Here is a 55,000-nt window from a genome sequence, read left to right on the forward strand (position 1 = left end):
CGGCTCTCCTCTCGCTGGTGCCCGGTTCGAATCAGCTTGAAGACCACACGAGGTGGACAGGTCCGAGGCAGGCTCTGGTCTTCAGCTCGCCTTTCTCTCCGAGCTGGAGGCCTCAATAAAGGCTGTGGCCACCGTTGTGTGTGTGTGTGTGTGTGTGTGTGTGTGTGTGTGTGTGTGTGTGTGTGTGTGTGTGTGTGTGTGTGTGTGTGTGTGTGTGTGTGTGTGTGTGTGTGTGCGTCCTTTTCTTTTTCTCTGCAATTTGATACTCCTTGGCCAATCTCCACAATTTTGCATACGTGCTTGGGATACCCGGATTCAGATCATCGGTACCGCTACCCTCTCCCGCCCTCCCAATCTCCACAAGGCAATTCTCTGTATGTATGCAAATGTGTGTATGTCTGAAAAATCACAAAATAAAAACGATAACATGAGACTGAGGAAAAACTGACCTCAAACAAGGATATGAGGCCATTTGGCCCAAAAAGTATAGTTCCACAACAGAGGCTTTTGATGGAAGGTTTTCTCATCTGGTGTGGATAAGATTCCTCCATTCATCAGGATGATATTCTGCAAATCATTGGTGCTGTCGAAACAGTCTCCTTGGCTATTGGGCACAATCCTGGACATGTCACCACTTGAACACAGGATACCAGCAAAGATGGCACTCATTTTGCCGACCTCAAAAGGATGACAGGCAGAATCAACCCCACCTGGTATTAATTCAACAGCTGAATGGGATTTCAAACTCAGGATCCTTGGATCCCAAGCCCACCACCCTAACCATTAAGCCAACACCAGGCATATTCATCCATGATAATTCTGATATACTGTTATTTCAAATTTAAATATACAAAATAAAGTTTATAAATTATAACAATATAATTTATAAGCTACATTGTAAGTTTATAACTTTTAAGATTTACAAAAAGAGAAGAGACTAGTGAAGAGGAAGAACAGGAGGCTCAGGAGTGTCCAGAACGAAAAAATAGCGGTTTGCGAGTGTCTCCTCTGGAGTGATCACTTACAGAGGAGTAATATGCATACAAAGCTGAGAGGCACATTAAAAATTGGAGTGGCAATTGGGAAAGCAGATGAGCATGCTCGAAGCTGACAAAAAAAAAAAATCATGAGTACCAAACCATTTCAGCTGGTACTCATTGGAGAACCTAATTAAAAAAAAACAGTGAACCCCTGGCTATATTCCTGCTTTTGACTTGTGTGTTTTACCCTGAGCAATCATAATTAATGTGACATCATGTATAATATGGTTGTTTGATTTGTTTAAAAAGTGAAGTTTCTAATCCTTTTTATCAAATTTTCTCTTCCATATGAAAAAAAAAAAATAATAATAATAATAATATATCCAGATCGAAACCTACAGTTATGTCAACACTGCACTCTGTCATCTCTTCTGCTCTTGGTTTTGTTTTCATCTGCTCTACCTATATTCACATCTTGCTATCCCAATTCTAGAACCAATGCATTCCCAAATGTATTGCCTAATGGAATGTAGAAAGACCCCATGGTGGAAATATTGAGTCAACACAAGGAGATTCTAAAAGGGTTTATGAAGAGTCAATGAGAAAGAAGATTTATTTTTTTTCTTTTTCAGGAGCGATTAAGGCAGCTGTCAGCTACCTATACACCACTCAACTAAAGGTACGTGTCAGAAGAACCTGTTGTGTGCTTGGAGCAAGAATGCACATCGGGCAGGTACTCCGCCAGTTATACGTAAAAGATCATTATAAAACAACGAATGATGTGACTGAACATTGACGAAGCATTTTGGAGACCCACTTGTTATATTTATTTGTATGCAACCTGTGTCTGCTGGTTGCATTATTTTCTGGGGGCACAGCAATGTCACTGATGCAGTGCCCCTATTATCAGTAAGTTGGTACTCATTTTGCCCATCTCAGAAGGATAACAGGCTGAGTCAACCTACCTGGTATTAATTCAACACCAGAAAGGGGCTTGAATTCAAGATTTTAGGATCTTAAGCCAGCCACCTTAACTGTTAAGCCAATACTAGGCTTGATAAGAAATTGTTATTCAATATTTAGCTCCCTATGTGTTTGTTTGAGTAATACAAGTTATGTCTAAACATTTACGTGATATGACAAATTTTCTCCTGATGATGACAGTTCTCAGCACAATAACAGCTGTTCATTGAAGGCTCACCAAACAGAACTTGCACAAACCTCTGCAGCCTTTGCAACATCCACAGTGAATCAGGTCATGACATGAACTTGAAGCCTCATGTCGGGTGGACCACATTGGTGTCCATCTGTCATTTTTCCAATTCCATCCCCAGTCAGCTGGGATTGGCAGGACTGGATGAGGCAACAAGGCTTGTCCCCAGATGGAGCCTGCTTAAAAGGTGGCTCTCTTGATGTGTTCACAAAATGCAGCCTGGCTAGGAGGGATGTTTTCCATTGTCCTGGAGCTTTAGGTGAAAAGTGTTTGACCTGCTTCATTGACTCGGCTGGATGAACATGTGCGGCTGTACAAAAGTACAACAAACCATTCAATTACATCCAGATCCTTGTCTGACACTGCCTGAGAATTTGTTGATAGATTACAGAACACGTGTAACAGCTGGAAATGCCTTCCGTGTGTCATGTGCTGATTTATGTCTCATTCACAGAAGGCTAATACAGTGTCATACCCAGTGGTGGGATGAAAGAATGGCAAAGCAGTTCAAATGCTTGGGTTCGTGCTGCTGGCAATGATATGAACATATGAGGTATACTTTAAATTCTACCCCACTCCAAAGGCAATCCATAGTTCTTGAAGATTGAGCTTTGTCCTGTTGAAGACAAACAATTGCAATATCTATCAACAGTTCTTATCTATCACTCGGTTGTATCCTTTCTTAGCTGCATGAGCTGCATGAAGAAAGACTCATGTATCGCCTTCTTCATGACTGCATGTTGTATTTCCATGGCCGACAACTCGTGGATGCATCCCATATCCATGCATATCTCTCGTAGTTTGTTTCGGACATACCTGCCCCATAAAACAATGAGGTACTTAACAGTTTGTGCTTGTGATATAACATAAGGGATGAAACATTTATTACATAATCCTCAGATGTTTTGCACTTTCCAGGAGACAATATGTTAACGATAACCATTCCATCCCTTATCTGGACATCCACTTCAGGCAGCTGAACTGGTGTGTCCTCCTCTCGATACTGGAGGAGATCCAATCGTGATATACCAGAAGTTTTCCTCCTGAAGATAAATACTGTGCACATGCTTGTTTCTCGTGCTTGAAGAATTCCCTCAAGTTCCTGTCTCTGGACTTGCTTCCTTCCCAAATGGGTTCCGAAATCGAGGAAGGTCGTTTCTATGTATTGTGTCTGTATTTGGTTTTATACAATCCTTCAGAATCTGCTGCTTGTATTTATCATACTGTAACTTTCCTATCTGGTAGGTATTCTTGACAGATCCCACTACACTTTCTGGCAAGATGTCCTTATTGTCCAAAATCAGTAGATCCATACTATCATCCAATAATGGATTTCCCATTTCCTCAATCATGGCTACAAGTACATTGACATCCTTAGCCAAAGAACATTGAACACCAGGAAATTATTTGTGATGGCATATATCCTCTATTTTAGTCTTCATGAAGGTAACCTAAAACTCTGTAACCACTCGTGCAATCTCGGGCCCTGATATCATCCAGTGTCGTAGAGCTGCAGGATCTACAGTTAAGCCAACTGCACCACTCTCACCCTTGATCATTTCATTCTGCTATTCGTGGTTGTGATCCAGAGCTATCATTGAAAACAAAAGATTTGATTTTTTTGGACAAACTTGCCCTGTTGGAATTGTTCATAAACATTGGAATGTTTCAGTAGGAGAGCCAACATATATTGGATGTGCACTGGAACACATTGAGCATAGTTGCATTAATCCATGGAAAGCCTGGTGTTGGCTCAGTGGTTAGGGTGGCTGCTTGGGATCCTAGGGTCCTGAGTTCAAGCCCCATCGGCCGCTGAATTAATACACCAGGGGGGTGACTCAGCCTGTCATCCTTCCAAGGTCGGCGAAATGAGTACCAGTTCCAGTGTGTGTACTGGTAGAGGGGCACTGCATCAGCGACACAGTCGTGCTTCAAGAAATGATAGCTACCCCGGAAGCTAAGCTGCCATACGACCACCACCAATCCATGTAAAAAAAAAAAAACCATGGAACAAGTTGGCCAAGTGTTTGTACATACAGGGAAAAGTTTCTCTCACATAGGGACCGTATATATTGCATAACCATAAGCTCTAAATGTAAAGCTGTACCCCAGAAATTTAAGCTGTGGGTGTGGCGATGACTGTTTATCGCTCCATGTTTGAAAATCCTGTGGTTCATTCGAGCCATGATCAGTGCTGGTGTATGTTGCATATGCATTCATCTGTAAAATATAAAGCCCCCGCTGTCTCTTAATTCAGCATGGTGTGTTCTGGTTACATGTGATACTGTCAGCATCACATCTGCCTTTCCTGAAGTAGTTATGTTGGCTTGAACTAAGGTAGACGTCCACTACTGTCTTCCAACTACTTTCCAAGTGTTTTCAAAGCAGCCATTTCAATGTGTAATCCTCCCATCATCACAACATACTTGTAAAGCAGATTCAATGGGAAGTTCCTGGCACATATAGCAAAGACAAGAGAGAACAGCAGTTGATCCATTGCAATGATGAGAGTCTGACCAGGGTTAACGTGTTCAACAGAATTTTTGATTACCTTCATAACATGAAAAATCATCCCCGTTACATGTGCCGTGCCTGTTCATGGAATAAGGGGAATAGCGCTGTGAGCTAAAGGTCTGGTAGGTTTTGTAAATTTGCAAAAACATCAGTCATACATTTCAAAACACAATTTTATCCTATCACATACAAGATACCAAATGGGTCTTGCTTTGATTTCAATCTACATATCATAAAATACTTGCACACCAATTTTGATACTTGTATCACAATTTGAGTAATTAATCTAAAATATGACGGTTCTCCACCGACGAGAATGGACATTGTGAGAACCATTCACTACGAAGAAGGCAAGTTGTTGTGGGATTGGCAACAACAATTCTTAAGGCTAGATTTTCTTCTGCATAGCCTTGTTTAACCAACACCCTTCAAGTCACAGGATCAGCAGTAATTGTATATACTGTGATGGTAAAGACGCAGCAGAACACATGCTTTCACACAGGGTTCAATAGGCATAGCTCATTAGCCCTTGCTGTGAGAAAACTGTTCAAATAAATAATTTATATTACATTATTGCGCAGATGGCAAGGAGATTTTCACAGTATATATATTTTCATTTTAAAGTAGTATAAAAAACGTTATTTCATTTTAAAAATTATTCTTGTAACTATGAGGACAGTTCAAAGTATACCTGCACTTTGTCATCCCAATATACAAATACTTTTTCACAAACGGTGAAACTTTCACTATGTCGCAACATACTCCTCAGCAACAAGACACTTGTCTACTCTAAATCGATCCATCCATTGGGACCATACTCTGTGCAGAGCATGGGTGCTGCCTCAGCAGTCTCCTTGGCTATTGGACACAATCCGGGATGGATCTCCACTCCGACACAGCATACCAGCAAGCTGGCACTCATTTTGCCGACCTCAGAAGGATGACAGGCAGAGTCAATTTCACTTGATATTAATTCAACAGCCGAGGGGGATTTGAACTCAGGATCCTAGGATCGCAAGCGCACCACCCTAACCATTAAACCAACACCAGGCATCTACTCTAAATGGTATTGCCAAATTATCTAGACCCCTCTATGCTCACCTAAATACAGAGCATCCAATAAGCAAGGAAGATGGCAGATGGCAGCTTTTCATTGTGCATTGTACCTGACTGCGATTCAAAGTTGGAAATTGGGAATGTCGTGGTGGGACATGCTGTTACAACTTTACAACATAACTGAGCTGCAGGACGTCGTGGCAGAGGAGCAGAGGATGTTCCAGTCCAGTGCACCGACGCGTGGTTTTACACATCACAGCCTGGAGCTACCCTCTTCGTGGTCTACAGTGTGTGGCAAGAGGGCAATAGCACCTCGGGTAGGGTAGGCACCATCTTGCATCACACCGTACAAGTGCGATGGCCTTCCTGGCCTTCGAAGATGACAAAGGAGATGCTCTGGCCAAGGTATACAAATATGACTGTGACAATGATGCTGTACATCTGTTACAGGCTGCATAAATTGTGAGAAGGGACATATTCACAGAATGACAACAATTTACCGGCTCCTTTTCTGATAAATGCCAAGAAGGCAGTGTCTCAACACTCCTCTTGACATTGGTCTCAATGATTATTGAAGGACCCAGTATCAATGACTTGGCACGACGATGTTCTGCAGCATCCCTTACAATAGCACAGCTGCTCAAATTCAACAGCGTCAAGCGTGTCAGAAAATAATCACATCATGTTGCCAATGTCAGACAGTGTCAAGCAAGAAACCCCTTTACCAATTGATACATGTTGGTTTGATGATTCACACTCACACTAGAAAAAGACAGCTGGTGGACACGATGGCTGGCTTCGGGATGAGTATCACCTCTGACCGAGTTCTCAGAATCTCTGCAGAAATGGGCAATGGCATTTGTGAGTGATTTTGATAGGAGAAGGTTGTCTGCCCACCAAGCCTCTCGGAAGGAGTTTTCACACTACAGCAGCTGAAGATAACATTGATCATAATCCCAGCTCCATCACAGCACAAGATTCTTTCCATGGAACGGCGATCTCCCTTATACAACACCCGACCTATGCAGGACAGGGGAGATATAAGGGAAGTGTGATCATCGGGGGTACATCCAATGTCAGAACCATTGGCCAACTTCCACAGCAGTACACTGAGGTGCAGCCAGTCACATCTTATGCCAATAAATCTTCTGTTCCACAAGGAACTAAATGTTCACTGCAGAAAACCTTTCTTTGTGATGAGGTGGACAAAGAGAGAGTGTGGCTCAAGTCAGTGAGACAGGCGCATGTCAAGAAAGATGATGATGGAAGTCCAAAATCCATCTCATGGGCTGCACACCATGTGCTACATCAACAAACTGAGAACTTGGTAATCACTCCTATTCTATGACCAGGCTCACTCGGTGACCATGATTTGCCATTCACTGGATGTTGTCAAAGCAGCAGTCAACCACCTGAATTAAGATGAAGCTGCAGTCATCACCTTGGACCAGCCACTGTTTGCAATAGCCAAACATATCCAGTGGAAATGGCCTGAGAGATATGGTGAAGAAAACTGTCATGATCCTGGATGGTATTCTCTACTTAACTCTTCTTTCAACCAAGCAAGAGCAGTTTGTAATTCTTCTGGGGTAGCCATAATGTCAAAACAATGACAAGTATCAAATATACAGTGGTGGGAAAATCAAATCACCAGTATTACAGAACAGTTCCAAATTAAATTCAACACAAGCTGATAATGTAGATTTCTCTCACCAACTTAGCAGGAATTTTGACAAATTAGCTAAAAAGGCTGCTGCTGTGATTTTGCTTTGTTTATGGGCTTGTTGCTGTTCTAATTTAGGATATTCATGAAAGAAAGTTATTTTTTAAAGTTGCAAACGAGAGAGAAATGGTTCTAATCAGAGGCCACGGTTGCCGTCCTACGAGTTGCGAGGCAGAGTTATCTGTGGCCGGCGACTTCAGGACCGGAGGTCCGGTAAAGTGCCGAGGAGATCTCTGATGATAAATCCAGACCTGGGATCCATAACAATATATTTTAAGGTTAAAGAGCCATTAGAAAATGGGTGGCGATGTCCATTGGTCTGTTAACATTTCAGTTTTCTTGCCTCTCCCCCTTATTACGGGGACGATTATTTTGAAACTGGCCATCAGAGCTGCTCGGATCTATTATTTAATCAGCATTTTGCTGGCTTTCCTATATAGATTTAGATATAGAGATATAGAGATATAGAGATAGAGATAGACATAGAGATAGATATAGATATAGATATAGATATAGATAGAGAACATAATGAGTGCTGTGCAGCACTTTGTTATATCTGATGGGCCACAAGTGGAGTAATCATGCAGTAGTATTTCACGAACGATAGCGAGTAAATAGCAACACAAATACTCCGAGGGTTACCCATCTGATATCAAGAGTGACCGTACACAATGCCAGTTAGGACTTATATTTATGCCAGGGTCTCTAGAATGTAATTGTTTGGATGGAAAACAGCTTAGCTCTTCAATGCAAAATTTGCTCGATCGATGATGTCAAAATAGCGATTCCACACTCCAAGATGTCTGCCGTGAGTTTCACATGCCACTGGAGGAAATGACCAGCATGTCCATTCTACTGTATATTTCTATAGTCAAAACAGTCTATTAATGCACTGCGTTCAGTATTACTCTACTTTAACATTCCCCACGCAAGGCCGCCCAAATGGATCAACATCGATGTCAAAAACACTTGGAAAGCAGATGGCTGAAACATACTTTCTTACCTTTTCAAGGGTTTTGCTTGAAAATCGAAGTACAGGGAAAAGGGTTGACAAGATAATATAATAAATGGAACAAACTAAGCGAGTCAAAAGACAAAAAGGAAGAATGGTGATATGCAAATTTATATGCAAGAAGGAGAAATCAAATGCAAAACCTAACCAACTGGGCAACCCAGATCACACTTATACAACACAATAATGCAGGCAGAACTTCCCTTCGTCTCTACGATGCACAGTGTGGATGCAGGACACGATGCAGCCCACTTTAGAAACCAGGAGGGAGATGAGAGGCAGCAACGAAGGTGTCCAAAGATAAAGTAACAGCCACAGCAGGGCCAGCAATCAGTCAGCCTTCAACCAGGACATGTGGTCGTCTTCGTTCTTTTCCACAACGAGGTCTCCTGGTCGGCCCTTATTCTTCCTCTAAATACTGAGGTCTTTCTTCCCCTCTCAAAAGGCATGATGGCTCCTTCTCCTCTCCAAAGGCAGGGTGATACCAGCTTGGGTCTATCCCAAAGCCACCATAGACCACAAGAACATCTCCCTCACGAACTCCTTTGTGGACCATTTCCTCAAGCTTCTCTTGGTTCTCTTCTCTGGTGGACTGCAGTTCTCTTCTTCCTCTTGGGTGGAGTCCTCCTGCCCATGGAGCAGCCCCAATAAAAATTAATGTATTAGAAAATATTTTATTCAGGGCTTCACAGCCCACTGTGCTGCCATGACTGACACACTTGCCAGCGAGATCATAATTGGCCTCTTTGTACACGACATGTGTGCCTCTGTGATGGGAAGTCCTCAACAAGCTCTGCCTACAAACAAGAGGTATTTACGCATACATAATTAATCTGTCTACACTGTCTATGAATTATACTATGAATTATAGGCAGTATAATTATATACTGCCTCCTCAAGGTTACGTGTAACAAATTACTTATTCTGACAGATCCCTTTTGCATGGCAATCTAATTAAATCTACGTGAAACACACAGACCACACGATACTTATCACAGTCTAGCTCTTGATCCCTGCCCCCCCCCCCCTTTTCCACGTAACAGTACGTTTGTCCCTTTTTCAATTATTTATCATACAAAGGTTGAAATAATTGTACAAATACGATAATTATCGTATGTCTGACAACCCTGGGTCGGAGCATGGTGTCTTTTCCGCAAGTTGCCCAAGGGGCGAATTTGGTTTTCATCCAGGTCGGTGGATTGAAAACAAGGTTGAAGCTTTCTCTACTGATGGCTTTGAATGGCCTCCTGGGGGCTGTGGGTGCTTTCGAGGAGGAAGGCCATATGGTAGAGGGGATAGCCATGCTGATTGATGTGGCATTGATGGAGAGCTTGGTTCTGGTGGAAGTGAGAATTGTGAAAATGAGCACAATGGCTTGGGACTGAAAAAAAGGTATGGGGGGAGTATATCTCACTGGAGTCCCTATATTATATACCAGGAGTAGACATGATTCGTCCCAAAAATTCTGGTCGCCTGGTGCCACTGTTTCTGCCAATTGCTCATTGAGTGAGCACACGAGAGCTCATCATGTACAACAAATGGACAAGTTGTGCGTGTGTGTGTGTGTGTGTGTGTGTGTGTGTGTGTGTGTGTGTGTGTGTGTGTGTGTGTGTGTGTGTGTGTGTGTGTGTGTGTGTGTGTGTGTGTGTGTGTGTGTGTGTGGCAAGTTTTTTTTGTGGAGTGTTACTGGAGCTTTCTGATGTGGAGCGAATGTGATACACCTAAATGATCATCACAATCTCCTGAGTTGATTCGGCTCGTTAACTACAAATATTTCGGAAGAATTCCCATGTTTTAAATGCACACCATGTTAAGATGTATACTGCATGAAGCAGCTTAATAGGTAGTTCCATGGCATGGCATTCTAATAAAATAAAATAAAAAGCAAAACAATGATGACATTGTAACAAAACATATTAATACAAATAATATTAACAATAATTATAATAACAATAATAATACTAGACGACCCGTGAACCCGTTGGGTTCCCGTTGTGACAGCGTTTGTTTCAAAAATCATTTCAAAAAAAGAAAAGAAAAGATAGCTCCAGCGAACTATACCGCTGAGGTTGTTTGCATTGATCAAATAATCCCGAAGAGTACTTGACTGAATCTGGAATTGATTTTTTAATCATTTTTTTGTTGCTCGATTTTAACAAAATGCGATACTGCACACCGCAGGCAAATGGTGAGTAAGGTGGCCCTAAAATTTTTGTACTATTGTGTACTGTTTTGGCTGTATTTCAGGAACATACATACATAACATACAAGATGAGAGTTTTAGTAATATTTAGATAATAGTAGTATCATTTGGCAATAATAATCACAAACGTATACATGCCAGCCCTGGCACAAACTCATCTGGGCTTGGTGAAAGGCAAGCTAATGTTCAAGCAGTATGGCAGGCAGGTGTATACAAGGCCACGAAGGCCAATTAAAATTTGGTCTTATGGACCAACCGGATCACTCGTTGTTTTTACAATGACAGAATGCTTTGCCATTGGATGCACATATCGATCAGAGTGGAGTTTTAAAATGTGTAGATTCCCTGCAAATGCCAGAAGGTAATTTTTTGGGGGGAAGAATAAAGTTCGTCGTCTGAGATGGAGACAGACTTCAGAGTGGTTTATGTGCCAGGTAAGTTAGTGTCCCGTGTGTGGACAATTATGCGTGATCCTGTAATCATATTGTAGTCGGCATTCGGGTATGACTTGTAAACAGAAATAAATCATCATAGAAACATCTATAGATCATTTATGACATGTCAAGAACATCCTGGAACAGTTGCTTATAAGCAAACACATCAGTTGTTTGTCTGTAACTTGAGTTTGCTTACTTATTTATTCTAATTAGTTTAAGCATTGGAGTTAACATTGCTCAACAGTAAGTCACAGACTATGACATGGTTAATCCTTACTACAATTCACGGACCAGTGTTTGTGTGTTTTTTGTGTTTCTTATGCGACTCCTCCTACAGTTCTGGGCAGATTACATCCAGACTTGCTACATAGGATCAGCATGACCCCAATTCGTGTATCAGGGTGTTTTTATCTTTGCCAGTGGTAATGGGGGGGGGGGGGGGAGGGAGGCAAATTCTCCATGTAAATGTGTAGCATGTTCCTGTCCCCATGTTTTCCAGTGCAGGGAGGTGTTTTGAACTATAAGCAGAAGGTATGTTTTTGCTTCATGCACGTAACCCCGGTTATTTTTTTGCCTCTACAGAGCTGTCAGTTGCCTAGACACCGCCAAAATAAAGGTATGCATCAGAAGAACGTGTTGCCGGCTTGGAAGAAGATCGCCCATCGGGCTGGTACTCTGCCAGTTCCAAAATAATTAAGGATCCATTTGCCTTCAGCTTCACCTTGCAGTAAAGCCGTACACAGTATTGTATTGAAGGTTTGTTGAATCCAAACAACTTTGTAGAGAAATCGGAACAGTGGAAGGAAAATGGAGAAAACGAGAAGGGAGTAATGGAGTGTACTGTATTAGTGAGCTGTGGGAAAAGAGAAACCATGGAAGATGAGAGATTTAATGGGAATAGAAAATAATTCAGGATTACATTACATTCATTTTTTTAGTGCCACATTACTTATGTTAAATTAAATTAAGAGCTCGGAAAAAAAGAAACTTCCTCAGTTATGGCTCATCTCCATTTTAAAGCAGCCCTCTTCAATTCCTTCTTTGTTCTAAATTTCTTTTTTCCTGTTCTGTTTGATTACAATGAAAAACTTTCCCTTTCCATATCTTCTCAAGGGGCTGTCAGGATGGCATAGGCCTCAGGGTATGCACACTCGCCACAAAGCATTCTAGCATGGATTTAAATCTCTGCCCAGCTACAAACTGTCATCCCAGTGTTTCACAAGTAGGGTGATTCTTCAATGTGTGTAATGGATGGATATTATAAACGGGGTGTTCCGTCTGCCAGCATTAGTGGTTTAATTTGTTGTCTTTTACATGAGTTGGTGTCTATCTTTGAGTTGATGGAAGAAGTTAAAGCTTTGGGCCGGATGAACATGTGGGAGTATTGAAGGAGCTGGCAGAGCAGATGAGCATGATAGTAACATTCTACTTATCTGCTCTGCCAACATGAGCTCTTGTCATTGATGTATTGAAGGAATGCCTTTCCTTGTACAATGTGATAGCCATTGTTCACAAGAACAGCCACATCACTGATCCAGCCAGACTTCAACCGGTTGTCGGAATCCAAACTTTTCCATGCCTTCACATCTTCCCGGATGTAAATATAAGATAACTCGTATAAAAGCTCGTCAAAAAGACAGGTTGGAATTATTTTATTTGAAATATTCATGGAGACTGGATGATATGATGTTTTGTGGTGTTGCGGCCTGGGGTCGGGGCGAGAGGACGACGAGGGGGGTGAAAGCTATCTCGGGTTCCCACCAGACTCTCCGGAATCGCAGGCCATCGCACACAGATAACTCCGTGACGCGGCAGGTCGCTAATCGACCATAAATGCCAATAATTCAACCACGTGATCTGGAGTCTTTCGTCTGAGGTTTAAACAGTTACCTAATTACCAGGGAACACGCCCACGGTACACCTTGTCCGAACCGGATCACCTTACCGGGTCAGATGCAGCTGAGTGACACTGCCAAAGATTGCTCACTCTGCTGAGCGATCCCTCCTTGAGAGTTGGTGCATTGTATCCTGCTTGGTTACGGTGCCGAGCACAGCGCATGCACCGGTCCAGAGAATAGACGAGGCCACCAGGCGAGAGGAAGGGCGGTAGGTGGACCCAGCAGACGAGAAGGCAGGAGGTGGAGCCAGCGGTGAGAATCAGCAGGCGGGGTCAGGCGGGTGGGACAGGCGGAGCATCAGGGGAATGTAGAGATCACAGCTTTTGAAGCAAGGCGAGCGTGCCGAATGGCTTCGCGATCCGGCTTTTATAAAGGTCCATGGTGTAGGGTGGGGGCGACGACCCAAAGCGATGGTCGTCACCCGAATCGTGCACTCCCATTGGACCCAGGTCACCATGCGGCCCGGCCGCCATGGCTGGAAGCTGCCTCATTTTACATCGGGCGAGACATGGCTGAGCTGCAGAATTGTCCCGCTCCGAACCCGGTGATATGAATCGCCTTGCACCGAACTCCCGGGCCGTGCTCTGGCGACTGGCCAAGAGTTACGTTGGCCCCGCATGCCCATTCGGGCACCTCCGGTGCTCCGCAGTTGGTGACTGATCAATGCGCTTGTCCTGTCCGTACGCCATGCGGTCCAAGCAATCTGGGTCGTACAGCATGCATCTGCTTGGTGGCGGCTGCATCAAAGCGGAGGTGCGAGAAGATCTCTCCCGTTCACGGGAGATACTGGTGGCCGTGGTGGCGAGCGGAAATCAATGGTAAGATGCCGTTGTAAATCAGTGCACAGACCCGAATAAAGATGTGCGCCATGTGTGTCCCGTACAGTGCGATGGTAATTATCACGGGGCTGCGCACACGTCTTTTATTGCGCATGTCGTTATTACATAGCGGTGATCTTCACAGGCGACCGCCTGAGCGCGGAGCCAGCCCCGATCTGTGTCATGGATTAAAGGAAAGGATTGGATATAAATCAGGGCTGAAAAGAAGACATATAATTATTAGATGCAGATTCAAATGGGTAGAGGTTATAATAACTAGACGACCCGTGAACGCGTTGGGTTCCCGTTGTGACAGCGTAGAGGTAGAGGTACAGTGCGTAGAGGTTATCACTTTGCTGCACGCGTCCCGTGCAGACTGGTGGTGGAGTTTATTGTTGTGATTTTCACAGGCGGCCATCTGGGTGCGGTGCCTACTTTGATTTATTTCATGGATAAGAGGAAAGAGTTGGAAATAAGATAGAGATTGAAAGGAAAATGGAGATATAATTAGACCAAGCTTTAAGACCCACACAATGCACTTCCTCCAGTTTACCCATTATACATGAGGGAAAGGTCTAACTGCACGTATACTCATGAAATAACTGTCTGGGGATCACTGTATATTGGTGCTTTTGCTTTGGAGGTATGCGGTTTCCAGAACCGCTACAGTAGCAAGAAAAAGTGTTATTTTAAAACACTATATGTACATATGTGATGATGAATATTTGATTTTCTGGGACATTTCATTTTAAAGGTACAGCCTTTAAAATGAAACATCCCAGAACTTAAACTTTAAGGTACTTTATTTATTAGACATCCCAGGGACATAAATGAACACTTGTTTTACGCTGTGCGCGTTACACATCACATGCAGTGAATTTCACCTCCCTGCCTCTTGTCTTCTTCTTTCGGCTGCTCCCGTTAGGTGTCGCCACAGCGGATCATCCGTTATGATCCGCATACCGATTTGGCACAGGCTTTATGCCGGATGCCCTTCCTGACGCAACCCTGGTCGCCTCTTACGACACAGGGACAAGGATTGGGTTTCGCCATGATTCTGGGCTGCCCTACACCCTCTCATAGCGCGGCCCAACGCAGAGCGCCCGTCCTCAAACGATCCTCCAACCCAAGCCTCCGAGTAGCCAGATTACAGGCGCACACCACTACGCCCGGTACCTCCCTGCCTCTTGTATTTAATGTTATTTTTAAAACGTTTCTGTCCACTGCCGTTGAGTCTTGGTTTGCAAGTCACCATCTTCAATTCCAATAGAAGAGATGGAATTACTCTTTTATGAAAAATGTTTTTCAATTTTTTTTTTTTAATCCTTAAAAATAGACTGCAGTGAACACACAGTCGTGGTAAAAGATTGGCCTTGAAAGCCCTGCTCAAAATGCCCTTATGAAGGGGGACAGACAAATACACACATACACACTGTTTTATATAGGTAGATTAAATTTGAATAGAAAATGGTTGGAAAGTTCATCTTTCTTCTGGACCATGCTCTATTCAGCAATGCATGTGGGTCTGTGTTGCCTACAATCTGTAATGTTACAATATCGCTCCCTCGACAATGTGTCCAACATATTGACGTATCCAAGCTGCAGGACAGCTTCAACCGTGATTATTTGGCCATGAAAGCACACAAAGCACAATAACTCAACCAATTGTGAATGGACATTCGTCTTTTGTTTTTGGACTCCAATATGGCGGCAGTATTGCAAAGATGAATCTTGTGAATTCCTTCCCCATAATTGGTCTTCATGGGGCTCCAGACCCTGATAAATGATGAATAATGAAGATGGAGATGCATGGTGGTGACACATATTGGTGAGATCACTAAACAACCTCCATTAGTGAATTCAGAATTCATGAACTATTATTTCAATGAAAAATAAAGGGTTTCCTTCAGACCCCCTATTTCCCACATACATACAGTAAGGCACCAAATATTTGAAAAGTTGGATTTCAGAAGAGCTCGTTAAAATCAAAACATGCAAATATGATATCTGTTTATACATATTGTTGCGAATTCGCGCCCGCTGGCGTGCGAACGGCCACGTAACTCGAATCGCGGCACGTCGCCCACCGGACGGACAATTCTGTCGTGACCCTCTCGGACTAACGCCGGGAGCTAGTCACGGGTGGGCCTTTCGGCCTCACCACGATTGTGCCAATCGGCCCCCCCGTGGGATAGGGTTCGCCAAATTCGACTTACCTAAGTACCCACACGGAGGGTAGACTGGGCGATCGCACCTCGCCGCAGGTTGACTCCCGGCACGGGCCACTTAAGCGACCCGTGCCGTACTATCGGGATAACCAAGCGGTGTTATCGTCGGCCTCGACGGTTCCGATTAATTATCGGGCGTATTAAGCCCACTACCAACCCTTTACGTGAAGCAAGATGGAGATTCAATTCAAGAAAATACGAAGCGAAACGGGAAAACAGTTCAACATGATGCACATTTATTCCGCGGCACACGGAGAGCACACATATACAATTACAACAATTATGCACCAAAAGCAGATGTAACAAAAGAAACACAACAATGCAGATCTACAACCGACTATGCGTGCACACGGCAACACTTACACAGTTTTACTTTACAGACGGCGCCAACAACACATTTACTCAAAAGCAAAAGAAAAGGGTCACCTTCAAAGACAAGGGGGCAGACGGGGCCTGTGGGCCAATATTTGCGCGGGACCTGAAAGAGCGGTCAGGTCCGCAAGACCGGGTGGATCCTACCCGTGTCTTTGTGATGAGCCGCCAATGTGGTGGCGTGGCGGCGCCCCGACTCCGCGCTACTTCGCGGGTTTCGTTGGCACTGCTTGGAGTGGGGTGGGAACAGGGCCCCCCTTTTCGCACTATCTCAGCGCGGGGGGAAAAAAGGGGGGAATTGTTGATGCTCTGGGGAAAGAGGATAGCTGGCTTGCTTGGGTCCCGCGACGAGCGATTCCACTGCAAGCTCGTCGCCGACAGCTTGCTCGGCGGCTCGTCGCCGCCCTTGCCTCCCGACTCACTCCCCGCTCCTCCAAGGCCAACTCTGCGCTCAAACCGACTCGACCGCGCTCCAGGCTTCCTCTCTCTGCAGCTCCCCGACAGACTCCGAACCCCGACAGACTGCGAGCTCCACTCGGCTCTCCAACCTCTCCAGACTGACTCTTCTCAACTGACTGCCGCTGCCACACTCTGCTCTCCAAAACTGACTCTTCCCAAATTCGCCCCGCGCTTTATAGTCCGGCAGGAGAACCCATATGCAAATTTCTGGATCAGAACGAGCTCGGGGGTGGAGCCAAGCTCGCCCATTGGACGGAGAAAAAGGGGCGTGAGTCTCCCCTGATCCGAGAATTTGCATATCCCGATTCTACTCCGACGCGCCTGGAGGCGGGGCCAAACCGCCCCGCGCTTGCCGATTGGACGGATCAGAAGTGGGCGTGTATCATTGCTGATCCGAATTCTCCTCGGAAAGGCCGCACTTTGCACTCGCGGTTCGGCGCGCGTCCCGTACGAGGCCATGACAGCCTGACGCTCGGCGTTCACAAGTGGTGCGGGAATGGCCGCAGGAGAGGTGAAGGTGGTGGAGGGTTTGTTGTGGTGGTTTATGGCCATGGCGATGTTTGGAATGGCGGTGATGCGATGTTTGCGGGAGTGAGTTGTAAAGGTAAAGGTCGTGGCTGTTGGCGTTGTTTTTGTTGTGAAGCGGCGTTGTGGTTGGTGGTTGTTGTGTGATGGCGGTTGAGACGTGGTTGGTTCAAAATAAAGATAGAACAGAAAAACGGCTATCTCAAAGGGTCGCAGCCCGAATGAATCACATTTATTCCCTCTAAACAACGGGTTTGGGGCTGACTACACATGTACTTACAGAGATATCTCACCTACGGGACCTGAATGGTGGTTTGCAAATTTCCTCAACCACAACAATACACACACACACACACACACACACACACACACACACACACACACACACACACTTCTTCTTCTTTCGGCTGCTGCCGTTTGGGGTCGCCACAGCGGATCATCCGTATGATCCGCATAGTGATTTGGCACATGTTTTACGCCGGATGCCCTTCCTGACGCAACCTTGGTCACCTCTTATGACACAGGGATATGGTACACCTATTTTAACCGGGCTATACACCGGCCCAGTATACTGGTACTCATTTCGCCGACCCCGGAAGGATGACAGGCTGAGTCAACCCCCTGGTGTATTAATTCAGTGGCCCAACGGGGCTTGAACTCAGGACCTTTTGGATCCCAAGCCGCTGCCCTCACCACTGCGCCAACACCAGGTGTGTATATATATATTGTTGCGGATTCGCGCCCGCCGGCGTGCGAGCGGCCACGTAACTCGAATCGCGGCACGTCGCCCACCGGACGGACAATCCCGTCATGACCCTCTCGGACTAACGCCGGGAACTAGTCACGGGTGGGCCTTTCGGCCTCACCACGATCGTGCCAATCGGCCCCCCGCGTGGGATAGGGTTGCTCGCCAAATTCGACCTACCTAATTACCCACACGGAGGATAGACCGGGCGATCGCACCTCGCCGCAGGTCGACTTCGGACACGGGCCACTTTAAGCGACCCGTTCCGTACTATCGGGATAACCGAGCGGTGTTATCGTCAACCTCGACGGTTCGATTAATTATTGGGCGTCTTTAGCCCACGACCAACCCTTTACGTGAAGTAAGATGGAGATTCAATTAGAGAAAAGACGAAGCGAAACGGGAGAAACAGTTCAACATAAAGCACATTTATTCCGCGGCAAACGGAAAGCATACATATACAATTATACACCAAAAGCAAATGTAAAAGTGACACGGCAATTCTGCACAAAAAGCAAATGTAAAAGTGACACGACAATTCTGCACAAAAAGCAAATGTAAAAGAGAAACACAATGCAGATCTACTACCGACTACCGAGCACACGGCAACACTTATACAGTTTTACTTCACAGACGGCGCTGACAACACGTATACTCAAAGCAAAAGAAAAAGGGACCACCCTCAACGATGAGGGGGGCAGACGGGCCTGGGGCCGAGACCGCGTCGAGCCTACCCGTCTGATGATGAGCCGCAAAATGGCGGTGGCGCCCCGACTCCGCGGGCCTCGCTGGCACTGCCTGGAAATGGGGTGGGAACGGGGCCCCCTTTTCACACTATCTCAGCACGGGGGGAAACAGGAGGGGGGTTGTTGATGCTCGGGGGAATGAGGATATCTCGCTGGCTTGGGTCCCGCGACGAGCGTCTCCACCGCGACCTCGGTCGCGTTACCGGCCTCCCCTCTCCGCAGCTCCCCGACTCTGACACGAGCGCCCTCTCGACTGCCTTCGCCGCCGCCACCTCTCCAACTCTCCCACTCTCCTCAACTCCGTCCAACTGCTTTCTCTGACTCTTCTCTTCTCAACTCTCCTTGACTGACTCAACTACTGCCTTTTCGGCGAGCGAACGCGGCCCTTTATAGCCCCCGGGGCTTCGCTCCTTCACCTTCGACCCTTCACCTCTGGCTGGCTCCCCATTGGACAGAGAAAAAGTGGACGTGAATGATTTTTGATCCGCGAATCTGCATATAGCGATTATACTCCGACGCACCTGGAGGCGGGGCCAAATCGCCCCACGTTCGCTGATAGGACGGAACAGAAGTGGGCGTGAATCGTTTTTGATCCGATTTCTTGGAAAGGCCGGCGCCTTTGCTCCCGCTGCTCGGTGCGCACCCTGCACGAGTCCAGGATCGGCGCCCACAAGCGGCGCAGGAATGGCGGTGATGCGATGGTTGCGAGAGCGAGATGTGACGGTAAAGGTCGTGGCTGTTGTTGTGAAGCGGCGTTGCGGTTGGTAGTTGTTGTGTGATGGCTGTTGAGATGTGGTTGTGGTGGTAGTAATGGCGGCTGGTCCAAAATAAAGATAGTAAAAGAAAAACGGCTATCCTGAAGGGTCGCAGCCTGAATGAATGACATTTATTCCCTCTAAACAGCGGGTTTGGGCCTAACTACACATATACTTACAGAGATATCTCACCTACGAGACTTGAATGGTGGTTTGCGAATTTCGTCAACCACAACAATATAAACCGTCTCCCCCACCAGGTTTTCTGGTGAGGAGGGTGTTTGGATATGGACACCCAGCAGGATTAAAAACAAAACCTGTCAAAGGGCGGAGGAGCTCCTTGTGAGCCAACGGCCATCCATATCTAGTGCCCAACTGTGTCTGCGGACGTCCTCCTGCAGTTGGGTTACTTCTTATTAGGAGGTTGGTGGCAGGATTTGCACTCCAGCCACCGTAAAACGCTTCATTCCGCAAAACGCAAAAACGCAAAAAAATCTGAAAACCCACTCCGTGGGAGTACCTCCTGTGCAGCTTCCCTTCGCAGGGCAGCTCACCGGATGATGGGATTGGGGCAAAGCCTTCGGGACCCCCAATCTTTGATAGGAGGGAAACCACGGGGTAACATCCCTGGGTCAGATTGCGGGAGAGTGTGTCGGAGTGGTGCTGAGGTGTCGTCCACCAGACGGCGGTCTCCTTGGGTTAACCTGAGGCGGTCCCTTCGGGTGGGTGCCTGGAATGTCCTATCCCTAAGAGAGGATGATCACCTGTCTCTGTTATCATCTGAGCTCAAGCGTTTGGACATCGGGATTGCAGCTCTCTCTGAGGTTCGGAGACCGGATTGCGGCGAGATAATGGTGGGTGGTTACACCTACTATTGGTCTGGTCGCTCTGATGGTTACCATACCCAAGGAGTTGCTGTAGCTGTGGCCAATAAGCTGACCCCAATGATAATTGAGGTAACACCGGTCAACGAGCGTATTATGAGATTAAGGATTCGTCACTCCTTAGGTGTCATTTCCCTGGTCTCTATTTATGCTCCGACTGAGGCGAGTGATCTTACCGTGAAGGATGCATTCTACGCCACACTCGAGTCTGTGGTTGATCAGTGCCCCAGACGAGATACACTTCTAGTCTTGGGGGATTTCAATGCATCGACTGGAACTGATAGGGATGGTTATGAGGTGTGTGTTGGTCCCCATGGGTCAGGAACTATGAACCAGAATAGCACTAAGTTCCTTGACTTTGCAAGAAGTCATGGACTTAGGGTGGCTGGTTCATGGTTTCAGCGCCCGCAAGCTCATCGCTGGACTTGGTATTCCAACGCTGGCGGTGTGGCAAAGGAGATTGACCATGTCCTCATTGACGGTCGTTGGAGGATGATCCAGAACTGCAGGGTCTACCGGAGTGCTCAGTTCCTCAATACTGACCACAGGCTTGTTGTAGCAACTCTAAAGCTGCACCTTAAATCCTGGAGAATGGTACCATCCCAGCCTAGGCTGGATGTTGCCAAGCTCAGGGATGAGAGAGTAGCTGAGGAGTTTGCGAACAGGCTGAGTGGACACTTGGGGGTCTGGGTGCTTTGGGGGTCCTGAAGAGTTGTGGAGCACCTTCAAGACCACCGTCCTTGATGTTGCCGGTGGATGCCTTGGAGTTCACCGCAGGGCAAAGAAGAATTTTGTCTCTCAAGGGACACTGGATACCATTGACCAGAGTCGCAGGGCCAGGCTGAATGGCAGAGCTGAGCTGTTCAGGGAGCTGAGGCGTAAAACTGTACGTGCACTGAGGGTGGACAAGGAGGCCTATGTGCGAGGAATCTGTGAGGGGTAGAGCATCACCTGTGGACAGGTGATTCTCGTCCCGCTTACAGGGGAATTCGCGCATTACGTTCATCCAAGCCCATCCCTCGGAGCACTGCAGTTCGAGCAGAGAGTGGTAGGCTCTTGACAGAGGAGTCTGAAGTGAAGGCCCGCTGGGCCGGTTACTTTGAGCGGTTGTACCAGGCTGATCCCCCAGCTGTCGAGTTGGACGTCAAGGGTGTTACAATCCCTGTTGCTGACCCTCGAATCAACTGTGGTCCACCATCGCTTGTGGAAACACGGGCTGCGGTGAACCAGTTGAAACGGGGCAAAGCTCCAGGGATCTGTGGCATCCATGCTGAACTTCTCAAGGCTGGTGGAAATGCTGCACTCGTGTCGTTGCATGCAGTTTTGTGCTCTGCCTGGAACACAGGCATCATCCCAACTGACTGGAAGAGGGGCCTTGTTGTCCCTCTCTGGAAAGGGAAGGGTGATCGCCAAGACTGCAACAACTACCGAGGGGTGACGCTGCTCTCAGTGCCGGGCAAGGTCTTTGCTCGGATAATTCTTGATAGGGTTCGCCACCATCTGCTTGAGCACCAGCGTCCAGAGCAGTCAGGCTTTACACCAAAGAGGTCAACGATTGACCGTATCCTTGCTCTTCGTGTCCTCACTGAACGCAGACGAGAGTTTCGGCAGGGGCTGCTTGCAGCCTATGTTGATCTCTGTAAAGCGTTCGATTCAGTGAATCGGGATGTCCTCTGGAGGATTCTTGGTCTTCGTGGGGTGCCACCGAAACTGATCGATCTGATGTCTGAACTCTACTCTGGTACTGAGAGTGCTGTGAAGTGTGGTGGTACCGCCTCTGACTTATTTCCAGTTGTTACTGGAGTTCGTCAGGGATGTGTACTTGCCCCCACACTTTTCAGCACTTGTATGGACTGGATTTTTGGGAGGATGTCGGAGAGATCAAGTTGCGGTGCATCGTTTGGCAATGTCAAGATCTCGGACCTTGATTTTGCAGATGATGCAGTCATCTTTGCGGAGACTTTAGACATCCTCTTGGGGGCCCTCGAGGTGCTGAATGAGGAGTCGGAGCCGTTGGGATTACGGATTTCTTGGGTCAAAACAAAGATCCAGGCTTTCGGTGACATCTTGGATGCTGCTGTCCTGTCTGTGTCTGTTTGTGGTGAGGATGTTGAGGTCGTGGATAGATTCACTTACCTTGGCAGTGATATTCATGTCTCCGCAGGTTGTGAGCCGGAGGTCAATAGACGTCTGGGTCGGGCCTGGGGAGTCATGGATTCACTGGATCATGGGGTGTGGCGCTGCCGGTACCTGTGCGGGAGGACGAAAGTCCGAGTCTTCAGGTCCTTGGTACTTCCAGTCTTGCTCTATGGGTGCGAGACTTGGACTTTGACCAAGGATCTGAGACGGAGACTTAATTCCTTTGGTACCAGGTCTCTTCGGAGAATCCTTGGCTATCGCTGGTCGGATTTTGTGTCCAACGAGCGGTTGCTGAGAGAGACTCGGATGAGATTTGTTACCTGCATAGTCCGTGAGCGTCAGCTGCGGCTGTATGGACATGTGGCTCGTTTTCCTGACGCTGATCCTGCTCACCAGATTCTCTCAGCGAGGGAGTCTCATGAGTGGAGGAGGCCAGTGGGCCGACCACGTGCCTCATGGTTGCAGCAGGTTGACCATCATCTCAAGGAGATGGGGATGGGCCTGGCATCTGCCTGGGGGATGGCCAGACGGAGGCCCCTGGAGTACCGGCGGAAAGTGGACGCAGCGACGCGCTGTTCTGGCACATGCTCCCATACCTGACCTGACCTGACAACAATATATACTGTGATAAAAAAAAAAAGGTTTACGTACCAAACCACGACAAATGCTCTACTTTATTGATTAAAAATGATGTAGCAATGCCTCTGTAGATGTAGCCGGAAGACGAAACACTTCTGGTGATGCTGATCACGAAAAACGAAATGGAAATGGAGAGTAGGAAGGGTGGTGAGCGCTGAGTTAACGTGTGTGCGCCTTGGCACACACATGGCTGTAAAGTGCTTCCATCGCCTTGGAGAAAGCAAAGGAAGATGAAAGAAGGAAGTAAGGAGAGGGAATAAGGAAGAATGAGGGAAAATGAGGGTGTGATGAGAGATTGTAACTGTGACAGGGCAGGAGGAGAAGCGCTTTATCAGACCTGTCAAAACAAAGTCGTAAATCGTTCACGTGCGAACCATCCACAGCATGAGCGAATATTTGATGTTAAAATATAAATTGTTCAGAAGGAATTTGGCCTTATCGAGGCTGGCATTCGCAAGGAACAATTGAATATTTTTTTTTTAATCTTAATGGAGAAAAATGCATAATAGCATCCGAAAAGTGGGTAAATATATAATGTTTAAATTTTTTCGTTGAAAATGAATATTTGATTTTCACATGGGCCTTTTTTTTCTTTTTTCTTTTCTTTTACTGTTGTAGAGCTAATCTCTGCCTCGGATGGATTGAGGTGCCAGAGCAACACTCCGGTGCCCTCCGGCAGCACTACGCCTCAAAACTGCTATCATTCAGATGCTGATTACTTTCCTGTACTGCAAAGGATTTAATGCATATACCCACAAAGTGTTTATCCCATATGTATTGCAGGGCAACTTTGAAATGTATCAATCTATCATGCCAAGATCTTGTGTGGAATAGCAAAATAGCAGATTCCCTGAAAGGACAGACAGAGCAAAGCGAGGAAAAGGAGTGCAAAGGCATGTTGCAGTCAGGGTTGCAATCATACCAGGAATCTGGAAGGACTTCCTTCATGTAGTTAGGGAATTTTAGCAAATTGTATTGACCATCTGTGAAAAAATTGCTTACCAAAAATTTATTCACTGACGTATTCATCTAGGTGTCTACTAACACCTATCAATTAGTGCAAACCCAAATCCTTGTGGAAAATTCTGGGGAGCCAATCAAAGTTCGGGTGCTCAGAGGGCCTGCACGAAAAAAAATAATAATAAAAAAAAAAAATCGGAAAAATTAACTTTTGCCAATATTGACTTGTGGGATGTCTAACTAGGGGTTTTTTGAGGTGCTGAATTGATTCCAACCATTATATTTGAGGAAAAATGAATCCCTGGCCGTAAAATATTGATACGATATATTTTTTGATATCTCAGACTGTGTTTTGCAGTAATTTGGCTCAATTGATTCAGATTGTTCAAATTGTGCTGAAACCAGCATGCAACATTTTTGAAACCACTGCTATATTGTTGGTCATACTTGTGCTCATGCTCGTGCTCAGTAGAATTCTCCGGTAGTCTAAACAGAGGCCACTTTCGGAATGAGTCTTCTCATAAGTCTTGGGTTCAGACTCTGAACCACTTCTCGTTCATTCACCAAGAGCTAGAAAGAAACATGGTCAAATGTGGGGTACCTGTCCACACCGACGTTAAAAGAGCCCAAATGAAGAGAGATAACGATTCTGTCAACACCATAGTTGGGTGGTTGGAGGAAGTCAACCCTTTCAATGCCACACGGGACAAGAAGACTCTGGTGTCCTTCTCAACTGGGTTCAGCAGCACTCCCGAAGACCAAGTCAACGCTGATCAAGCAGAAGAAGTTGGCAGAGCCATACAGGCTAAGATGGATGGGAAAACTGTTGTGGATGCAATGGTAACCAAACACAAGGTCAAATCACTTGCAAGCCTCAGATCTGGACCCAAAGTCAATGGCGAGAAGCTGGTCATTGACTCACTAAAGCTATTCAACCGCCTCATTGTCATCAGTGAGCGTGAAGTCAAGACCAAAGAAGCTTTGCGCTTTGAGTTGACGCCAAAACCGATGTCACTGTTTGACAAAAATCAAAAGTTGCGAAAGCCAGACAAGGCTGCCCTAGCAAGGTCCCTGAAGGCATGTGTGGCACCTGTCGAACAACCCCCCTGCACAAGCCTTGTGGTTGATGGTGGATGGCTCCTGCACAATGTCAAGTGGGAGGCTAACCTTTCTTGGAAGGATGTTGCCTAGAGCTACCTCCGGTTTGTGAAATCCATGGGGAGCCATCGCCTCCGGATAACGGTGGTCTTTGACGGATATGGCAGTTCCACCAAGGACCATGACCACTTGAGACGAACAAACAATGCATGCCGTGACATTCAGATTCGTCGGGATCTCAAAATCATCATTGCAAGAGAAAAGTTCCTCGATAACAAGAAGAACAAAGCCCAGCTCGTTCTGCTCCTTGCTGAGACATTTAGTAGGAATGGAATCAGTGTACAGCAATGCTCCGATGATGCCGACACCTCCATCGTCCGCGAAGCTCGAGATGAGGCAAGAGAGTCCCCTGTCGAGGTGAGGGCTGAGGACACAGATGTCCTGGTTATGCTGATTCATCATGCTGCAGACCATCCGATCTTCCTCACGACAGCCAAAGAAACATCTTACGATGTCGGAAAGATCCGGGAGGCCCTCCCAGAGATATACCGGAGGTATCTCATCTTCTTGCACAGTTTCTCTGGCTGCGATACAGTGTCTGCAATTTTTGGGTTTAGCAAACCAACTTTGCTAAGCAAGCTCTGCAAGACTGATGAAGCAGAGAGGGCAATGGACGTGTTTATGGACATCCGAGCTGAGAAAGGTGATATCATTAAAGCAGGCTGTGATCTTTTCATGCTCATGTTCCATGGGAAATCCTCCAAAGACTTGGAAGACTTGAGATTCGACATCTTCAGCAAGCGAGCTGCTACTGGGAGCATAAAACCTGAGAATCTCCCCCCGACAACAGGAGCTGCAGCACAGCACTCTCTCCGAGCTTACCTCCAGACTAGAGACTGGCTGATGCTGCAAAGTCCATCGTTGGATACCCGGGACTATGGATGGCAACTCACTGAGCAAGGATATGCACCAGTCCCTTCTACAGACCCCATTGCACCAGACTACCTCCTGACGTGTGCCAGCTGCAACTGTGCGGGGGACTGTAGCTCACTCAGGTGCTGCTGTAAAAAGCAAGGAGTCAAGTGTATTTCTGCTTGTGGCATCTGTCATAGTAACTCTTGCCTGAACATAAACCAGCTGGATGACAAGAGGAGTGAGGAAGATACTGGGGAGTTTGATGAATAAGGTTGTAAAAGCTGATGAAGCAACATTTCCATTGAGCACAGTTCTGTTAAAATGTCAATAAAATACATTTTATATGATCAAGGAGTGTTTTTTTTTTCTCAAATCTAATGGTTGGAATCAATTCAGCACCCCCAAAAAACTCCTAGTTAGACATCCCACAAGTCAATATTGGCAAAAGTTAATTTTTCCGATTTTTTTGCGCAGGCCCTCTGAGCACCCGAACTTTGATTGGCTCCCCAGAATTTTCCACAAGGATTTGGGTTTGCACTAATTGATAGGTGTTAGTAGACAGCTAGATGAATACGTTAGTGAAGAAATTTTTTGGTAAGCAATTTTTTCACAGATGGTCAATACAATTTGCTAAAATTCCCTAACTAATGTAGACAGCACCAATAGTGAGCTATTCAGCTTCTCCCAAATTCACTCATCTAGTCATTTGATGAGGCAGACAAGAGACTTGTTGTCACAGATGGAGAGCAGGTTCTCAGTACAGCACCACAACTGTTCTTCCCAAACTTGCCCCATGCAACCACGAAGAGGCAGGCACCCATATCAGAGCAAACGGGGATGAAGGGTTAATCTTTTTAGCTCTGATGAAGGGTTAACGCCAGGAACATCTGCTTCTCCTTGCTTCCCACAGTGATTAGCATAACTCAATCAACGTTCTGTTGATTCCATCCATTGTCTGTCCACCTATGCAGACTGACACGAAGCTTCATGAGCAAGACTAGTTATTCATTCTACATCATTAATAGCCTCGTTAATCAAAAACATTTTGACCAGAAGGGTGCTCATTCATAGATATCAACTGAACAATAAATCATTAGCATCCTATGCAACAGATTGTTTGCTAATTTAAACAGGTTTGATGTTTCTGTTTACCAGATAATTTCACAATAATTTGTTATTCCACTCTCCTTGTTATCTCAAGTGCTTTCATCTTGCTCTTCAGCAATGTGTGAAAGCAAAAAAAGAGCTGATTATGGGTGTTGATTATCAACACTATCATGATAATTCCCCTTGAAAACTCATTCATCTTCATACTTTATTAACTCTTCTGATTTTTGTTTTAAGCCTGCTGAGGCAAAATAATGCCAAGGATTTTATATATATATATATATATATATATATATATATATATATATATATATATATATATATATATATATATATATATATATATATATATAAATATACATATACACACATACATACACAATACACATACATACATATATGCATGCTGGTTGTTGTCATGCAATTCCTATAGTTCACCTTCAAATAACAGAATATGACTGTCTAATCCTGTGAAGAGGACTCAAATTATAACCTGATGTTCCCACAAACATCGCAGAGTTGCCTACTTGACAAGAAGGCAATGAAATGAAAATAAGCTCTCATAAAACCGAGATTTATGTTAAACCATTAGGTGAGTCGAGCACTGGTATTAATTAAGAAACCTGTGAAGCGATTTTAGAAATGTTAAAGAAAGAAAGAAAGAGTTTAGGGGTGGGGATGGTACAAGAGACAGTGGCTCTTCATACAATGATCCCTCAGCTTTCACTCACAAAAAAAATTGTACCTTGGAAACCCTTGACCTAAAACCTAATTTGCAGCTGCACTAATGTACCGTGAATAACGAAGCTTCTGAATATCCACTTGCACCCCAAGGTCCAGCCATAGTGAATTTAAAATGCGAACAAGCGTATCTACCTCTATTACAGCACAACTTAACTATCACTTTCTCCATTTGCATTCCCCCATTCAAAAATATTCATGCTCACCTTACTCATAATATGGCATCAGTCCAATTATTTTTTTTTAAAACAAGTTCCCTTACAAGAAAATTTGATGCAGGAAGTGGCCAATAGGCCCATGAAATCCTGCACTGTTGTTGTCAACCAATGGTTGGCTTGTCCATGCTCCATCCCTTTTAAATGCTGAGCATCAAGTAAGGAAGCACCATTTTTAAGTCTTTGGTATGATTCAGCCAGGATCTGAACCACTGACCTCCTAGACTCAGGGTGGACGCTCTAACCATTATGCTACTGAGGCTGGTTTTTACAAATGCTATAAACTTCTACTTCCACTCTGTCTTTTCAACCTTTTAGCATAATGTGATTCCCCTATTTTCTACCAAATTCAATAATTATGTTGAGCTTTGTCCAACCATCCATTGAGACCATACTCTGTGCTGAGCATCGGTGCTGCCTCAGCAGACTCCTTGGCTATTGGGCACAATCCTGGACTGGTCGCCACTCCAACACAGAGCTTTATCCTTTCCCATCAACTGGCATTTTGAGATCACTTTTCAGGGATTGTTAGTCTTCTTTGTGTGAAAGGAATATCAGCTGTCTAATAGATCTAACTTTTAAATATCAACATCTTATATGAGATAAACAACTACACATTGAAAATACTATCTATCATGCTATTATAATAGTCCCAATTAATCCCACCTTATTGTAGGGTCATTCACATCAGTTCTCCACTGGATACAACAGTTGTCCACTGGATCGAACTGAAAAAGCATAGCAACAAATGATCGAGTTATGACATGGTTGATCAATCAAGACATATGCTCAGTATTCTCAGCAGGATCAGCTACCCAGTTAATTCCCCAAAAGATCACTTCTTCCAGCCAGTAATCCAGCAGACATGGAAAATGAGGCAGTAATGCAGAGGATAAAGACACTATTACAGAGAGCTTCAACAAAGCCAGGACTCTATGTACTTGCAAAACTGACTTTACAGTTGTTTACAAACTGAGAGAAGATAATTCATAATGAATGACATTCATAAATAACAAACAGCTCTTCCTCAGCTGTTCTTGAACCGCATGTGGTTGCACTCAATAAGCTTTTAATTGCCACTAATAAAACCAAACTCTTTCTTCATATTTCAGTGGGTGACAAAGATGAAAAAGTATTTTATTGACACCACATATGCTTTAGATTAAACAATAATTCTGGAAAGGGGGATGATTTCTTAATCCAGCAGAAAGGAATTCTATGGATGAAAGCAGGAGATTAAAAATGAAAGATATCCACACAGCAATGTCACAAGCTACAGGCAGTCACAAGATAGTTAGTCTGCAAAGATTGCATTAACATGAGTCTTGGATGGAAAAGTTTTGGGCTTAATGTTTTCATCAATAAAGGTGAAATAAAACAAGAAAAAGAACAATTGGAGATTGCAGACCTGATCCAGAACTTGTTTTCCCAGGACTTTGTGTCGTTTTGTGTGGTGTTTTTCAGTAATTAATAAGAGACATAACTAAAACTGCCATTTTATAACTGCTGGCAGTGATGACCGAGTACCAAGATGTCCCGCTTTGATGCAACCCCGCCATTGATCGGACACCTGACCCATGACGTTTATAGTTATTCAATTTAATTCAGAATGGGATTAAAATAAATTAAATTCAAATCAAATGGAAGACCAAAGAGGTACAGTCATGCAATGGCGTCATCAGAAGGAAGCAGAACAAGCAAAAAGAAAAGATGAAGTCATCAGGAGGAACCTGGAGAGGATACACATTTCAGCTGCTACTCCTCCACCCTCAAACCAATCCAAGCACAGCCAAGTGAGCATTCTTCAAAAAAATTAAAAAGAACCCTTATTCAAAAAATTAAATAATTCTGACTGCCAGACCATGTGTCCGATCAGGTTGAAATTTAAAACATATATCCCCCCCATCCTGACTAGATCATAATTGCGAAGTTTCACAACCAAAAATAATTTTTTAAAAGATTTTTGCTCAATCCAATATGGCTGCCAGACCTTGTGACATCAATTATTCGTGAATACCCTTGTATCCCCAAGGCTTGGTGACTATTTGTGTGAAGTTTCCCCTCAATCTGTCCAGCCATTCTGGAGAATAAGATATTTTTATAGGTTTTCAGGTAAATCCAATATGGCTACCAAACCATATGTGTGAACGTTTTGTTCATCATGAATAGGCAGTCATACATTTAAGGGTTCACCTCGATCTGTTTGGCCATTTCAGAGGAGAATTTTTTTGAAGGCTTAAAACAAACAAACAAAAAAACAATATGGTTGCGAATCACGTGACCGATGATATTTGTTGTTTTTTTTCTGTGGACCAATATATCCCCAAATGACTCAAAAATTTTCATACTGATCGGATGTAATGTTCTACATATGCAATGACGACGTTATAACGAAGACACCAATGATGTTATAAAAATAAATTACCCTTATTTCCCATGAGGAGTACTTTCCATGTGCCAAGTTTCAATATTTTCCTTGGTGCGGTTTCAGAGATACAAAGTTCCAAAGTTTTTCCATTTTTCCAACTTGGCCACCACGCCACGTGAACTATGATGTCATAATTATCAATAAAACATTCTGTACGAGTAGCCACTCTTATGGTGAAAATTTCGTCTCAATCCAATAAGTGATTGCGGAGAAAAACATTAAACTTCTGTGGAGACAAACAAATGAAAAGTCACTCAGAGAGTGGCACTCGGTAGAAAACAAACCTCCGCCAGGCTGAGCAGGTTACATTTTGTATCCCACTGAGAGGTCAGATCTCAATCCGGACCTTAACCAAACTCGAATCGGCTTGTTTTTGTTTCCTATCCCACTCATCCACCCCGTTTTGTCATAAATCGTGAACAACTTTTTGAAATATCATGACATACATAGTTTTTGGCCCCATCTCTCAATGGTGAAGAATCACTTGAAAAATTCTCAGATGCGTATCCGTATCTGGATCTTCACCAAAATTAAGCGTTGCTGTCCTTGGCTGGTCACAAACACACACACACAAAAAATTAAAAACGATTGCTTGAAAACTGTGGTCAAAATTGTGTGACAAACAGACAGACCGACCGACCGACAAACACGACAGACCAACATACTTGGCAAAAATTATTTTTGTCAAGTAACAAACAAACGGACCCAAACACAATACCCTCTCCTCTGGTGAGGGCAATAACAATTTATATAAATATAATGCAAGTCGATGAACTCAACTACTTCAGCTAAAAAAAAAAAAGCAGAGGCATTTGGAATATTAAAAAAATAAAATAAAAAAATCCCACCCATGTCCAAAGGAAGCGGTTCAGTTTGGTATTTTTAATATAAAATAGGCAAAGCTTTGAAACGAACGAAACCAATTTGAACTAGAGGGGGAGCACTCGGTAGAGAGCAAAACCTACGCCGCCAATATTCCTGGGTCACTTAAGTGAACCTGATATCCTATTCATTGTAGGTCAAAACGGATCAGACTCCACTGAACCACGATTGAATAAACTAAACTAGATGGACGCGCACGTAGAAATGCCCAAAAAAAAAAGAAAAAAAAAATCGAAATTTTTTGGAAAAAATAGGTGCAAAATTTGTTTTTTTTTTTTCTCTAACAATTTTTTTTTGGGGGGGGGGTGGAAATCGCTTAAACATGTAGAAATGCAAAAAAAATATTCAAATATTTTTCAAATAAAATAGAAATTTTTTGGAAAACAAGTTGCAAAATTTTCTGGTTTTTTTTTTCTCTGACAAATTTTTTTTTGGGGGTTGGAAATCACTTAAAACATGTAGAAATGCAAAAACAAAAATTAAAATATTTTTGCAAAATGGCCGCCATAGTGGCCATAATGGACTTTGGACCAAGTCCAAAATCTAATGGCATGATCCTTGGACCATACCTAATCCCCCCACCAAGTTTCGTCGAAATCCGTCCAGGAGTTTTTCCGTAATACTGTTCACAAACAAACAAACAAGCAGTCATAGACTGGTACTTACGAAATCGTCAACTTGACCTCTGACCTTGTCTAATAAAAGCTGTTTCTTGAGAAGGTAGCAACGCAAACCAGCAGTTTCTACGATGATTCTGTACCAAACCATCAAAAATCGTAACGTCGACCGAAGCAAAAATCTCCATTTCTCCACGCAATTATTTTATATTATTTTATCAAAGTCACAAAACCGTAATATTCGGCCATCCACCAACAATCTTTACATAATCCGACGGCTCAGCGAGTCAGGCATGCAATGATAACCTTTATTGGGATAAAAAATGACTTTTAAACACCATCTTTATCGAAAACACCGTCAGCGTGCACACGGAAAACCTTTACATGACTCAACGACGCGTCTGCTCGAGCGCACTGCATCACGTGACGACCCGTGACGCATCGAGTGAAATATTTTTTATACAATCTTAGAACGTCTCCAAAACATCCGATTTTTACCAGAATTTTGACAACCGAGTTTTAAGCGTCCTAAGCGATCGCAAAAACCGAAGACAAAATTAAAATCGAAGTTAAAACGAACTCGTAACATAGAGCGAAGCAAAAATCTCCATTTCTCCACGCAATTATTTAATATTATTTCATCAAAGTCACAAAACCGTAATATTCGGCCATCCACCAACAATCTTTACATAATCCGATGGCTCAGCGAGTAAGGCATGCGACGATAACCTTTCTTGGGATAAAAAATGACTTTAAAACACCATCTTTATCGAAAACACCGTCAGCGCGCACACGGAAAACCTTAACATGAATAAACGACGCGTCTGCTCCAGCGCACTGCATCACGTGACGACCCGTGACGCGTCGAGTGAAATATTTTTTATACAATCTTAAAACGTCTACAAAACATCCGATTTTTACCAGAATTTCGACAACCGAGTTTTAAGTGCCCTAAGCGATCGCAAAAACCGAAGACAAAATTAAAATCGAAGTTAAAACGAACTCGTAACGTCGAGCGAAGCAAAAATACTCCATTTCTCCACATGAATTTATGGAATTATGTTTGACCCCACGATGACCTTGACCTTTGACCGATTTTGACCAAAATCTAATCAGCGCTAGCCATCACCCTCCTAAATCACGTGGTGTCATTTGACATTGGTAGCTTCTTCCGTTCTCGAGTTATCGTGCCTACAAACAAACAAACAAACAAACACACAAAGAAGCAGTCATAGACTGGTACTTACGAAATCGTCAACTTGACCTCTGACCTTGTCCAATAAAAGCTCTCTCTCGAGAAGGTAGCGACGCAAACCAGAAGTTTCTACGATGATTCTGCACCAAACCATCAAAAATCGAATGTTTTGGATGTTTGACCTCACTGTGACCTTGACCTTTGACCGATTTTGACCAAAATCTAATCAGCACTAGCCATCACCCTCCTGAATCACATGGTGCAATTTGACATTGGTAGCTTCTTCCGTTCTTGAGTTATCGTGCCTACAAACAAACAAACAAACAAGCAGTCATAGACTGGTACTTACGAAATCGTCAACTTGACCTCTGACCTTGTCTAATAAAAGCTGTCTCTACAGAAGGCAGCGACGCAAACCAGAAGTTTCTACGATGATTCTGTACCAAACCATCAAAAAATCGAATGTTTGACCTCACTGTGACCTTGACCTTTGACCGATTTTGACCAAAATCTAATCAGCGCTGGCCATCACACTCCTGAATCACGTGGTGTAATTTGACATTGGTAGCTTCTTCCGTTCTCGAGTTATCATTTTTTGGATGTTTGACCTCACTATGACTTTGACCTTTGACCGATTTTGACCAAAATCTAATCAGCACAAGCCATCAGCCTCCGAATCACGTGGTATAATTTGACATTGGTAGCTTCTTCCGTTCGAGTTATCTGTACCAAACCATCAAAAATCGAATATTTGACCTCACCGTGACCTTGACCTTTGACCGATTTTGACCAAAATCTAATCAGCACTAGCAATCACCCTCCTGAATCACGTGGTGTAATTTGACATTGGTAGCTTCTTCCGTTCTCGAGTTATCGTGCCTACAAACAAACAAACAAACAAACAGAAACGGAAGGCATCAATATACTTATGAAATCTTTAGATTTCGTAAGTAACAAACAGAAAGGGGTGAAAACAGTAACCTCCATCCATCTTTGATGGCGGAGGTTAATTACCCTTTAAAATTCGCCCTTTAGAACCCATTCAAATTACACTTTAGAACCCTATAAAATTACCTTTAGAATTACCCCTTAGAATTACGAGTGGGCCCGTTAGTCCATTCAACCAAATCTTCATTGGTCTTCAAGGATACCTACCTGCTGTACTGCTTGAATATGAGCTTACTTTTCATCAAGCCCAGATGTGCTTGGGCCAGGATGGAGATTATACATTCGTTATTATTCTTGCCAAATGATGCTACTATTATTATTGTTGTTAATATTGTTACGGATCTGGAAACCATTTGCATTCAACATACAGGTCCCAAAAGTCAGTTATCCCGTTAAGTACATGTGAGACAGGTCCCTTCCTTTTGTCTAATGGGAGAATCAAAAACGTGCGTTGCGACTTCTTTTTAGTTAGGTTATTAAATCTTTACATCCAACGAACAACCAACAAACAACCAACAAACCATTCCTTTCCCCATCATGACCCACCATCAACCTGCTCCTAAATGAGCGCTTCGCTCACCAAACCCGAAAGCCTATTGAGGTAAATCCCTCTGAGGCGGAATCTCGAGGATGTTCGAGGCAGTTTCATCACCACCACCTTTCTCGAATACGTGTGGAGTGGGCGGGCTTCCCGGTATGGCCGAAAACAAGCCCAGAAAGGGTGGACCCATGGAAGCCCCGTCCAATTCAGGGTGAACAGTGACGTCAGATTCACCAAGGCCCCTCCCCGCTGAGGGAGGTCCATAAAAGTTACGACGCCATCCTCAGAGTGGAGTTCTGTAGAGAGGAGTGTCGAGAGTTCTGAGGGGGTTCGGTCGTGCTTTTTTTTTTTTTTTTTCGGTTGCGCTCGAGTTCTTGAGTGGTTACGAGCAGTCATTACGAGGGGCTGTCACGAAAGGGTTTTTTCTGTCACGAGGGTTGAGCAGAGGGTCATCGAGGTGGCGAACGCGTCTCTCCTGGGCCTCCACAAGGAAGGGCAGAGGGACCCCGACCTCCCTCAGTGGACCCCGAATATTCACCACTCGAGCTCCGCCACGAACCGCGAATCCCCCACTTGCCACTGGGACCAGGCCGACGACCATTGGCAGGTGCCGCAGCATGGAGTATCCCCTTTCTTCAACAGCCAGGTACCCATCCGGACTCTGACACCCAGCGTCTGTCTCTGTCTCTGTCTCTGTCTCTGTCTCTCATCGGCTGGAGGGTCCAATAAAGAACTCTGGTATTCTTTTCTTTTTGTGTGTGTGGCTGCGTGTGGGCCCGTCTTGTAAGTAGAACCGAGTAAGTGTTTTTGCTGATTGTAAATATTTCCCTGATTGCATATTCGCATCAAGTCTGGTCTTTGTCTTTATTTTACTGTAAATAAAACAATTGTAGAAATATTCCCAGTCCGTTTCCGTCCTCTCTTGTATTGGTCCAGCATGGTTCGGGTCTGAGTATAAGCAGGGTTTCATCCCGGTAATCGGTCCATCATAGCTGGCACGGCTTTGGCAGTTTCCGCTCAGCTACACCCGAACCGGAGTTGGTAGTTGGTAGTTGGAACTCTACCGCAGTCGGTAGAGTGACCCGGTTCAAGCAAGACGTGCCGAGGGCGTGGTTTCCCCAGTAGTCGAAATCGCGTAGTTAATGAGGTAAATTGGTTTTAGATAAACAGACCCTACGCTACGTGGTTGAGATATTGGCATCCACGGTCGGTTCAACGACCCGCCAGCTCACGGAATTATCCAGAGCGACAGCCTACAATTCCAGGGAGTCTGGTGGGAGACAGCGTAACCTCCCCCACCTTGCAGTCGTTCTCGCCACCGATCACCGGCCCACAACAATATTATTAGTATTAATGAATACATGGTTTGTTATGCATCATAAATTTTTTTTGTAAATAGAATACCATCTATACACCTTAACATGGCAGGTATTTAAAACATACATCTGGATTTTTTTGTAGCTCATAAGCCTGAGCAACTCATGATGACGATCATAACGATCATTTTGGGTGTATCACATTCCACATCAGAAAGCTCCAGTCTAACTCCGCAAAAAATTTGACACACACACACACACACACACACACACACACACACACACACACACACACACACACACACACACACACACACACACACACACCGTCCATTTATAGCAGAAACACTGTGTTTAAAATGTTGTTCGACATTTTAGACAGACGGAGGGAAGGAAATAGTCAAATATCACCCGTCGCTCCATTGACGGTAATACGAAAGGGGGAAGGGAGAAAAGAGGGTGAAGAGGGAGAGGGGTGGAGGAGAGAGAGAGTGGGCAGAGTGAAGAGGAAGAGGGGAAAGGACAGAGGAGAAAGGGTGGGGGAAGGGTGGGGTGAGGGAAGACAGTGTGAGGTGAGAGGAAGGGAAGGCAGACGTGCGGTGGAGCATGAATAACGATTCATACTGTCTCATCAAAATGATTCTGCATAAAATAACAGTGAAGATGGAAACAAAATAATGTCTGAAATCCATTTTCTACCGGTCATACTATAAACACTGTCCAGAGACAAATGCCCGTCCGGAGACAAACTCCCATCCAGACATAAATACCGCTCAGAAGCGTCCAGTAACAAGTAACAAGGAGTTAGCAGAAAGAATATGTTATGCTTCATGAACAAAACACGCACGCACACGCGCTTGGCCGATATCGGCAATTTTTCGGGAATCGGCAGGTTGGAGTCGGTGCGATTCCCAACTACAGTACTTACTGTATACAACCGAGAAACCTTGAGTAGCTTTCACCGAAAATCAACGTTGCATTTATATTGACTTAGCAGGGATATGTTCACAAACATTATTCTTTATAAACTGCTCCGTGTGACGGGTGGGAAAAAAAACATTGGCACAGTGACTTTGAAAATACGAAAATAATCAGATGTTATTTCACAACAACTCACGCAGGGTGGCGGAGCACGAACCGCTCCCTCAGGGTGATGGAGCACGAACCGCTCCCTCAGGGTGATGGAGCACGAACCGCTCCCTCAGGGTGATGGAGCACGAACCGCTCCCTCAGGGTGATGGAGCACGAACCGCTCCCTCAGGGTGATGGAGCACGAACCGCTCCCTCAGGGTGATGGAGCACGAACCGCTCCCTCAAGATCACGTGGCACAGCAAAAGTGTGTGCAGAGAGTGAACGATTCGCTCAGAATGACGGAGCTCGGTCCTGCTGTCGACAATGGGCGCTCGGCAAGTGGCTTAAGCACTCCTGTAAGCACTCAAACCCAATGGTTGATGAGGAACGGTTGGACAGGCTGTCGCTGCATTCCATAAAGTATCCCTTTAACTTTCAAGCCCATCTGCAATTAAAAGTGAATGCATTAATCATATTGCTCAATGAAGCTGAAATAAACATTGCAGAAAATCTGCCATTTTGCTTACTTGGTTCTGCACGTGTCACGTGGTACATCGGTTCGGGGTCCGCGCAAATGTTATAACTTTGTTTTTAAATTGTCCGCTCTTTCCAGATTCACTTTGATTCCCTGTAGAGTGTCGAGCACCTCGTGAAACCTCCGAAAATATAGACACGGGTCTGGCAGACGCTATGGATCGGCTGTCCCTCTGGGGGACAGGGCGTGAGGCCTTGCAGTGAACACATTAAATCGTATAGCTCAATGAAGCTGGTTAATTTTGTTACGTTCCTAATTTTTTTTGTCAACTCGATCTAATTCTCCAAACAGTAGAAAAAGAGAAGTTTAACGGTTTGGAAATTTCACATTTTCTTGTGTATGTTTGGAGAGGGAGGGAACACAGCCTTTCTTCCTTAAAGTAAATCGGTACATCGGCTTGGTTATAAGACTCGTTATTGCTTTTAAATATCAAATTTCACAACAGATTTTTTAAAACCGAAATAATATTTCGATGATATACTTGAATTAATTCATGAGAGTAGATCGTGGAAAATCGTATCGTATAATGCATGAAATTGCTCCACACTCCTAATTTGAAAACTATAGTACTTACAAAAGCGATATACACAACAATTTGTAGCCATGATGAACAGGCATTCAATACGAGTGAGAAAAGTGAAAAAAAACCTTTCTCGTTAAGAAATCGTTGCGGCCGGTTCCAGGTCAAGGCATGGTTCAGCAGGCCAAAAAACATGGCGGCATCAGACTCCAGCGAGGTTGCCAAGGAAACGCCTTAAGACCCAAAGAGTGGTGTGGCCAAGGATCGCCTGATAAAGGATAATATGGAATAGGCAAAGCCGAGAAGCGAACGTAGAATTCTTCTTCCATTCGCTTCTGACTTTACCTATAACGTGTTCACAATTGTATACTTGCCAACTATACCGTGGTACGTGTAAGCGCCGCACAGATGATGATTTTGACGCAATTTCCGGTTACTTCGGCCTGGATTCGGGATCAGCGATCAAATAATGTAAATCACGATTAAAAAATATTTTTTGATGATGCGGGAGATATGTTTATTAAAATGAACTTTGGGGAAAAAATAATTGAATAAATAAATAAACACTTCCGGTCATGATCTCCCGGCATGCATCATTCCCCATGAAAAAAATCGGAAACAAAAAAAACCTGAAACAAAACAAAAACGGAAGCAAAATGGTCATAGCTAACGACACGGATTCACAATTGCCAGGGTATTGTGTTGTTTTTGTTGTTTCCTATTCTCTCATGTGCACGCGTTAAGTAAAATTCACAAGATAGAAATAAAACCCAATCGTGTTTATACACCGCCCAGCGTTTAATATTCACTCGATAGAAATAAAACCCAATCGTGTTTATACACCAAACAGCGTTTAACAACAACCGGAAGCAAAACGTCTTAGCTAACGACACGGATTCCAAATAGCCAGGGCTATTGTGTTGTTGTTTCCTATTCTCTGACGTGCACGCGTTAAGTATGAAGCTCACTTTGTTCACTATAATTAAATATTGTTGTTAATAATTATCTTCAAAAGGGGTGTTTTAAATAACCCAAACACCCAATTTTCACTCTTGCACCTCCTTGGAGTTTTCTTCATAGGCATGCAAAGTTTCATGCTGCGAGGTGTTATGGTTTTGGAGTTATGGAAGAGACACACCGACACACACGGCGACACACAGGCACACAAGCACACAGGCACACAGACACACAGGCACACACGCACACAGACACACCCGCACACAGACACACACGAACACAGACACACAAACACGGTGACACACAGACACACACGCACACAGACACGGCGACACACCGGCGCACCGACACACATACACACCGACACACAACGACACACACGCACACAGACATACAGACACGGCGAGCATGTCTGTCTACCTGCGAAATCTCCAGTACTTTATTCCAGTATCCCTGATTCGGATTGAATTGTTCAGTATTGTTCTTAATGACCGGCATGGTTTTCGACTGTTCGGAACTCGGCCGAGTACTGCACTGTTTGGGTGCTCGGGCCGACTAAACTGTTTAAATTATCAGGAGTACACCAAAGCCGGACTCTCGGACTCTCTGGAAAATCCTCTATTTCTCTTTGCCGACGACTCCACCCTCTGCCGTACCATCTGTCATCCCTCAGACCGGCAAGCAGCAGCTTCTTTGCTCACTGCAGATCTGGATAAAATCACAAACTGGTCCAACACGTGGAACATGTCTTTCAATCCGGACAAATCTCACACTCTCACTATGTCTCTTCGAAAGGACCGTTTAGAAACCCCCCCCCCCCCATCCACTTTCTCAACAATCCTCTGGAAGAAGTCTTTTCTTTCAAGCTTCTGGGTCTCACTATCTGTCATGACCTTTCCTGGGAAAGTCACATTTCCAACCTTGCCTCAAAAGCCAGTCGCCGACTGGGAATCCTCCATCGTGCAAAGTCCTTCCTCGGCCCTCTTGAGCTCCTGACCACTTACAAAGCTTTTGTCCGTAGCCTGATGGAGTACTGCTCTCCCCTCTGGGCTGGTGCTCCTGCCTCCCACCTTTCTCGGCTTCACGCTGTCGAAACCAGGGCATTTAAGATCATCGGCATCTCCCGCAATGAAGCTGAGTCTTTGGGCCTCTCACTCAATCACCGCAGGTTGGTCGGTGGTCTTTCTGTCTTCTACCGACTCCTCTCCAGCCTTGCCCCCCCCCCCCCGCTCTCTCTGCGATTTGTCCCCACTACATTTCCACAGGGCGCTCAAGGTCCGCCAACAACCCCCTTCTGTTAAAACTACCAAAATCACGAATCACTGCTCATCTTCACTCTTTCATTCCTCTTTTTTCCCGCCTTTGGAATAAACTTCCTCACTCTATTCTCTCCCATTCTTCCCTCCAGGCTTTCAAAACAGCTGTTCACCACCACCTCTTATCTTCCCCCATCCAAATCCTCGATCTTTTCTACCCCAGATAATCCACCCAAGCCCACTTCCTTCAATTCCCCTGCTTTCCTTCCTGAAAGTCCCTGTAATGTCCATTTTCTCTTCGCCATGTTCCCCGTCCCATCCCCATCCCTCTCCCTTCCACAGTTCACCTAATGTGTCTGTTTCCCCACTGTTTTGTCCCTTCCACTCCCGCCCCTCTTGTCTCATGCCTCCTTGCTGTGAGTTGTGTGTTAGCTCTCATACGAGCCTCAACCAAGGTATACAAAAAAAAGCCAGAAAAGGAGTTATTGTTTTTCAGGAGTAATGGATCGCTATGTTATTGAATGACAACAAAAGTAATAAAGTTTCATTTCAATTATGAACTCTCTAATATATGTCAAGTTCAAAGGCAAATATATACCCTTGATGTAAAGAGACGATAACAAATTAGCAAAAACACTGCAGTTTCGGGAACACCATAGTAAATATTTACATTTTTTCCTTTGTTTCCATGTTGTTTTCCAATACCTGTTACTATCCCAAGCATTCAAAATCAAAAGCGGGGGTTAGGAAATTGGTTCACTTCTGTTTGTGTGTCTGTTTGTCCTGTCTACAAAGAGTTTATGATCAAGGATCAACTTGATTTCAATTAAATATTATGAACACAAATCGGAACACGAATCGGAAAACTAAACTATAGTTTCGCAGTATGTTGGCTCTGAATTCCTCCCGATTACGCAAGCGCAATGAGGAGAGAGATCATTTTCTTAATCTGTCGGTTTGCCTGTCTGACAGTCAAACAAAATTGGAAATCATTCCAAACAGGAAACTATTTTTAAAGACGTCATAAAGGACACAAACAACAGGCAAGAATGACTAATGTAATGTGTTAAATAAGATGGTGTAAAAGATGCTGCATTGACGGTGGTAAACTTCTGGAATTTTATTTTCTACGACCTTTAAATCTTTATTTTATTTCAATTTATTATATACTTGAACAAGATGGAACATAAATCGCCTTTTTAGCTCTCAAAACGATTCTGTTTCGCAGTACTTGGACAAAATGTTGTGGCATTTTACGTCATCATGAACGATCAAATTTGCCACTCGTATACCCCGGACATATCCTTGTTCCTCAAGACATTGTGGGATAATGTGTTATATGAACTCTCTAGTTAATTAAAGTGTTGGTCAAACAAATTTTGATTTCAAAAAGAAATTAATTAATAAGTACCAAAATGTTGGCATGATTAAAAGTCATTTTTTTAATGGTCAGAAATGTCTAAGAACGCAAGAGTAACCCTCGAGGAAACTACGGCATCTGGGAGTTGCTGCAGGGCCCCAGACCGCCAACCTGTAGTGGTGAGACCTGAGCCAGCAATATCTCTTTCAGACCTGCAAATGAAAATACGAAGTACATCGCTGTTCATGACCAAAACCAGTGACTCTTAAGTGTAGTTAAATTGCAGTGCAGTATACTCTAGCATGGCATAGTGTGCAGGTTTTTTTTCATATTAATCAAATCCTTGTCACATGTGCCTTGTCTTGCTTGTAAGCCAAGATTACACTTAATATGAAGTGCTGGCCAGGCTGCCCGCTTGAAAGCTTTTAATAAGCATTGAATAACCACTGCCATATCAGATCACTTTAGTTTGCTTAACGAGCCGTCGTTGTCTAATAGCTAATTACCGGCTGTATATTGCGATTAATTTTGCCTGCTGGAGTTGGGGAAAAGTGGAACATGTATATATGCATGAGCACATTGTTGATGAAATGTATTTATACTTATACAGACAAGTCCTGTTATGGTCCCTATTTATTGTCTGAGATGTTGCAATACATCAATCATATAAGAAATACAAATTGAATTATTCTGTGATGGAGTGACTGAAAAAGAGAGGGTCTATCTTCACTGAGTTGTGGAGAAAGAAATTAACAGGGGAGCCATCTGATGAAAGATGAGAAAAGTCATTGCGTGACATGCAATTAGGATGTCTAGTGTTGTGATGCTACATTCAAAGAAAATGTCGAAACTTAATCAACAATTGTTGGGGAAAAGAAAAACATTTAAAAACTATAGGGAGAGCACTCGGTAGAGTGCAAAACCTCCGCCGCCAATACTGCTGGGTCACTTAAGTGAACCTGATATCCTATTCATTGTAGGTCAAAACGGATCAGACTCGACTGAGCCACGATTGAATAAACTAAACTAGATCGACGCGCATGTAGAAATGCCAAAAAAAAAAAATCGAAATTTTTTTGAAAAAAAAAGGTGCAAAATTTGTTTGTTTTTTTTCTCTAACAATTTTTTTTTGTGGGGGCGGGGGTGGAAATCACTTAAAACATGTAGAAATGCAAAAACAAAAATTCAAATATTTTTTCAAAATGGCCGCCATAGCGGCCATATTGGACTTTGGACCAAGTCCAAAATCCAATGACATGATCCTTGGACCATACCTAATCCCCCCACCAAGTTTTGTCGAAATCCGTCCCGGAGTTTTTCCGTAATACTGTTCACAAACAAACAAACAAACAAACAAACAAACAGAAAGGGGTGAAAACAGTAACCTCCGTCCATCTTCGATGGCGGAGGTTAACTAGAGGGGGAGCACTCGGGAAAGTGCAAAACCTCCGCTGCCAATACTGCTGGGTCACTCAAGTGAACCTTATATCTTATTCATTAAATATGATGTCAACAGTGCTGACAGTTATAGTGTTCTCCAACATTTTTTTTATTGGGGGGGGGGGGGTGGAAATCACTTAAAACATGTAAAAATGCAAAAAAAAAAAAAAAATCGAAATTTTGTTGAAAAAAAAGTTACAAAAATTTTTTTTCTCGACCAATTTTTTTGGGGGGGCTGGAAATCACTTAAACATGTAGAAATGCAAAAAAAAATTCTTTTTTTTGGGGGGTAACAATTTTTTTGGGGGGGTTGGAAATCACTTAAAACATGTAAAAATGCAAAACAATAAATTTTTTTCTCAAAATTTTTTTTGGGGGTGGGGGGTTGGAAATCACTTAAAATATGTAGAAATGCAAAAAAAAAAATTTTTTTCTCTAACAATTTTTTTTGGGGGGGTTGGAAATCACTTAAAACATGCAGAAATGCAAAAAAAAATTCTCTATTTTTTTGGGTGGGGGTAACAATTTTTTTGGGGGGGGTTGGAAATCACTTAAAACATGTAGAATGCAAAAAAAAATTTTCTTTTTTTTTGGGGGGGGAACAATTTTTTTTGGGGGGCGGGGTTGGAACTCACTAAAAACATGTAGAAATGCAAAAAAAAAAATTCTCTATTTTTTTTGGGGGGGAGGGGTAAAAAAAAATTTGGGGGGGGGGTTGAAAATGACTTAAAACATGTAGAAATGCAAAAAAAAAAAAATTCTCTAACAAATTTTTTTTTGGGGGGGGGACCAAGTCCAAAATTTAATGGCATGATCCTTGGACCATACCTAACCCCCCCCACCAAGTTTCGTCAAAATCCGTCAAGGAGTTTTTCCGTAATACTGTTCACAAACAAACAAACAAACAAACAAACAGAAAGGGGTGAAAACAGTCACCTCCATCCATCTTCGAATATGGCAGAGGTTAACAAGGTTTGAGTTAATCAAACAACTTGGACTGGAAGGCGTTTTCAAGTTGGTCAGTGAGCACACGTGACCCATTTTCATTTGAGAAGAGAAATAAAACCCAAAGTTGATCATGCAAGGCAAGACATAAGAGGTAATTACACCAAACTTGTAAACTTCTGGAAAAGTGTCAGCTTTGTGATTTGGATCATCATTTTGATCATCTACAATGTGTATTTGATTGTGAATGTGATAATTATCGGTTTAGATGTTGTTGAAGTTTTACAGAAGATCCTGAAGTTCATCATGTTTTCTTGAATCTTGAATCTAACGGTTTCATATCAACATGTTTAAGCAGCTTTTTGCCGGTTGGTTAAAGTCTCATTGCATTGTCCTCGCCGTTGTGTTGCATTGCCATCGCTGCTCACGAGAAATGTCCGCATCATGTGACAAAGTGGCAACCTGTCCTGGATTGGTTCTTAGCCACGGAAATGTTTCTGATTTGTGAACACCCCGATGCTCTGCCAAGAGTATGGGCCTCCAACACCACCATACACATACTCCGCTGCTATGTGTTGTCTGAAGTATATGATGTTCAACCTTTTCCAAGCTGTTAATTAATTGAAGTGGAACTGTTTGGTTAATTGATGGAAAACATACTTTAGCAGAGCTTTAAATCTCTCTTTGTGTCCAGTGACACCAAAGGGTAGAACTTGAACGTGTGACCTTCACAACGGATAGTGCATGTAGACCAGAAATCGATGTGCTTACGGGCTGTTGTATTTCAGGCATTATGCAGTCCCTTAAAGTACCATAAAACATTACATTTTAACTTGTTCAGTTTTATTAGCTTAATGACAATCCATCAAGTTTTAAACTGTTGTGTTGCTTTGTTGGAGACATTGAACCATTGCTGCCAGACATCACAAGTTTAAGGGATTTGTCTGAGAGCAATCACCTGGAACTTACAAAGAGGAATTATTTCAGTATATTGACTGGCTAAAGGTTGGATCTCGCTCGTATTTCACAGTAGACCTGTTCTTAAAACGTCACTCCCTTGCTATGCAAAGCCATCAACTTCATAATCTTCGAAATCCATTAAGTGGAGACGAGCATTGCTCATATTTTCATGCAGAAATTCCAGTATGCTATCTGTGGCATCTGTTGTCTTCATTCAAATAACCTGCTTCACACATATTGTGTCAGCAAAATTGGAGTCCTTCACCCCCATGTGATATCACAGCCTGTTACGTCCTTAAATGCATTCCTGCAACAAAAAAAACAGACGTTTGATGAGCACCACACCTTGTTAGTGGCACAATTACGTTTATAAACCCCAAACCGTTTTCCTTTGTAGGAGAGTCAATTCCTCACCCCAACCCCAACCTTGAAGGATTGGTACTGCACCAAGCTGAACTTGACACAGGTAGTAAATAGTCCTTTTCTATATAATTTCCAGCTATTGTAACATTTCTCTCCCCCTGGAATGGGTGCCTTTCCTGATGCCATTGGAATCGAAGTCATACTCTTAGCTTTAAAATATTTTGAAAAGGGAACAAAAACTTTGAATGCCCTTCTATAGTTATAGTGGCAACATCAATGCATATTTTGAAGAAAAAAAAGTGAAGATGTCCATCACCATCATTCCATTGCTGAATGAAAACCTCAGCATCATATTCATACGACCAAAAGCTTTCTCATTCCAATTTATTGTTCCCCAGTAATTTTGAGCTCCTTCCTCCACCTCTTGGATTGCCTTCCTCGACTCCTGCTACCCTCAAATGGTCTTCATACCGCCACTACTGTCATTCGTCTATTACTTACTCCACTGATGTGTCCTGCCCACTTCTAATTCGATTGTTTTAATAATGCCCTGAGTCTTTTATTTTAATCTACACACACACACACACACACACACACACACACACACACACACACACACACACACACACACACACACACACACACACACACACACACACACACACACACACACACACACACACACACACACACTAACTTAACTCCTTCAGTACCAGATCTCTTTGGAGAATCCTTCGCTATCGCTGGTTGAACTTTGTCTCACGAGTGTTTGCTGAGAGATACTCAGATGAGATTGGTTACCTCTATAACCCATGAACGTCAGCTGCGGCTCTATGGGCATGTGGCTCGTTTTCTTGACGCTGATCCTGCTTACCAGATTCTCTCAGCAAGGGAAACTCGTTCGTGGAGGAGGCCAATGGGCCAACCACGTGCCTCGTGGTTGCAGCAGGTTGATTAGCTTCTCAAGGACATGGGGATGGGCCGGGAAACTGCCTGGGGGATGGGGATGGCCATATGGAGGCCCCTTGGAGTGGAGGCGGAAGGAAAGTGGATGTGACGACACGCTGTTCTAGTGCATGCTCCCATACCTGACCTGACCTCTAACTTTTAGACCCTTCAGACTGCTTCGACTCCTTTGGACCCTTTAGACCCCCTTAGAGCTTTTAAGATCCTTTATGACCACAGAGACATTTGAGTCCCTTTAGATGCCTTTAAGAATTTACATCCTTCAGATCCCTTTTCCCCTCTAGACCCTTCAGACCCGTTTGACCCTTTCTACCCCTTTGACTCAAAGTTAGGCTTTGCTACAATGTTATCTTCTACATGTCGTTATATTAATGACATTTGTGCGATTAATTTTAAGTATTTTGTTAAGCTGATTCAAAGGATTTATCAGGAAAGCCAAATAGCAGATAAGAGTAGTAATGGTGATAGTGTCGTGGCATATCTGCATGTGTAAGATATGGAAATAATTATTTCAGTACAAATGTGCATCATAAAGTTGACTATTTTAGTCTTCCTCTTGTCTTGTATACTTTTGATAAGGTTTGATAAGGTCATGTGAGAATGTTTTCAGACATCATTGTAATGTCTTGTTTAAGTTTGGTTTTTTTTTATGTCAACAGGTTCCCGTAGCATTGGAAGTTGTGTGAAAGAATAATAAAAATAAAAAATAATGGGGATTTTATTTAAAAAAAATATTTAAGTTTTTTTCTTTTTGAAATTAATGAATCAAACTGGAAGTGTGTCATTAGTGTTTACCAGAAACGCAACTTCATTATAAATAGAGGGGCTGTGTATTGATTTGTGTGTTGATAGATTCCTGCGTAGTGTGCGTTTCCTGTTGGTGTGCATGGTTTATTTTTGCATGTGCATGTTGGTGTGCATGTTGGTGTGCATGGTTTTTGTCTCTCTAGTGTTGTATTTATTTTCTCTTTATATGAAAGCGTTTTGTGATCCATTCCTTTTTGCTTACTTCACTCAACACTGAAAAGTCCTGTATGATAATTCCTGTTCTTTTAAAGATGAAATATATTGTTACGGACATCGTCTCTTGATAATTCCGAGAGAGCGGCGCATCCCGAGAGACCACAAATGCCAACTGAAACCCTTAACTCAGGCAGGATCCTCATGCCCAAAGTCGGTTTAGTGTACCAGTAAATCGAGCGTGGCAGACGGAGAATTGTGCTGGCGACGACGCCGGCAGTCTATTATTTGGGCGAGCGAACCAATACTGTGTGCTGCATTATGTGAGCTACCATTACATTGGGAACTCGGACAAATTTCCCACCAGGATTGCGATTCTGACCAACCCCAAGCAGGATAGATCAGGACAAATTCAATGCTTCAATAATTTTTTATACAGCAAGCAAGGCAATCAAAAGTACGGAAAGTGATGGGAGGATTGATTAAAGGAATCATGACTAAAGGAATCATTCCACTCGAGCTCCGCCGAAGGTGAATTTCCCCGGTAGTTTGGACGATGTGGGTATTTTGGGAAATTGAAATTGGCAATCGACCCTATCCCACGCGGTCGACCTATTGGCGATCTTGGGTCTGATAAGGGACCCGTCGGCTCCAGAGTTATCCGGAGTGACGACCTATAAATTCCGGGTGTTCAGTGGAGCCGACTCCACTTCTCCATCAAGCGGTCATGCTTGCCACCGATGCCTGGCCCACAACAAATTGGTGTCAGGAGCCGGTTTCAAACCCCTCTGCCTCCGTAGAGAAATTCACAGGATACGGATCAGGGGTAGGGAGCAAACCTCCCCGTTCCTCCAAATTACGAGCGTTTTAAATTTTATTCCCAACACGCAAAATGGCGAACCAAGACATGCTGAAACAGGTGGGTAGTGGTAGTAGTGTAGAGGAACCCATGGTCCAGGATACCACCCCCATGCAAGAAGACGTGCCCCCGCAACTAAACTCAGAGTCTGTAAGGGGCGCAGGGGTGGCGTATGACAACCCCCCCCCCCCCATCAAACTTCCCTCCTGACCCTTGGCGGATCCGTGCCTGACCAAGGTGAATCGGCTTTGTCAGGGTCGTTCGACATGAACCGGTTGGGGGAAATGTTGATGGAAATGAAGGATAAAATGGATGCAAATGCGCCGAATGGACATGAACGCACACGATGTGCAAGGAATAAAAAGCGAAATGAAAACGAATGCGCAAAGCATGGAAAACCGACTGAGGGGCGATATGCAAACACTGAGGGGCGATATGCGAACACAGCGGGGTGAGATGCAGAGCATGGGGTTGAATCTGCAGGCGGGTCTGGAGGAACTGAAAGGCAAAATGGCGGAGGAGATCGGCACTGTACGTGAAGAGATGGCTGAGTTGAGAGGGGGTGAAGAAGGTGTTTGGTCTGCGATGGAAGCAGGTAAGGAGGACGTAACGGACAAAATAATGACGGCTGGACAAGAGGTAGACAAACTAGGGCAAGGGGTGAAAGAAATTAAAACAAGAACAAGGGCAATTAAAGAAAGAAATGGAAAAGAACACGACGGCGATAGAAAAGTTAAAAGAGGGCCAGCAGGAAATGAGGGGTGAATTGGAAGCTGTGAAAGAGGGATGTAAATTGAGACATGAGGAGATGACGGAAATAGTTGGAGAATTGGGACGAAGAGTAGAGATGGAGACGCGGGAACTAGGAGAACGTTTAGAAAACACATACACTTGACAAAAGAAGGGTTTAAATTAACGAAGGAGGAATTAGTGGAGACACAAGGGGAAATAGAGCAGGTAAGGTATGAACATCTCCCGTATCGGTTAATGGCCTACCGCATGAGTCAGCATGGAGCCACCGCCTGTAGCCCGGCGCTGCTCATGTACAGACGGGAGCTGCGAGCCCCCGTCGATTTGCTGTGCGTCACGACGGACCCCCAGGGAAGGGCTACGCACGTCAGTTGGAGGAAGGCATGGAAAAAGTCCATGCCTTCGCTTACCGCCAACTCCAACAGGCGGGTGTGAAAATGAAGCACAGGTACGACCACCGGAGCCAGGCGAGTGAGTATCCCCCAGGGACGAAGATTTGGTTCTTCAATCCCCGGAGGAGGAAGGGCAGATGCCCGAAACTCACCTCGCCCTGGCAGGGCCCGGGGGTCGTCCTGGCGCAAATTCGTGACGTGGTCATAAAGATCAAAATGGGACCACGGGCCCTTCCGCGTATTGTCCACGCTGACCGCCTGAGACCCTATAGGGGCGACCTTACGCCCTCATGGATGGATCGGACCGGAGTAGCCGGAGCCAGGACTACCGCTCCTGCGGAGACGCAAGGCTCATAGAGCCTTGCCACGAGTACATGCCCCGGCCAGGATGTGGCAAGCATCCTCGTTTGGACATAGGAGCATTAGTTTAGTGGGATTGTTTTAGCTTAGTTAGACCGGCCTCATGGGAGGATGAGCTGTCCTCCATGGGGCCCGTGGACTAGTTAGTTAGTGGGAATGTTAGGTTAGATTTAGAATGGAAAATGGATTTTGGGAGACATGGATAGACATGGAATGTGTAGTGGGGACGTAGCTTAGCGACGTAGATTAAATGGAACGTGCACGAGTTTAAGGGACGACGCGGGAGCACGAGATAGTTAGGGGAACATAGTTAGAGTGTGAATTGGGGAAAAAAGAGAAAGGAACGAAAGGAATACAATGAGTGAATATGGGTCAGCGGCCCCAGTGAGTGAGTGGAGTGAATGTGGAATGCATGGTGCGAATGAATGATTTGGGGGGAGGAGTGAAACCCACTCAAGTGACCCCGGGGTCAGAGTAATGTTAGTTAGTGGGTTAGTTTAATTTACCAAATGGAGGTCGTTTTGTTGTTGGTGTTGAGAGAAGGCACGAAACCCATTTGGAGGGGTGCAGGAATCCATGGACCAGCTGAGAGCGTGGCTAGTGAAAGGTGAGTATCAAGTAAAGGGCACCCCAGGCACCGGACAGTCGGCCAGAGTAGGCCAAGGGTCCAAGGGACCGGGATAGTGTAGTGGCCACAGGCGACCCTCGGAAAGGGACTCGGAGTGCCAAAATGCCACGTGGGCATCGGAGGGGGGCAATGCCAGAAAGGACAACCTCCCGCATTCATAGGGAGCAGGTAGGCTCCGAGACAGCCTCATGGCCCAGGGGTGCTGCAGTCAGAGTCCGGCAGGAGAGAAATCCCTGCCAAGTGAGCCACGCTGCCCAGCCACAAAATTGTGCAAAAGCACGAGTGAAAATTTGAGGGCGAGGCCCAAATTTATAACGGGACTTCAACACGGGCGATGGGAATCATGGTTTTTAGAACCGATAGTTTAAGTGGCAGGCGTTTTGAAAAGCCCTGGGGTAGTTTAAAGTTTAATAAAAGCTCGTACAGTTAGGAAATGTACCCCTTCACACCATCCATTCCTTCGCTCTCGGTTGGCTGCTGGACCCACCTTGGGAAAGATTGCTGAATTATGAGGACGCCATTCTGAGGCTTTGTTGGGCCTCGAGACAGGACGCTAGTCTCTTCCTTATTCCCTCCAAAAAAGGAAATTAGGGGTTGGGAGTAGGCTAGGTTGACAGGATAGGTTAGCCGGACAAAGACGATAAAGGTGAGTTAGGGAGACGAGATTATAGAGGAAAATAAATAAATAAAAATAATAATAAAATAAAATAATAAGGGGCTAAATTTTGTTGTTTTCTTGTTGCAAATTAAGGGAGTGGGTATGGACAAAGACAGGCAAAGGCGATAGGTTGGGGGGAGACAGTAGGGTAGGTCCGAGCCCGTTTTCGGAGTGGCCTGGCAGCACCGCACTGCCTCCACACAAAACCTAACGGGACCAGACCAGAAGAGCTTCACATGCCGGCCTGTATTTGTGTTACATCTTCTGGTCCGCACTTGCCTGCCTTGCCATGCCTGATTTGCCTGTCTGTGCCATAACCCCATGCCTGCTACCCTATTTGCATTCATCCCTGTGTCACCATCACCATGTGCGCCAGGACAATCGCCAAGTGTGTTTGCAAAGACTGCCCTGTAGGCAGCTGCACCACGAGGACTGCATTTCGCAGTTAGTGCATCGTTGTTTGTCCATCTCCATCCATTCTCCTGTGCCAGAGACTCCCTTCGAGTTGCAGAACTGTTGACTTTTGTTGTGCCTCTCTTCACAGATCACAGGTCCTGGGCCATGGTTAGTGGAAATAGTAGGTAAAATTGTAAATAAGTTATTGACCCACCTGTGTGTCTGTCGTAGTGCCGGCAATTTTAGTTAAGTCGTCTGTATGAGTCTGATAGCTGTTAGTCACGCAGCGCATTAGGTTATTTATTTTTGGGACATATATGAAAAAAATGTCGCACTCAGGGATCCGCAGGTAAATCGTATTAGGGGAGAACTTACACATGCTGGTCACACGCAAATTTGATGACTCGGGACGAGTCTGTAAAAAGGGGAGGGGTAGTGTTACGAATCTGTAAGCTGACTGCACTCAACATTCAGGCCCCGTCGCTCAGTTATATCGGTAAGTGTGTGTTTCTCGTTAGAATCCATCCCCTGTGTCTAATGGGAATTAAGTGTACGTGCGCTGCACAGTTATTTGACAGATAGGATTTTTACATCACCTTCACCGACAACAGCACCTTCGCTCCATCCTGACGCCATAACGCTTGCGGTGGGCGGAGTTCAAATGAGCCTGGCCTCTCTCTTGCCCAACCAGGGAGATGTGAGTGAGTTCCCCGGCGGTCGGCCAATGAGCACAGCCCACACAGTACAACATTCCTCTCCCTGATTGAGGGGCGGTCCACCGGGACGCACCGACACGCTCCCCGACCAATCACGAGGACGACCGATTTCGCCCAGTGAATGAGGGGTGCGGTGACGTGAGACACATCCGCCCACCCCCCCCCCCCCCGACCACAGGGAGAGAAGAAATAGACGGGATGGCACGGTCATCGAGTCAGTCTACGCTTGTGCTTCTGGTCTCGTCCTGCCGCTGAGTCTATGCTGGTTCTTCTGGTCTCGTCCTGTCGCGGTTCTTCTGGTCTCGTCCTTACACTGAGTCTGTGCTGGTGTCATCTTACCGCTGAGTCTGCGTTGGTGTCATCTTGCCACTGAGTCTGTGCTGGTCTCACCTCGCCGCTGAGTCTGCGCTGGTGTCATCTTGCCGCTGAGTCTGTGCTGGTCTCATCTTGCCGCTGGTCTGTTCTGGTTTCATCTCCTCGCTGGTCTGGTTCTCTGATCTCGTCTCGTCACTGGTCTGCGTCTGGCTGCCCTGGTCTGTCTTTTGGCGACCGGAGCTCCAGGAAGGGGTGGACGTCCAGCCGCGCACTCGCGGCCAGGTAGCCAGCCGTACTGACTCCCAGACGAACTATCCTCCGTGGCTGGAGAGCCGAATAAGGAACATTTGGGTCCGTTTCTCTTGGGTGTGCATCTGTGTGTGGGTCCATCTATAAGTAGGAATTGTTAATTGCTTTCTTGTACATACTTGCATTTCTTTTAGTTGGTTGAACTCTGCTTCTTGTGTGTTCCCTTCCCCCCGCCCCCCATTATAAATAAATCCCCTGTTCAATGTTTCAGCTCGATTCTGTGTTTCCTTCATTGGTTTAGCATGGTGCGTGTTGGGAAATTGGGAAGTCGCAAAATGGCCATTTGGACCGACGGACCTCGGTAACCATCCGCTCAGGTTACACACAGTTCGAGCACGCTAACGGCTTGTTCCACTCGAGCTCCGCCGAGGGTGAATTTCCCCGGTAGTTTGGACAATGTGGGTATTTAGGTAAATTGAAATTGGCAATCGACCCTATCCCACGGGGTCGACCTATTGGCGATCTTCAGTCCGATAAGGGACCCGTCGGCTCCGGAGTTATCCGGGGTGACGACCTATAAATTCCGGGTGTTCGGTGGAGCCGACTCTACTGCTCCATCTAGCGGTCATGCTCGCCACTGATACCCGGCCCACAACAATATCTCCACAACTTGATTGGAGTCCACCTGTGGCCAATTCAAATGAATGAACATGATTTATAAAGACACACACCCTTCTAAAAAAGATCCCACAGTTGACAGTGCATGTCATAGCAGAAGTCCAAGGAACTGTCCACAGAACTCTGATATAGAATTGTGATGAGCCATAGGTCTGGGGAAGTGCATAAAACAATTTCTAAAGTCTTGAAAGTTCCCAAGTGCACAGAGACATCCATCATTAGGAAATGGAAATAATATGGAATGACCAAGACAATTCCTTGAGCTGGCCGTCTGACCAAGCTGAGCAACTGGTCAAGAAAGACCTTGGTCAGGGAGGTGAAGAAACCCAATGACTATTCTGACAGAACTACGGAGGTCCTTGTCTGAGATGGGAGAAGCTGCCAGAAGGACAACAGTCTCTGCAGCACTTCACACAATTAGGCTTTATGGGAGAGAGACCAGACAGAAGACACTCCTGAGAAAAAGGCACGTGACAGCACACCTGGTGTTTGCAAAAAGGCATGTGAAAGACTCTGAGAGAATGAAGCAAAAGATTCTGTGATCTGATGAGATGAAAATTGAACTCTTTGGCCTGAATGCAAAGTGCTACGTCTGGTGGAAATCGGGCACAGCTCATCACCCATCAAACACCATCCCTACAGTGAAGCATGGTGATGGCAGCATCATGCTATGGGAATGCTTTTCAGTGGTAGGGACTGGGAGACTTGTAAGGATAGAGGGAACAACGAATGGTGCCAAATACAGGGAAATCCTCGAGGAGAACCTGCTTCAGAGTGCAAAAGACCTTCGACTGATTTACTTTCCAACAGGACAATGACCCCGAGCAAACAGACAAAGCAACACTGGAATGGCTTCAGAACAAGAATGTGAAAGTCCTTGAGTTGCCCAGCCAAAGCCCAGACTTGAATCCCATTGCGAATCTGTGGAAAGACTTGAAGATTGTTGTTCACCGACGCTCCCCATCCAACTTGACAGAGCTTGAGCAAATCTGCAAGGAAGAATGAGAGAAAATCCCCAAATCCAGATGTGCAAAGCTGATACAGACATACCCAAGAAGACTCAAAGCTGTAATCGCTTTTATAAGGCTTTTATAAGGCTATAATAATCGAAAAATAATGCTTTTATAAGGTAAACAATTGGACTAACAGCAAACCCACAGGGGACTCAGTAATGGCTGTTGAAGCCTGTCTAAGATGGTCATTCCCTGTTACCAAGAGCATCAGCATGATCAGTTTTACTGATTGCTTTCTTTTCCAAAAGACAAAGTGTCGCTATAATGGTGGAGATGGCGTGGTGGTGGGGGGGGGGGGGTAGGTGGGAGACATGGTGTATAGTATCACCATTACAGTGTGTAT

The 55,000-nt window shown here is 44.7% G+C and overlaps 1 long non-coding RNA gene across 2 annotated transcripts; it reads right to left on the bottom strand.

Annotated features, from left to right (window-relative positions):
- Positions 1 to 8,646: 8,646 nt before the first annotated feature.
- On the bottom strand, positions 8,647 to 38,891 carry LOC147031252 (uncharacterized). 2 transcript variants are annotated; one of them, XR_015052535.1, is made up of 4 exons: positions 38,565 to 38,891; positions 37,427 to 37,826; positions 29,049 to 29,110; positions 8,647 to 9,125 (listed from the first exon to the last, which is right to left on the bottom strand). It is a non-coding gene; the product is annotated as an uncharacterized LOC147031252 (long non-coding RNA). The 2 variants fall into 2 exon arrangements; XR_015052539.1 differs by lacking the exon at positions 8,647 to 9,125 and adding an exon at positions 26,903 to 27,291.
- Between the last annotated feature and the right edge of the window lie 16,109 nt (positions 38,892 to 55,000).

The sequence above is a fragment of the Eptatretus burgeri genome, chromosome 2 (genome assembly GCF_056783735.1).
Source record: "Eptatretus burgeri isolate ZD-2024b chromosome 2, Ebu_testis_v1, whole genome shotgun sequence".
Lineage (NCBI taxonomy): Eukaryota > Metazoa > Chordata > Myxini > Myxiniformes > Myxinidae > Eptatretus > Eptatretus burgeri.